We start from the raw sequence: 72,089 nt of genomic DNA, 5'->3' as shown, positions 1-72,089 counted from the left end.
GCTCCCAAAAGAAAACTTCACGGTTTTCACCTGAAAAACTTCCCGATTGTGCCTGCACGCCGAACCCGATATGTCCGAAGGAAAAAAAAGCCTCGTTTCCCGATGCGGTGTATAAAGCAGGAACTCTTTGCGGGGCTGAAAAGGGAGTCCAACGAGCCATCGTTTGGTTGGGGGACTTGATGTTGGCGATAACTATGGATGGGAGGCTATGTGTGTAGTGGATAATTTGTTATTGCGCAAGGCGTGTCTGATGTGACGTAGTGTTTTATATGGCAAACTGCGGTGGACGAGGGCAGACGCTCAGGGTGCGTTTGTGGTGCCAGAGTATGGGGAGTTGTAACCAGGAAGTGTGGTCTGTGGGCAGTATCTTGGAGAAGAAGGACCTGGGGCGTCGTGGAGAGCGTAGGATGTAGAAGCAGCAGGGGGCGCGCTTGCCTCGAAAGCCATGGCAGTTCCGTGTGTCATCATGTGTATCAGTTTAGTCAGCGCCTCCTCTATTTTTTGAGCGCCTGGGCGAACGCTCCCCTCGGGCCGGCGAGCGCGCGCTCCGCCTCCGCTCGCCGCTGCCGCGTCGTGGCGCTGTGCGAGTAGACACAGTGTAGCAGAGTGTAGTAGAGGAAGGACGTGTTTTTTGGGAGCTCCGGAATGACAGCGACAGATAAGTGTATTTGCATGATTCGAGCTTGCCTCTGCCTGTACCTTTATGAGTATATAAGGCGCTAGCATAATGCTTGATTGGGCCTATTACGTCACGGTTTTTTGTGTAGTGCTTTGTAATGTGGGTCTTTTTCCTGCCACCACGTGGCTGAGGTCTGCGACTAGACAGACCACGTGCATAAACAGGTGCTTTGAACTGTAGCGTATTTATTTATTATTGTGGTTCTTTTTGGCTTAGGGCAGTGTATTTTAGTACGCCGTGATTATTTGTTGTGACAGTTTTCCAACACGCGGGCGTCAGCGAACTGATGTAGCCATGGTCAAAAAGACCGTAAAGTGTTCAGGGTGCGCGGTAGGTTGGAAGAGGGAAGTTTGTGCGGATGAGAAAGCAGGAAAAGGTGACGCCAAGTGTAGACAATGCGAGTTCGAGGAGAAAATGGAAAACATGATGGCGGTCCAAAGTGGGCTCATGGCGACAATCGCAGCGCTGGAAAATGCATTGGCGACTGAGCGAGAGTAAACGACCGCCATGGGACAAAGGCTCAGGTCAGCCGAGGAGGGCCTATCGAAGGTCGTCAAAATGAACAAAGAAGACGCAGGGGACGGCAAAAGCATTATAGCGACAACCCCCCCGTGTGGTAAAGGCGAAGGGAACATAAGGCATGACAAAGGCAGATACAGTGTTCACAGGGCCCAGCTAGCGGGAAGTAGTTTTGAGGGAGGCAGGGGACAAAGCAGCAGCCGTGACTAGCGCTAGTCATCTAGACAGCAGCCAGCTGCAGGTTTCAGAAGGAATGTCTGAACAGGTCATTATTGCCGGTTACTTAAATTTAATCCGATGCGCTGCGGCAATCAAGAAGAGGGTGAAAGGCGATAAGAGAGCTTCAATAGGGACGTTTCCAGGACATAAGCTGGAGTCAGTCTTGAGGCAAGCGAGTGAAAAACTCGCAGCTAAAGCTAACAGACGTAACCTCGTGGTAATTGCGGGAGGGCTTAATGACGTCTTGCAGAAAGAATCGTCAGGACTGGCGGCAACCTTGGTGAAAGGGATCGAGGGTATGCGCGCGGTGTCCCCCCAGGTGCAAATTGTAGTATGCACAGTACCGGACGTACCAGTGCGAAACGGCAACTTGCAAAGTGCGGTTTTCGACGCAAACAAAGAGATATGACGAGTTAATCGAGAGAAGGGTTTCGAGGTAGTGGATATAAACAGGGAGGTGCACAGGTTGGGTGGTTTCCAAAGAGAGGGAATTCACTTCGATAAGAGGCTTGGTCATGAGGTAGGCTGGCGACTGGCAGGACGCGCCGCAGCTTTTTTGGGGGGGCACATGGGCCCTTCGGAGTCCGGGTTAGCTAGTAGCAGGGAAAACAACCAGGAGGGCGCTTTGACAGGTAGTATTGCGAAAAACCAGAAAAATGGTAAAAAAACAAGGGAGAAGGCGCGTGTTGCAGTTAGTTACATAAATATGCAGGGTGGCAGAAAAAAGGCAAAATGATTAGACCTTGAGGAGCAGTTGAACAAAGAACAGATAGGCGTTTATGCAGTTACAGAAACACACCTTAGAGCCACCATATATTGAAAATTATGTTTGGGAAGGGTGTAACAGGATCATATCAGAAGGGAAAGGTGGGGGTGCAGGAATGTTCACCGCGGCGCCAAATGGGTTATAGTGAAACCGACGTGTTCAAAGCACCTCTGCGTTTTGGGCACAGTAGGTGGAAAGGAAACGTGGCTAGGGGTAGCCTACTTGTGGACGGGGAATAACTGCAGAGAAAAGAATCAGGAGATAGTGGATTGCATGAGTGAGGATATTAAAGAATTCGGTAATGAGGCCGAAATCATCCTTCTAAGGGACATGAATGCCCACATACATGATCTTGACGGACATTCAGACACCAATGGGAAGTTATTACTAGATCTCTGCGAGCAACACAGTCTGGATGTAGTTAACACGGGAACTAAATGTGACGGCCAGATCCCGCGGGAAGTCGGAAACAGGCAATCAAGTCTTGATTATTGTCTCATGACTGAAGGAATTTACCACAAACTGAGAGAAATGATATAGACGAGGAAGGGATCGGAAGCTTGTTTATCGATCATAAACACATAATATAAAAGATGTGAAACAAAAGTGAAAATAAGAGCATAGAATCAAAGTCTGGCATCCCTTATTTTAGTGACAAACAAATAATAATTTAGCCGGAAGAGTCGAGGAAGAAGCAGGCCGAACACCAGGCAAGGACTGGGAGTATTGTGAGCTGTTACATTTAATGACGAACGAGATAGGGAAACAGAAGAAAACTGTTTGCTGGAAAGGAAAGAGGAAGCCAAGAAGTTGGTGGAACAAGGAAATCTGGGAATCGATCGAGAAGCGACGCGAAGCATTACGGGAGCATAGAAAGGCAAAAAAGGTAAAGCGGCCGCAGGACGAAGTCATGAAAATATGGGAAATATATTTAGAGACAAACTCCCTTGTACAGAAATTGGTCGAGGCAAAAATTAAACCTGAATGTGAACGCTGGGTGCCAGAGATTCACGAAAAAAAGGAGGCCGCGACTAGGATATTTTGGAGCCGCATAAAGGCGCTAGGTAGAAAGTCTGTCACAATACAACAGCATATTGTAAATGAAGCAGGAAATCAGCTGGAAGCGAACAAAGCGCTAGGTTACATCCGAAGGGGAACAGCCGCTTCGTTTGAAAAGAGCGCTGAGGGGATTTCTCCGGTGAGTAGAAGTGTGGCGGAGAGAGAAACCGAGGAAGAGCTAGTACTTGACAATTTCAAATAGAAAAAGGCCGAAGGAAAAGTTCCAAAGCGCAGTGCCGCGTGTTTAGATGGGGTTCCCGTTAGCCTCATTAACGAACTAGGCCATAACACTAAAGAAGCATTGTTGAGAGCCGTAGAAAAATGCTTAAAGGATAGACAAATACGGGACAGTTGGCGAAAAAGTAGAATGAACTTAATCTATAATGGCAAGAGAGAAAATGATAATATTTGCTCGTATAGACCACTAACCATTATATCGGTACTATACAGGTTGGCGATGCAAGCAGTAAAAATGAAAACAGAAACATGGGCAGAACATAACGATATCATGGGAGAACTTCAGAACGGATTTCGAGTCGACAGGCGGTTAGACGATAACCTCTTTGTTCTCACTCAGTGCATAGAAATATCTAAAATAGAAAATAGGCCCTTGTACATCGCTTTTCTAGACATCACTAGGGCATAACGTTAACCAGGAAATTATGTGGGATATATTGAAAGGAATTTGCATAGGGGGCGACTGTATACAGCTTTTGAGGGAGATATACAGAGAAAATACAGTTTACCTAGAATGGAAAGGAATGAGTAGGAAAGAAAACGTTCAGATTAGCAAGGGGCTGAGACAGGGATGTCCTTTGTCCCCGCTGTTATTCATGCTGTACATGGTGAGTATGGAAAAAGCGCTAGAAGGTAGCAACATTGGTTTTAATTTGTCACACAAACAGGGTGGCGTGATGATTGAGCAGAAGCTTGGGTTTATTTTATGCGGACGATATCGTCTTATTTGCCGACAGTCGAGATGATATACAGCGGCTGGCGGATAAATGCGGAAGGGAAGGCGAAGTTCTTGGACTAGGATTTATTGTAACGAAGTGTGGGTTGATGATATCAATGAAACCTGTGATCAGATGGTGTCAATACAACGCCAAGAAATACCGAGGGTAAGCGAATACAAGTACCCTGGAGTATGGGTAAATGAGAATGATAGATACATGAAGGTACAAGAAAAAGCCTCGGCAGCCAAAGGAAACAGGAATGCTGCTATAATGAAGCACAGAGCGTTGTGGGGTTTCAATAGGTACGAGGTGCTTCGAGGTCTGTGGAAATGTGTAATGGTTCCGGGGCTTACTTTTGGGAACTCAGTGGTGTACATGATGGCAGATGTGTAATCGGGAATGGATGTAAATCAAATGACTGTGCGACGCCTCGCGTTGGGTGCTCACGGGAAGACGACAAATTAGTCTGTAAAGGGCGATATGGGATGGGCAGGTTTTGAGGCGAGGGAAGCTCAGAGCAAAGTAAGGTTTGATGAAAGGCTAAGAAATATGAAGCAGAGTAGATGGGCGGAGAAGGTGTTCCGTTATTTGTGTAGAAAGAGTATGGACACACAGTGGAGAAAAGGAACTAGGAGGCTCGATAGTAAATATACCGCTGGTAGTGTAAGCAATATGTCAACAAAGAGCGTTAAGGGAAAAGTCAGAGAGGCGGAGAGGATTTACGGGACGGTAGCTATGGAGGAAAAACCGGCTTTGAGTAACTACTGAAAGAGCAAAAAGGAAATAAGGAGGGAAGCATTTTACGATAATTCAAGGGGAAGCGCTTTACTGTTTGAAGCGAGGTCGGGTTGCCTTTGAACACGTAGTTACAAAGCGAGATTCAATAACGAAGAAGAACAATGCGCATGCTGCGGGGAAGGAAATGGCGGATCATGTTCTGATTGAATGTGGAGACATCCACCCACGGGCGCGAGCCTAAATGAAGCCTTGGGTTTTAGGGACTGCAATGGAAAGTTGAACAGACCTGCAATTGAAATAAGCAAGAGACGGTTGGAGTATTGGTAGCAGAAAATTAGAGAGAAAGGACAAAAATGAATATTGGGAAAAAATAAGGACAGTCTGCCGTAAAGGGCGGAGAACTGGGCTGAGAATTTGTTTTTCTTTTCCTGTAGTAAGATAGATTTTATCGAAGTAGAGGCATTAGGCCAACATAAAAAAAAGAAAACAGCAAATAGATTCTTTTTGCCGAGCCAGGTGGCACACATGTCACCGCCCCGTTATAAAGGGGACGCTCAAAGCATCCATCCATCCAACGGGTAGCTGGCGCTGTGCGGCCGCGCGTATTACGAAGCACACGAATTCGTGTTTGCATCCGAGTTTATTTGTATTCTTGCTTCTCGCAGGCTTTCACGGGAACAGGGGAATGGAAAGAAACGTGAACATAGCGGCGCGCGGTTTTCATCACGCTCTGACTGTGGTGGCAATATAAAGACGGTAGATGGTCTTTGATTGTGTCATGGAGGATTCTGTCCTTTCATGAATCATCCAGGCTACAACCACTTGAAAATAAATGCGAAGCAGCACGGAATGTAGGTGCCGCATGCTTGCTTTCCAAGCATCCCCACTGTACGTATTTCGCAGGCAGTCCGTGCTGCCGGTTCCATGCTTGCATTCGAGCTTGACAGCATTCGCGTTTTATTTCCTGTTTCACGGTATTGCAGTCACCTCATTCGCATGCCTTAGTATGTCGTTACTGTTGTGTTCCACTCTACAAATGGAATGGAAAGAAATCACGATTGTGTTTGTTTATTTCCCTTTATTGATAAAGGACAAAAAGATCACAGGGTCCCTTATGCATTCATCTGAGACGATGGAAATGCGAAAGCCATCTGCTTTTTTTTTTCCTTTCCAGTCAATGTATTCAACATCCCCTAGCTCCCTTCGAGATTTTTCTGCACCTGACGTGGCTTCCTCACAGCCTCAAGGATCGGAGCTACTGCAAGCTTTCTGCACCTCAGATGGTTATGCACTGCCTCCGTGATCGGCCCATTTTAACCAAGCGAAGACGTAATATGATGACGTCACGTGATGTGACGCCACGATGATGTCATAAAGTTTTATTATCTCTGACGTCATCACATGATGATTACTTGCATAACTCGTGTTGACACCGCCGAAGGTCAATTTTCGCGTTTGATGAGGCATCAAAGGCTTTCGCCTAAGTACACGGTTCGGCGGTCCTTCCGTGAAATTCCAGCTGCCACTAGTGTTCGGGAGAGGTGGCTTGTAGTAATAAGGCGGGATAATTGGTCTCCTACTACATATTCAAACTGCAATAGAATACGTAGCCGTCATTTACGACGCAGCGATTTCATAGAATATAAAAAGCGGCGGCTTAAGAAGGACACCATAGGGTCAGTCCTTCCCTTTTGCATAGGGTCAGTCCTTGTGCATAGGGTCAGTCCTTCCCTTTTGCAGCCCAAGGTAGGAACAGAACCAAGCATGGCAAGTATCACAAAACGTGACCCTGGTGCATCCCACCAGCTAACGAATGCATGTAGAACCAGTACCAACGCTGCCTTGCGATCGCCGCTATGTGTAGCGCTGACATTAGGCCCCGAAGCTACAAAGTCGGAGACCATAAGCATCACACGCGCTACAGGCGAAACAACGGGCAGTCATCATTTACAGTGTCACAATAAATGCGTGCACAAGGCTAGGCAGATTGCCCTATGCGACGAAAGCGTCCAGGTTTACAGCAATTCGGCCTTTACATTGCTCACTACCGAAAAGGCCATATAGAAGGGAAAGGAAAGAGACCTGAGGAGCCACATACTGAGGCTACCAAGAATCCGTCGAAAAAAACAAAGACGAACTCAAGCAACTGATAAGAGGCTGCATTTTTCACACCTATCACATTGGCTAAAGTTGAGAGTCGGCACTGCAACTTTAGACTTGAACAACACAGTCTGTTCGCACACATCGGCCAGCGTTGCAGGAAGCACGTGGCACATGCAGCTGAATTTTGTTTCTTTTTGCGTACCACCACGATTTAACTGGTTTAAGCTCTGAAATGGTGGAATCGCATGACATGATTCTTCACTTTCTGGCACCAACTGTTGCTTTCTCTCGGCGGTAACAAATGTAATTCTCAAAAGCTTTAGGAAGAGAACAGGTGATCACGTATATCCCTGGAAGCAGTCTAGTGACATTTCGTGCTATTTAGCGCATGAACTGCAGGCTTGCGTATAATGTGCTACACCAGCACAATATACACAGCACAAATGTTCTACGCAGCACAAATGGCCGTATGATGCACTGGCAAAAAGGGAAACCGTGCGTCACTAACAAACAGCGTCAATAGAGACTCGTCAAATCTCCACTTGAACGCCGTGAAGCCTGAAATAGATTCCAAACAGATGGTTGGATGAACCGGTTCAACATGGACGTGGTAGGCGCTAAATGCCGTGCGGATGTATTCTGCCTCTTTCGAAACAAAAACAAACTTAGTGCACTTTATCAGGTCGCTGCTCTTTTCATCAGAATGACACTGTTAATTTCAGCTTGCGGATCAGAAAACACGTAACCACGCTTTATATTTGCAGCGGAACTTCTTTCCTAATATAGGAAATTGCGTAGTTCACTGGAAATAAAAGGATAGCCGTAATCATCAGAAAAGTACCGGTTCATAAAAATAACGCGCAAAGAAGTCGTTAAACTTATTTTTACTGTTATTGTAGAATTTTGTCAATGTTACTTTTTATTTTACATGTCCCAACCGCCAGACAACAACCGAAGCCACATTGGTTCTCGCCCTCCAAAGCAATAACTTGCATGCCTACCATTCTATTAGGTATCTAGTGTTGCCTCCAGATGTTTACTTTGGTGACGCGGATAACTGGCCATAAATAGCAAAGACACGTCGTTAACGCCTGTTGTGTTCGTCATGCTTGTGTTTCATGCCCCTTCCATTCTTGCACTGAACGGGCACTTACTTTTAGGACATTTATGTATGGCGCTATAAAGTCCCATTTAGCAGGCAATTTATCCGGGTGGTTAACATTGCCATGTGAACAATGACACCAGATCACTAAATAAAAATGGCGGCTATTAAGTTGACTAATAAGTCCCCAAATAGGTCGGATTGTACTTCAAAACAAATCAAGAGTTAATTACATGATACGGGCACACCGGACAGGTTCTCAACATTCAACTGAGGTTTATTGAGCAAACATGAAAAAAATATACCAGCAAGCACTAAGGGCGATAACATTTGTCAATCATCCACCCGATAACAAAAGTGCGAAGATCTCGCCGAAAAGCCACGTCATGGCCGCGTCCCAACGTGGAATCCACTTATAACTGCTCAAAGGCTACAGAAAATGTCCAACATTAAAGAACATGAAAGAGTTGCGTTAAAAATATACCTAGAAAGAGGCATGCCCACACACCAAGCTTTAGCATAGAAAGCAATAAGGAAGCAAGCACCATCGATACTAAACAGGCCATCAACGAACCAGCCTAACAATATGGAAATAAACTACCCCGCCACCCAAGAAAGAAATAGCGGACGAGAGACTCTGCACATATGGTGAACGAAACTCCAAAAAATACTTAACCGAGAGCCGCATACGTAAAAGAAAGTTTTGAGAACAGCTTAAAAACCAAAAACGAAGCTTGAACACATAAGAGCCGCGTCAAAAAGCATAACAAAAGGAACAATAGGGCATTAACAAAGCTTAAACAACAATGAGCTGCGTCAGAAATAGTGGAAAACTAAGTTTTACAAATAACCCGCTAAACCCAAGAAAAAATCACAGCAGCACAAAACAGCTACGCCGATGAATGAAAGCTTACAGATAACCTTCTTTGAAGGCGACTTCCTGGACACAGAGTGTGATAGAAGGTACAGTGATGCGCTCATCACAGGACTTCTTGATATGGCATGCTTCTACGATTTCCATTTCTGTTCTGTGATGTGAATACTTGAGCAAGGCCGTGCGCGCAAACTCAGCAGTGCAACGATACCCCTTAAAATGCTCCGAAAGGTGGCCACCAGCGTTATTCAAGATTGACAGGCTATGCTCTCTGCCCCTTACATTGAAACATCTCACCGTTCGCCCCATATACACTTTATCGCAGCTCAAAGGACCGCAGTACACAACGTTCGCCGCGCATGCAGTGAACTGAGTGGCATGCCGCTTGGAACAGTGTGTGCGACCCACATTAGAAGCGAGGGAGCAAATTCATATTTTGAAAGATTGCATGGCGCTGAAAACCCGTGGCACTTCGAAATAACTTTTTTTTTTCCTTCAAATTATGGGAGATGCGATGAATATAAGGAACAACTATAGTTTCCTGTCTTTCATTGATACCAGTGTTTGGCACGAGTGCGCTTCAACTTCTGCAGTAGGGATTCACACACATTGTTCACTACAGGGTACTCAGCTGCTTTGAGACGCTCAACATGGATTTCAAGCGCCTTTTTCATTTCATGATGACATGATTTTCCCAAGGCCGCTTTCACATGCCGTGGCGATCCCCCTTTTGATAAGCAAATGTCAACAAACCTTTTTTTATCCTGGATTATACACCCAGCATAAATGATTTCGTTTAAAAATAAGTTTTAAAACTAGAAAATGAATGGGGTTCCGCTCTACCGATCCCCAAGTAGAGTTATGTCCTTCTGCAGATCTTTCGAATAGGTTCAAAATGCCTGCAGTATCATTGTCGGGAACCGGTCCTTCTACGTCACTGAATATCAGCAAGTTATCCGGGTATCAGCAGGTCCTGTGTGCCTCTTGTCTATGTCCGCGTTCCCTAGCGCTCGTCTGTTCCGCAGCAACTATGACCCAACGTAGCCAAACACAAGTCTTGCTAATTACATGAGCGTAAGCCTTGAAATGGTCGTATTGTTTTTTCCGGATACTTTCCGGGTAGATTGCAATTATTTGACTGTAGGTTCACAAGAACGCTTGGAGTGTGACGCTAAATCATATAGCTTTTTTTCGTGACTTAACAAAAAAAGTCGGCAGATCCCAAGTACCGTGGAAATCGATGTTATGCGAATCATGCGCAGGAAGGTGACTGTGTCGCAATTTTTCACATTGAGCGAAACGTTACGGGATGACGCTAAAGAAATGTGCAAATGGTATACGCACACACATATTTCGAAGAGTCGCACATGCATTATATTACCAGTTGTTTAATGTTGCTTAACCATTCCAACAGGAACGTAGGCGTTACCAACACCAAACGCAGGAATCTGATATGTATTGCTCATATTCTGAAATACTGGATAGCGCGAATTCGAATAGGACAATGAAGGAACACAGATGCACAGGACAGCCGCAACTCGCAATTAGGCTTTATTCAGAAAAGTTTCCCTAGATATATACACAGTCGAATGGCACGCGCAGGCGCACTGCACGTACGTTACAGCCACAGTTGCAGTTGTGAGAGTTGCGTTACAGTTGTTATGCTTCTACTTATACGTTATGACAGACAACGCATGCACGTTTCACGAAGCCGTGCGCCTATGCGGAAGTGGTTCTTGGCAGTTCTTTATTAAGGTCTTCATGACCGTGATCAATCAGCCCAAGCAGCTGGACAGGACTTGATTTTGTATCCGTTCGTGATCCAATAGTGTAGTGAAGTGAAGTGTATAGTAGAGCTGGTGGAAACCGCAGATGGCTTTTACGAAGCAATGATCTATGATGTCTTTTGTCCTGGACGTGGCACAGAGGTGTTGTGATGTCCTGTCCACATCCAAGACGTCTTTCATGCCGCCTGAAATGCAGGCGTTGTTGTGTTTTAATAAATCAATGCCGAAGTCACCGGTAGTCATGGGGGACAGTGTCCTCTCGGCAAAGTTATTGTAGGAAGCATTGACCCCAGTTTTGTCGTAATCCACGATGTCGACGTGGACCACGTGGACGAGTGGATGGTAGCCCAGCTTCTTCCAGGGGGGTTCTGTCTTCAGCTTCCTAACTTTCCTTGCGTCGGCCGCTGTGCTGTAGCGGTTACGGTGCTCGGCTGCTGACCCGAAGGTCGAGGGTTCGATCCCGGCCGCGGCCGTCGCATTTCAATGGAGGCGAAATGCTAGAGGCCCTTGTACTGTGCGATGTCGGTGTAGGTTAAGGAATACTAGGCGGCTCAAATTTCCGGAGCCATTCAGTATGGCGTCTCTCATAATCATATCATGGTTGTGGGACGTAACACCCCCCCGCCCCCGATTACTATTATTACCACTTTCCTTCTGCTTCACTGTGTATGTTCGTGGTTACTGCGTTGGTTGAGACTCCGCTATCGCATGCGGCACATACACGCATAACATGAACTCTGGCATGCGGGTATGTGCAACACGTGTCTGAGAGTAAGGGTTTCATGACGTACGCGAGAGGTATTTTCGTTATTCATTTTATCTCCAGTGAATAGTGTTCGTCATACACGTTTTCCATTCTACGCAAATTTTTGTATATTACAACCTATGGAGACGACCGGGAGAGCGCCCTGACGTAGGCGGCTACATAGATAGATAGACAGATAGAGAGATAGAAACGCCCCAAAGTGCCTTAGGTTCGCTAAGAAATGCTTCGCATTAGTGAATGCGCACGAACAGCAGGCTCAACGAAGTCTATCCAAGCTTTAGTAGTTTTGACGCCTGCTTTTGATAATTATGAATTAGCAGTTGACAAGGAAATATCGGGTCACGAGTTGGTATTGTTTTAAATCGAACACGAAGCTGTGCATACTAAAGTCGAAGAACAAGTCGTACATGCGCCAAATTTCTCGAAATGAGATCACACTAACCTAATTTATTATCTTTTATATGCCTTAGATAATTTCAGCCTTGAAATTGCTGGCAAAGTGACGTGTTTAACCGTAAAGTAAATCATCTTCGGTTGCATTGAGAGCTTCATAACTGTTAGAAAGAGCATGACGATTAAACGGAAACCCTGGATTACCCCCGATATGACGCACTTTGAGGGGATGATCAGTCAGAACAGAAAGAAAACAAAAAAACCACCACCGCAAACTCTCAGACATGCCAGCACTGCTGCGCACTATGCTTTGAGGAGCGAAAAATATTTGTCACACAGAAACCCTCACAAACTTCATGAAGTTATCCCCACAACGATTTGGGTGCTATTTTTCGGGCACTGATATAGACTCTTACAGAATAGTTGCAAACAAAGCACTTGTGACGGACCATGCGGTGATATCATCATGCTTTTGTTCATATTTTCAGTGTGTTTTTACCCCTCCAGAATAAAAAGGCTCTCTACCCCGTCTTAGATACTAGGGTCATTGCTCAGCGATGTCCGATCTAACAGTGGCATGCCATTTCATTGTATCTCTTTTTTAGACGTTGATTAAAAATATGTTGGCCCTGACAAAATGCCCATTAAATTTTAGCGATGATACGGGGCATGGATAGCCCACTGCTTAGAAATAATACTTACCGCCTAAATCGCACAAGAACTTCTGAACGACTGGCTAGTGGCAAGAGTGATCCCCATACATCAAACAGGTCACAAGAAGAAAAGTGTAAATTATCGTCACATGCAAGCTTCTCGAGCATATTCTAGCACGGCCCATACACACTTATGGTTAGAAAAGCAACATCTTTTCCAAACCAGCACAGGCTCAGGCAGCGTCTTTCTACCACCGCAACGCTCATGGAATAACAAAGAGCTAAGCTAGTGTGTAAGTGTTCATGTTAAAGAGACAGGGCGCGCAAACACGGACGCAAGAGAGAAGTGAAGACACCACAAACGCATGCTGACAACTGAAAAGGTGCACAACGGCGGAAAAGAAAGAAGGCACGAAAGATTGGGGGACCCTCAAGCTTCGCATTTAAGAGTTGGACGCAATAGCGAAATCCGCCCCTAGTGCGCACTTGAACCACTAAGTGCATACTTATTAATGTGCGTCGTTACACGCACACGCACACAGACACACACACACACGCGCACGCGATGTATCTATAGTAACGGTACAGGATTTCGACCTAAAGCACTTCCCTGTGCTAGAGTCGAGGCCTGTTTCTCACAATGCATCACATATGGCACCACAATATCTAATGTTTGCTTGATATATTTTTCGCTAGATGGACATAGGTGTCCATTTTTGGAGCTATTTGCAAGTTTGTGTGTGTTTTTAGCGGTGATGGGTGAACTATCCCGGCTTTTTTCGATGCATGGCGTCGCGCAATAAACGTGGTTTGATGGCCTCGCCAATGCACCTGCAAATCGCCGAATGGGCTCATTTTCGTCGTAGCATCTGCCGGAGAAACTGCATTAAGGAGACTCCTTCCACCACATGGCAATTACGTAGTGTTGTTTTCCATAGCAGTTGTAAGTAACATCGCTGCTTTGTAGTAGGACACCTGTTTGCCGCGCAAACGGCCTAGGTTCGATCCTCAATGGGACCGAAGGTTTCTATTGTTTATTTTTTTCCATCTTTCTCCATTTTTCGCTCATGGACGATTTTTCCATCACAAGCGACGCCGCCATCGACGCCGACATTGGAATTTCTCCGAAACGAGCTCTCTAACGCTATCGCGTTAAAACTTATCTGCGCACGCCCGTGCAATAGGCGAACCTATTAATCGGGCACGCGTAGTGGTGTACGTGAGTGATAACTATCCACACACTTGATTTCTTCTTTATTCAGGTTAATCAATGGTTCTGTAACGCGTGCGCTACTCCTGCTGTCGATATGCCTGACCTAAACCATTCAACGCGTTTCTTCATTCCTGTGCCGGTACAAAATCGCGCGTTCATCGAACTTTGGAATGCACTTGCATCTCGACAATGTAAAGGTAGATTAGATAGTGAGCCTACATTTAGCGATCTCTTACTTTCGAATAATATCTCCGTAAAACAGCGACCCGTTTGCCCCAAGTAGAAGCGGCCGCCGCTGAAGGAATTGTTATACACATCATACCTACGGATCTGAGAAAATTTGTTGGTATGTTGAAACAAATGCCAGTCCGCTTCTCGTCTAACACCCGCTCATTATATCTCTGTGCGGCGGCAAATATATTACCTAGCTGATTGTTTGCCACTTTCTTTAGCCCCACTTTCTTTACCCTCCGAAATATGCAATGAATGTAAGGAATACCGCCGACACGCTTTTTCCTATTGCTTTCGGCGACCATGCTCGTACATAAAACGGACTTCTTCAAGTGTTCAGCAACAGTGGTCACTGCCACGTGGCCACCGAAAAGACGCGCAACCTGTGCGTTAAAGCTGGCACTCATTTTGTGCTCACACGAATTAGTGAGAGAAGTCTTAAGGCATGACATGGCTATACCGTCTTTTAAAACCATATAATGTTTCGACGAGAAGTTTAACATCGGTTTAGAATGTCTAGGAGAATATCGCCAGCGAACCAGGTTCTTTCAAACGTTAGGTAAATGACTAAAAATTAGCTCTAAGAGGACAGACTTTTGGGCTAGTTGGTTTGTTACGTTCATTGAAGCATTCGCCCTGATCAGACAGCGACCACAGAAAGAGGACGGGATGAGCGCACGTCATATCCCCTTTCTGTGGTCCCTGTCTTATCAGCGCTATGGCTGATAAGACAGGGACCACAGTTCTATCCCATCATTCAGGGGAAATTCTTCAGTGAATTTAAGGCGTCATCCATTTATTTCAAATTGTTCGCTCACTGGTGTAACCACCGATTCAGTCATCACCATTACAGAAAATCAGGTAATCATCCACGTACTTAAAAACCTTAATAGTGCAAATACTTAGAAGAAGAGACTGTTGGGCGAGTTGGTAATTCTAGCTGAATGAAAAGTGCGAGAAGGAGGAGAAAAATATGGAAAGGCAGGAAGCTTAACCAGACACGCGTCAGGTTAGCTATTCAAGTGCGCGAAAAAAGGTAGGACGAAGGACTGTATAGACGTCACAAATCAGTGTGGCACAAGAGGTGAAAGTAAAGGCTCTTCTGTTCGGGAGGGACAAAGTTAAAAGCGTTAGTAAGCAGATTTTGAAGCTCGTACTGTGCCTTCTCTGTCGGTTTCCGGATCGACCTGGCGTATCTTGAAGCAGAGTTCACAACTTTACCTTGCAGTCGTCCCTGACCAGTAAAACCGTAGCTTATCCTTTAGCGGTGCGCTCGATAACAATCGTTTCGTCCCGTGGCAGCCGTTTTGAAAGCTGCTTACTAAGGTTAAAGACTGGCCAGAAATTTTGAAGGAAATGTCCTTGAACGACGAAAACTGGTTGTTTTCTTTTGCCGTGAAATTGATGTGTACATCAGCACCCGTACATTTTGTTGTGAAATTTGCAGACGAGTTCTCCAGAATGACTCGTCCCTACTTTCAAAAACGCCTTTTCAGGTGTAAGATATATGTCATCTCCTGCATTTTGGTATTACAAATATTTAGTTCATGTTTAATGGGAACTATTCAAGAGATGTCTTTGGTAAAGCCATGGACGCTTCTATTTCTTTGGCATGTGCGAACCCGGCCTTAGGATTCACCGAGAGCTAAGCTTTGGCTACATTCGAGCACCCTCCAAAGACTTTTTTTGGGGTACGTGGACGACTGCTTTTCCGTAATCCACCGCTCTCCAGTGCAACAGTTTCTGGGCCACATAAACTCGATTGAACGGACTGTTGAATTCACAAAAAAACAACGGACAAATTGCTTTCTTCGACGTCCTCGTTCAGCGGTCATCCGGCAGTTGTTCCTAAACGGTTTAATGAAAACCCACGTATTTCAGCAGGTAAGTCTCATCTTTGCCTCTATCCATTGGCACATGCGCTTTGAGCCGGCTTTCATCTTCAAGGGTTAGCTTCATGTTTGCCCAGATGAATGAGCGCGAAGGCTAGAGTACGCGAAAGTAAATGATAACCTGAGAGGAAACTGATATCCTTAGCATCTACAACTTCAGCAGGAACTACGCTTCAGAAAACTTCTTGGAAACAAACCAAGCAGTAAAACAGCACCCACTCCCTAGCTCCCGTCGTAGGTGAAACCTTTGCAAGAATTTTCAAGAGGTAGGATGTACGAGCCGTCCAAGTGCCCTCTTACAAATCAAGAAGCCTGATGGTCCGCGTTAAAGAGCGATTGGAACGAGAACGCTACGCTAGAGTAGTATGTGATACCTTTTCAAGACTGCGACGCATCATACATAGCAGAAACAGGCAACTTCAAATATCCTATCAAGCAGCATCATAATCACCTAGGTAAAGGAAATGCGGCTGACAGCGCCCTACCTGAACATCACCTTAGAAGCGGTCACAACCTTGAGAGGTATGCTGCGACCGTCATCGACTTCAAAAAATCACTGTCATCCCGCCTTCTTTTCTAATCATTATAATTCCATTAGATGCCTCAAACCATTAATCAACGGCCTGGAAATCTACTTGACACGCCAGATCATTGCGCCATCTACTACTCACATAAAGGCAAGGCCGAACTTCGTTATATTGTATGTAAATGAGAGACCAGTACCGGTTTTTCGTTGCAACTTTGGCACGTGTTTGTTCATTACATTTGATAGCCTCCACAAGGCGTGATGCCCGCTCATAATCTTGAAAGACCTATCGTATACGGAGAGGTAGAATTTTGGCCTAGTCCATCTAACGGCGAGGAACTCCTTTTCTCCTATGGAACAGCTGGTTCGGCTTTTGAAGTCGAATGGCTAGCTGAAGCAATGACCCTGTCAAGAGCGCCAACTCCACCACTCGCTCGCCCACTTGAACCACTGGCTTCCCTTTCTAAGAGTCTCCTCGCCACATTGCCACATCTCCTTAAGTAAGAGTGCAAGTAGCTCCCAAATGAATTGGCGGACACTTGGTGGGCCCGATTGTGCTATTCTCGTTGCAAAGAGGAGAAGACGCCGGCGATGTGTGTGTGTGGCACATGTGTAGGGAGCAAGCAAATGTCTTCCATCGCGGTAGTCGCACTCTATTACAGAATGGCGAGTCTTTGAGAACAATGCCTTACAGTTAGTAGAGTCTACATGAAGCACGTGCTTGAGGTCGGCCAACTGCTCTTTGTATGACATCGGATGTCCATTGGCTGCGGGTTCTATATTTAAGTGTGGACAACAAAGGATGAGTAGCGATGTTCATGCTCTGCTAGCGTGCAACTGTTGTCTCTCAGTTCCTCTTCATATGCGCTCCTTTGTGAGGCAGAGATGCCCCTTTCACCGATACTTACTGCTGCCTATCTCGAAACGTTCTGTCTCATTGACATAGGTTTCAGTTACTACACATCATCCGTAAAGGTCATTGCTGATACTGATGACGGTGTATTTACATGGTGAGATGAGAAAGGTGTAAATGAAATATTGTGTGTCTAACGCAATCATTTTGTGCGGTTACTGGTACATCGTTAATTTTGATAAGCGCCTACGATTTTAGTTTGCTGAATGGACATTCACTCCATCGCAGTCTGCCGGTATTCATTCGGACACCGGTAATGTATGTTGTATTCATTGGGACACCGGCTCTGTATCACCGGTACTGATGAATTCCCTAACGGTAACGCGCATTTGGCTGATTGTGGCATAAAACTTCGCCATGCACCTGAGGGATGGCGTGGAAGAGAACGGTGTACCTTTGCGAGGGTTAATTTATGAGCTTCAATTCCTTTATTGTGCTAGAAAAAAAGTACTCAATTAATTGACAGTATATTCGACCGCTTCGCCTGGTGCCCTACGTAGGAACCAATGACAAGAGATGAGTTGTTTCTTCAGCTCGGACGGGGTAGTGTTGGTCTTGCGCATTTGTTTATATAGCAATTAGTCGCATGTTTTATTTACACTCGCGATGTGACACGTCCGTTTCTACACGAGATCATTCTACGCCGCCTCTCACTTCATTTAGAGTACGTTATTGTGTCATCATTTCTGGAAAATTATTCACTCTATGGGTCTCAAAAAGAAATTTTTGATGCCGTATACTTTTGCTGCAAACAAGGTTTTCAACAAAGTATATATTTAGCGCAAGCCGAAAGGAGTTGTTCAAGAATGGGATTGATATGTGCTATCTGATCCCAATATAGCGGGCTGCGTTTAGAAATCGTCAGTTCTGTGATATATCGACTCGAGCTAAAAAATGTGCGTGTCTCTCGCAACAAAGACTTTCATTTTGAACCTCTTCACTAGCGAAGAAAGATGTAGGCAACAGCAACAGACGCTGTGGGCAAATGTCCACTTCACGTGGGTTCCACAAGTGCAAAGAAAAAACACTGTGACAAATATTTGATTTCTAAGGGGAAAAATGGGTGTCCAGTAATAATCAATTCAATTGCTAATATGGCAAAAACACGGCCAATCAATGCGAATTGATGATTTCAGTGCTTCAAATATGTTTCGAATGATTCCCAAAGACCAGTAGCATAACTTGTGATCGCACGACGTTGTATGCAAAGAGAATATTAGTTGCCAAACTTCAAGCAGTTAAGCCTCAAAAGCCGCACGCTGCACGAGTTGTTCAGCCCGTTTTGTTCCCGCACCAGCCACTAATGTTGCCTTCTGCTGCACACTCTTGGGGAATGGGTAAAGAGCACTGTGCGTCTGCCGTTGTTTAACTTGCTTAATAAGTCTTGTACACCTCTGTGGACGCTCGTAGTGAAAATGTTACAAGTCACCCATGCACTCTTCCTGCGAATACATGGCAAGATGACTGAAGGAATCTTCCTTCCCTGGGGCTTAAATTGCGGATTGTACAAAAAGCCTGGGACTACTGATCAATGTTTTATTAAGAGTTGCGACGCAGTGTTTTTTTGTGTGTGTTCTGCAGCGAACGCTCAAAAAAGACTGAAATGAAGCATGTAAAGATAGGGTACCTTTCAGCGACAAAGCACAGCACATTACACTATCACCTAATCTGTCTTATTGGTCTGCATAGTGTCTGGAGATCAACACTGATTGACGGGAATACTGAACCACAAACGGGACAGGCGCCACTAACGGCACAGGCACGTGACGCTATTCATGTGAGGACCTGTTAGTTGTGTTCGTCACTCTCTGATGTCCTCCTAAGATGATTTGGTACATGCCGAACTGAGCAGACGACCACCAGTGCGCGCAGACCTAATTTCAAATACAGCCGACATTGCAATTCAGCTAGCTTAAACTAAAGTACAGCACCTACCATAGCCGCTACACTACGGCAATTTTGCTTAGGATGTTTACTAGCAGATGTTTAGAAAAAATGGTATAACTTTACGTAGAGTTATGTTATGCATAACGGACACATGTGTGTTTAGAATGTATAGATGCCGGCTATAGCCCTACTGAAAAAACCTATATGGTTTCATACAGGATCCGTATGGTTTTATACAGGACTTACAGGACTAAATATAGGAATTGTATAGGACCGTGTGGGGGTATATAGGATCCAAACAGGATCCAAATGGGACCTAAACAGGACCCATATGGCGATATATAGGACGCAAGTAGGACCTACAGAGGACCCATATGGCGGTTATAGGATACAATTAGGGCCGCCCAGGACCTATATGGCGGCATACAGGATCAACACAGGAGTTGTTTTCTTTCCTCCGCTCTCATTCAAACCTCTGAACCCTCTGAACCAATCACATGCGCAGGTGCACGACCTGAGCTTATATTATGGGAAACGGCAATGCGAGCTATATGCGGGCAGACTTGAATTCTATGTGGGGACGGGTATACGTCGCGCACAGGTGTGAACGTCCATCGGGTTGCGTCGCTTTTTGGTCGCCACTCGCCAACGGCTTCCCGACCAATGCCAGTCACAGCTGTGAATGTGCGTTACATATAAATGTTTTTCGTACTTTTAGATGTGAAGCATCTCATAGCGGAGTTCAATCCGGTGGTGGTGGCGGTGTGCGGCGGGACCACCCTTACTGCGCATGCGTAAGCCCTCTCCGCACACCTCCTCTCCACTTCCCATCTCTCCTACCCCTCTCCACTCCTCCTTTCCGCTCCCCCTCTCCAATCTTCCTTTGAAACGCAGGCTAGACACGCCGACATTCTCTCTTGCGCAACGCCGCGATGAGCAACAGCGCATGCGCGTCTCCTCCCACTCTCTCTCCTCTCCTACGCTGCCGCCCTATCGCACCTCTGTCGACAGCGTTCCCCGCTCGCCCTGTGAGAATTAACGGCGAGGCTAGAGGGAAGACAAGACGCGCGTAGCGTCCCTCTTCGTGTTCAACGAAGCGAGGTCGGTAGCATGCCCAACGAACGCCAACGGAACGCGATCGTACAAGTGCTCCGGCTTCGCATCGCCTCATCGTCCCCTTTATTTTATTCATCCCTTTTTTACATCTAATAGCTTATGCATAATCATCACTTTTTCAGCCAGTGCCAAGTACCAATGGATGGAATATCCCGTTGGAATTGAGAATTTACTTGCTTTCAATTAAAATGTGTATATCTATTGCGGCTTACGGCTTGGGAGTTTGTGCCCTAAAAACAGTGCGCTGAAACGATTGAATATGATAATATTACACACTAGAAAGGCATCTAGCACTTGTTTCAATGGGGGCCAGTTTGGGTGGAATACTTAAGGCCATATAATTTCCGGGAAGTACAAGCATCAGATCTGCTTCGGACGTATTTCGCTCACAAGCATCGCGCTGGCGGTTTATTGTCCTGTAAAAAATGATATGAAGTCATTGTGATAAGATTAATTTGCCGTTCCGGCGCCCGGGGGCGTCGATATTGCAAGGAAATAAATACGGCGCACATGACCAGCCAGTCATGTGTGTAACCCGCCAACGTACGTGTGTGTGATTTGGTCCGGTGACCGGCATGGCCCAGGACTACCCGGTTATCACAAGTGGCGACGAGGTCGACTGACGAACCGGACGGGCACAGCACAATCACACGTCGTCATGCCTGTCGTCGGGAAGCTGGATTCGTTCGACCCGAGTACATCGGAGTGGGCGGAATACCGTGAGCGGGCCGAGCTGTACTTCATCGCGAACGACATCCCGAGCGACAAGCAGACAGCTGTATTTATTTATATTGTAGCGAAGCGTTCCTACTGAGTAATGGGTCGTCCTCTCGAGCGCCTTCCAGTGGTTCGTTCTCTTCTCTGAGAGCACGCTCCTCGTGCAGAGTCGACCCCGCTTTGACTGTCGCTGCCGTGCGCCGTCGCTGAGTCCCCGTTAAAAAAAAGTCTTGACAATATCTAGACTTATTCTCTGCTACGAGGCCTCCTAGCACCAAGCAGGCCCACCCAAGCAGGACTGACCGAAATTTTTACTACACTTGGCAAGCACTACGCCCCTCGCGTATCAGAAGTAGTGGCAAGTTTCAAGTTTTTCTCGAGGCATCGAAAAGAGGGGGAGACCATATTTTCCTACATTGCCTGGTTGAAGAAGTTAGCCGAAGACTGCAATTTCGTAACATTTCGAGAGCGCATGTTGCGCGACCAGATTGCCATCGGAATCAATGACGTAACCATGCAAACACGGCTGCTGGAAACGACGTGTTTAACCTTCGAAACTGCGAAGGACACCGACGTAGCTATGGAAGCTGCGCGTAAAAATTCACGCGCATTGAGCTGTCAGCAAGCACAGCTACTATCTGACGAAGCTCCGGAGCAAGCAAACGTTGTCGCCTCGGGGAAAAATGATTGCTGTTGCTTTCGTTGTGGGGGAGGTCACTCTACGCGTTCGTGTAGGCACGGCAACACGATCTGTCACAACTGCCGTCAGAAGGGGCACCTTGCAAGAGTTTGCAGAGTTCAGCCGGGGTGTAGAAATGTCGACCGGAGCCAGTCTAGTCGCACCCGGTCTAGTCGCGTGAACAACCTGGGCGACCTGCCTGTCTCTGCTGAAGAGCCCGAAGTTTTCGACTTGTGGACGCTTCACACAGCTCGTTCGGAGCCAATGCGCATAGCGGTTGAAGTTAACGGCGTAACGCTCGATATGGAGTTGGACACCGGCGCAAGTGTGTCGAGCATTGATGAAGGCAAGTTCGCCAAGCTTTTTCCGTCGGTGCAGTTGGAGCCATCGAGTGTGCAGCTGAGAAGTTTTTTTCGGCGACATGAAACGCGTCCAGGGAAAGCTGGAAGCAATGGTCAAACTTGGCGACAAGGAGCGCCAGCTACCACTATTTGTCGTGAAAGGGGCGTGTCCCACGCTTTTTGGACGAAGCTGGATGAAGGCATTCAAGCTAGGCATCACTCAGACGGAGGGAGTCAACGTCGTGAAGTCTACGGAAGACCTGGTAAGCCAATAACACGAAGTTTTTTCGGAGCAGCTTGGCACGTTTCACGGCGTTGCAGCTTCTATATCCGTACAAAAGGGCGCGAAGGCACTTTTTGTCAAGGCACGTCCGATACCATTTGCTTTCCGTGATCGGGTTTTTGAAGAACTACAGAGAATGGAACGGGAAGGCGTTATCAAACCGGTGAAAACTTCTCAGTGGGCCGCGCCCATCGTTCCTGTATTGAAGCGCGACGGCCGGGTTCGGGTCTGCGGCGATTTTAAGACTACCATAAACCCGGTGACAGTCGTCGAGTCCTACCCTATTCCTGGGATTGAGGAACTTTTTGCGCGGCTTACAGGGGGCAAGAAGTTCACAAAGCTTGACTTGCAAGACGCCTACCAGCTGGTTCCACTCGATGAGAAGTGCCAAGAGCTAGTCACCATTAATACTCCGAGGGGGTTATACCGATTCACAAGGCTGTCGTTCGGGTTTTCATCAGCTCCGGCTATATTTCAGCGAGAGATGGAGAATCTTTTGCACGACCTTGACCATGTCATAGTGTGCTTTGACGATATTCTGTTCGCAGGAACCAGTGACAAAGAGCATTGGGAAAATTTCGGCCGAGTGTTGGATCGCCTGAAAACCGCGGGACTGCGACTGAAGTTATTCAAATGCGAATTCTTGAAACCAGAAGTCCAGTACTTGTGCCATGTCATTAGTGCGGCTGGGCTGCGTCCAAACCCGGCTAAGGGACTAAACACGCGCTATCCGCACACCCGCTCCGCACGTGGCGGGGCACCTGCCGCCCGCAAACGGAGGAGGAAAAACCGGTACCCCTTTTGCGACTACTGGCGTCGTTCCGGTTTTCCTCCTGCGTTTGCGGGCGGCAGGTGTCCCGCCACGTGCGGAGCGGGTGTGCGGATAGCGCGTGTATAGTCCCTAAGACTGAAGCAGTGCTGGAAGCCCCCGCACCCCGAGCGGTCAAGGAACTTCAGAGTTACCTCGGGTTGGTTATTTTTACATAAGAGTCTTGCCAAACATTTCTGCCGTGGTACAGCCGCTCAATAGTTTGTTGGCGTCGGGAACACCGTGGCACTGGGAAACTGATGAAGAGCAGGCATTTCGGAGAAGCAAGGAGCTATTGGCCTCTGCTGATATACTGACACACTTTGACCCAGGAAAGCCAAATGTGCTTGTAACTGATGCCTCTCCCTTCGGTATTGGAGCAGTACTGGCGCAGCGAGAGTCATCTAGAGAAGAGCGCCCCATTGGTTTTGCTTCCCACAGCCTGGCAACCACGGAGAAAAAGTACAGCCAATTAGATAAGGAGGCATTGAGCCTTGTATTTGGCGTTACAAAGTTCAGGCAGTAGTTATGGAACCGGCATTTCGAGGCCGTCACAGATCACAAACCGCTGCTCGGCCTGCTCGCAGCAGACAAACCAGTTCCCGAATGCTGTTCTCCAAGAGTGCTAAGGTGGGCCTTGCTGCTGTCGGGGTACAGTTACGACCTCAAGTATAGGCCGTGTTCACAAATTGCACATGCCGTTGGGTTAAGCCGGCTACCGCTGCCAACTCCCGAATTTGTTGTTGACTGCCCTGCCGAAGTGTTAATGCTGGAAGGAGCATACCGAGGGGTGCTGTTGTCAAATGCTGTTGCGGCAGCTACCTCCAGAGACCCGGTGCTGTCGCAAGAAAGAGCAGCGTTGTGGTCAGGCTGCCAGATAAACCTAGGGTCAGAGGGAAGACCCTACGAGACGCGCTGTCAAGAGATGAGTGTGCAAGGGAATTGTCTATTGTGGGGCAACAGAGTCATTGTTCCAAAATCCTTACAGTGGGACGTCCTCCAGTTGCTGCATGAGAGTCACCCAGGACTCTCCAAAATGAAGCCAGTTGAGCGTAGCCATGTGTGGTGGCCTAGCTTGGATAACGACATAGCGATAACCATTCAAAGGTGCCGTATGTGCCAGGAGCGTCAAAGAGTGTCAAGACCAGTGCCTGTCATGCCCTGGCCGTTCCCGGAGAAACCGTGGTCACGGCTGCATGTGGACTATGCCGGTCCTTACAGGAACACTTATTTTTTTATCGCAGTCGATGCGTTCTCAAAGTGGATTGAAGTGTTCCCGGTCTCGACACCCTCGGTTGAAGCAACTATTTCCTGCATGCGAATTATGTTTGCAAACCAAGGCCTTCCAGATGTGGTCGTGTCGGATAATGGGCCAGCATTTACCAGTGAGCTCTACTCCACATTCCTCAAGAAAAACAAGGTGAGGCGAATGCTGGTGCCGCCGTATCATCCAGCATCTAACGGTGCTGCAGAGCGGGTAGTGCAGACGGTCAAAAACAAGTTGCGGAAGGCTGGCCCTGGAGATATTCGCACTCAAATTGTCCGCATGCTCCGGACTTACAGATCAACGCCTCACGAGGTCACGGGTTGCTCTCCGTCGGAGCTGTTGTTGGAGCGGAAGCTGGGGAGTGCGTTGGACCTGCTACACCCAGACCCCAGGACTAAGGTGCTACAGAAGCAACTTAAGCAGAAAATCAGATGCGATCAAGGAACAAGACCCAGGGTATTGGGTCACCCTGGTGACCAGGTGTCCGCAAGGAGCTTCCGTCCAGGTCCTGCGTGGCTCCCTGCAGTCGTCACCAAACAACGCACTTCGTCCAAGGATGTTCTACTGGAGGACGGACGGCGTTTAACTCGACATCTGGATCACATCTGCCAGCCCCCTGAGGAACTAATGCAGACAACCAAGAGTCGCGCAGCCCAGTAGCTACACGTCTGACTCCAAGCTTGGACGTGGGTCAGAGGCAGCTAACACGGATCGCCTTCACGACACCGAGTCTAGGCAAGATCCCAGGGAAGACGTGGCGAGGGAAACGGAACTTCCTGTCACAACACCCAGTACTCCTGTCCTGCGTCGAAGTACCAGAATTCGACGACCAGTATCGCGCTGCTCACCTTGATCAAATTGTTTGCATCCATTTATAAAGGGGGGAGGGATGTGATAAGATTAATTTGCCGTTCCGGCGCCCGGGGGCGTCGATGTTACAAGGAAATAAATACGGTGCACATGACCAGCCAGTCATGTGTGTAACCCGCCAACGTACGTGTGTAACCCGCCAACGTACCGAGTCTAGGCAAGATCCCAGCGAAGACGTGGCGAGGGAAACGGAACTTCCTGTCACAACACCCAGTACTCTTGTCCTGCGTCGAAGTACCAGAATTCGACGACCAGTATCGCGCTGCTCACCTTGATCAAATTGTTTGCATTCATTTATAAAGGGGGGACATTGCATGACATTGCATTGATGAGTAACGCGGGAGACGAATTACAGCTCATGATTACTGAACTGGATACGGAAAGTAGAAGAGTAGGTCTGAAAATTAATATGCATAAAAGTAAAGTAATGTGGAACAATCTTGGCAGAGAACAGCGCTTCGCGATAGGTGGCGAGACGCTGGAAGTTGTAAAGGAGTACGTCTACTTAGGACAGCTAGTAACCGCGGAGCCGAACCATGAGAGTGAAATAACTAGAAGAATAAGGATGGGATGGGGCTCATTCGGCAAGCATTATCAAATCATGAATAGTAGTCTACCACTATCTCTCAAGAGGAAGGTATATAACAGCTGCATCTTACCGGTACTTACCTACGGAGCAGAAACCTGGAGACTTACAAAGAGGGTTCAACTTAAATTGAGGACGACGCAGAGAGCGATGGAAAGGAAAATGATAGGTGTAACCTTAAGAGACAGGAAGAGAGCAGAGTGGGTCAGGGAACAAACGGGGGTTAAGGATATCATAGTTGAAATTAAGAGGAAGAAATGGATATGGGCCGGCCACGTAGCACGTCGGCAGGATAACCGGTGGTCATTAAGGGTAACTGACTGGATTCCAAGAGAGGGCAAACGCGTGAGGGGAAGACAGAAAATTAGGTGGGTAGATGAGATTAAGAAGTTTGCAGGTATAACGTGGCAACAGAAAGCACAGGACCGGGTGGATTGGCGGAACATGGGAGAGGCCTTTGCCCTGCAGTGGGCGTAGACAGGCTGATGATGATGATGATGATGATAAAGGGGGGAGGGATGTGATCAGATTAATTTGCCGTTCCGGCGCCCGGGGGCGTCGACGTTACAAGGAAATAAATACGGTGCACATGACCAGCCAGTCATGTGTGTAACCCGCCAACGTACCGAGTCTAGGCAAGATCCCAGGGAAGACGTGGCGAGGGAAACTAAACTTCCTGTCACAACACCCAGTACTCCTGTCCTGCGTCGAAGTACCAGAATTCGACGACCAGTATCGCGCTGCTCACCTTGATCAAATTGTTTGCATTCATTTATAAAGGGGGGAGGGATGTGATGAGATTAATTTGCCGTTCCGGCGCCCGGGGGCGTCGATGTTATAAGGAAATAAATACGGTGCACATGACCAGCCAGTCATGTGTGTAACCCGCCAACGTACGTGTGTAACCCGCCAACGTACCGAGTCTAGGCAAGATCCCAGGGAAGACGTGGCGAGGGAAACGGAACTTCCTGTCACAACACCCAGTACTCCTGTCCTGCGTCGAAGTACCAGAATTCGACGACCAGTATCGCGCTGCTCACCTTGATCAAATTGTTTGCATTCATTTATAAAGGGGGGAGGGATGTGATAAGATTAATTTGCCGTTCCGGCGCCCGGGGGCGTCGATGTTACAAGGAAATAAATACGGTGCACATGACCAGCCAGTCATGTGTGTAACCCGCCAACGTACGTGTGTAACCCGCCAACGTACCGAGTCTAGGCAAGATCCCAGGGAAGACGTGGCGAGGGAAACGGAACTTCCTGTCACAACACCCAGTACTCTTGTCCTGCGTCGAAGTACCAGAATTCGACGACCAGTATCGCGCTGCTCACCTTGATCAAATTGTTTGCATTCATTTATAAAGGGGGGAGGGATGTGATCAGATTAATTTGCCGTTCCGGCGCCCGGGGGCGTCGACGTTACAAGGAAATAAATACGGTGCACATGACCAGCCAGTCATGTGTGTAACCCGCCAACGTACCGAGTCTAGGCAAGATCCCAGGGAAGACGTGGCGAGGGAAACTGAACTTCCTGTCACAACACCCAGTACACCTGTCCTGCGTCGAAGTACCAGAATTCGACGACCAGTATCGCGCTGCTCACCTTGATCAAATTGTTTGCATTCATTTATAAAGGGGGGGGGGGGATGTGATAAGATTAATTTGCCGTTCCGGCGCCCGGGGGCGTCGACTTTACAAGGAAATAAATACGGTGCACATGACCAGCCAGTCATGTGTGTAACCCGCCAACGTACCGAGTCTAGGCAAGATCCCAGGGAAGACGTGGCGAGGGAAACTGAACTTCCTGTCACAACACCCAGTACTCCTGTCCTGCGTCGAAGTACCAGAATTCGACGACCAGTATCGCGCTGCTCACCTTGATCAAATTGTTTGCATTCATTTATAAATGGGGGAGGGATGTGATAAGATTAATTTGCCGTTCCGGCGCCCGGGGCCGTCGATGTTGCAAGGAAATAAATACGGTGCACATGACCAGCCAGTCATGTGTGTAACCCGCCAACGTACGTGTGTGTGATTCGGTCTGGTGACCGGCATGGCCCAGGACTACCCGGTTATCACATTAATTTTTAAAAAGTGTTTCGCTCCCGGAGTATTTGGAGCCTATTGTAGAAATTCTGCGCGAATCTAAAACTCTGAATGAATTACTAAACGTATTGTATAGTATACGACGCCATCTCTCTGCGCAAATAGCGAACTTCATTTTTTCTGTTTTTAAGCAACGGCAGCAGTGTGCCATTTCTTCCTGCGTCTCCTAGAAATTACCCTGATTCGTCAGCGGCTGCTGAGGCGCCAGCTATATTACTGGGACCTTCTGTAGTAGCTTGAAGCTGCCAGAATACTTCCTTGGTGCTATATTACCATATTCCTCATATTGCAGCCAGTGCTTCTAGAGCTGAACATCACTTCGCGCGAATCTGCGTCGCCATCTTGGCATGTATGCACATGGCAACTATGGCTGTGTATAATTTTAACGAAACAAAAATGTATCACGTGATGGCAACATGACGTGAAATGCGAAAGTGGCGACATCACCAAACCTACGCGCGTTTTACTGCAGTTCAAACGTTCATCTCCGCTTCGGGGAAGCAGCACTAACGAAAGGGGCAGTTGAGACTGCCGCGTCTCACTATGGTGGCCGGACGATTCCGACCACGAGAGTCCGTCGGTTTGCGAGCAAGTAGAGGTTGAATCCACCGTAAATTTGACCTGGTGGCATGACTATAAGAAGTGATCTTACACGAATGAAGGCCACACCTTTTGATGCTCTCCCTTGACGTTTTTGCTGATCGGTATGGTAACAAGCCCGGACCAAAAAAGCGAAACTTCGGTAATTGACCTCGAAATTCACGTAAGTTGCTTCAAGGCAGTCTTTTCTGTGTCAAAATTCACCACACCATATCTTTTAGGAACGGAAGCCTTAGGCTTTGGTTATTTTACCATAGATTTACGTGTATACACGTTTATATGTGAGGTATGCGTGTTGGGCGTAGTGCTGCTGTCACCCGCAGCTGACGATGCCGAAGTTTTTGAAAGAGCTTGTTAGCTACGTGTTGATGTGGTGCGAAAACGCTTGCGCTTGGCTGCGCAGTACCTTTCTGCAAAACAATAACGGTGTTGTCAGATGCGCCGACTGTTGGACAAAAACCAAACGGGCTCTGATCCATGAACATAAAGAAACAAGCTCTTAGTGAATGATACTATCCGTGCCACTGTAGGTCCTTTTCCTACACGTTAGTTTCTCATGCGCAACTTACGTACAATATTTATTTATGAAATGATTACATACCATTTACCCTATATTTTTGGCAAGCGCCTTGCCACAATACTGCATTTCATCAATATTGTTACGGCTCTCCGAAGATAAAGAAGACGAGAAAACATGAAGCGCTTCAAAAAAGACTTCAAAAATTATGCTATTGAGCTCGTATTTCAGATATCCGTATTAACCTGATCAGAACAATTTGGTGAGATTAGATATATTGGACCGCATTTTAATAAAGAGCGTTTTTGAAGGAAGATTAAAATGGTACACGTTTAGTGGTTTGTATGAAATTACACACGGCATTGAAGGCATCCCTAAGGCAGTATCCCAACCCTGAGGCTCCGAAGCTTAGTAGAATTTCTTCAGTTAAGTTTAAGCCTATTTTTAACAGCGGAGTAATGAGCAGTCGTGATCTATTATTGAATATCTGCGGCATGACAAAAAGAAATGTGCAATGTTTTCTAATTCTTCGCAGAATTGACATAGGGGCGATATCGTCAGACCAGCTCTGTGTAAGTATAGATTTAATGGGGGACACGGCATCGAAATCTGGTGATCGTAACTTCAGATTGTCTAGATTGGCTCCAATGAGACTTTCATGGGAAGTTTAGATGTTTGTATTCCGGCCACGTTGTTATTGTTCCCATCATATCAGTCTTAATTTGATGTCTTATTTATTATTACCATTTCTACTCTTAATTTTTTTTAATCATTCCACCTTCTTCGAATAAGATTTTAAACTTCAACTACATATTCTTGGCCCATCCCCCAGAGTGGGTACTTGCCTTAGAAAAGAAGGCAAAACAAACAAACAAACAATGAAGCGCTTGTGCGTGGTGCTCATCAGCCATATTGTATTGGCTGCCGATTGACTGGCATAGATATCTATTAAATCTACATCTCGCCTCCGTCACATTTGGTGGAGCTGCTGGGTACGACACGCCTCGCAACGGAACTCCGCAGCGGCCGTCGTTTAAGGAGCTTTTCTGCAACTATGGCGGAAGATACGGCGTCTGCATCTGCACCCGGTGTCTCTCAGCATGAATATAACGCGGCGGCTGCATCTGCACCTGCGACAACAACGGTCGTGCTGGAACAACCGCGGGATCCTGGCACGTTTAGCGGTTCCGGCGATCCCGGTGAGGTGGACGTTGAGGATTGGCTGGCGGAGTACGAATATGCGAGTACTCGCAACCGCTGGGGCCCGACTCTAATGCTCGCCAACTTGATGTTTTACCTCAAGGGAACTGCGAAAGTGTCGTATGAAAACCATGGAACTGAACTCGGGAGTTGGGCAACGTGCGAACAGAAAATGTTGGACTTGTTTGGGAAGCCCGTTGGACGAAAGATGGCCGCGAACAAAATGCTCGCGTCTCGGGCGCAGACATCCACAGAATCGTACGTCTCGTACATAGAAGATGTGATCTCATTGTGTCGCAAAGCCAATGGCCAGAAGCCGGAGGCCGACAGAGTTGGGCATATTCTTAAGAGGATTGCTGACGACGCCTTCAATCTTCTAATATGCAAGAATTACTCCAGAGTGGACGCCATTACAAAGGAGTACCGGCGCTTTGAGCAAGCCAAGAGCCGGCGCACTGAAAGCGTGTTTGCCCGACTTCCCAACACGGCTGCAACGTCGTCTTGCAAAGATTGCACGAGAACGCAACCGCCAGCTCCAGTTTCCCCAGACCACGTCACTCGAATCGTACACCGGCGACGTCATTGTTCGAGCACATACAGCTCGTCAGCTCGCCCGTGAGTGACTGTCTTTGTCGCAAGAACACCAAAAAGATCGATATGATAGCCGATATCGAAGCGTTCACTTCACACCGGGATCTCTGATACTCCTGTGGTCACCATGCCGCCAGGTCGGCTTATCAGAGAAGCTTCTCTGCCGTTACAATGGCCCCTATAAAGTACTCCGCCAACTCAGCGACGTGAACTGCGAGATCGCACCCCTAAACACAGCCTCTTCGACCTCCTCACTCCAGACGGATGTTATGCACGTTTCCCGACTGAAACCGTATTGCTCTGCTAGCTCTTCGTCGCCATAACAAGCGCCGCGACGGCGCTTCCGCCGCGGGAGGTTGATGTTACGGTGCGACATGGGCTCTCCGAAGATAAAGAAGACGAGAAAACGTGAAGCGCTTGCGCGTGGTGCTCATCAGACATAGTATATTGGCTGCCAATTCACTGGCATAAATATCTATTAAATCTACATCTCGCCTCCGTCACAATATTTTACAAAACGTGACTTGAATCGGCCCTATTTCCAGGAACCGCCGTTGAGAAGGCAATGCTTCTGGAGCTCACGGTGACAACGTGCGAAATTACGTCGCCACCATTAAACTTTACTCTTCTGCCATGCTATCTTGCATCTGTTCCTTATTCTGCACGACACATGTACAATGCATTCAGCCAAAGCATCAAAAAGTGCACGTGATGCATTACAGATAGGTAGCGGTTACATCGCTTGCTCGCACAGTGACGGCTAATGGCATAGTGGGTGTTTCCGTACATCACAAAAATTATGAAGATGAATGGACTTGTGGGTACATTCCAAATGTACTTTCAGTAACTGCCACACAAGGGTTTACAACGCACTCTAAAAAGGCCTCCCAGCACAGTGACTGCGCTGGGAGTTCTATGCAGGCCTGGCGTTTATTACTGGAGCGTTCTTATGATGTTGTTTTGCCGTGCGTCGTAGAGAGTGAGAAAATTATCATCGTCATGAACCTGCTTGCGCTCTATCACCGCTTATGTCGTGACTACAGATGGTTAACAAAAGAAGCTGAAACGTGCGTTCCCAAATCAGTGGTTGCGCCTTTGTGTTTCCTTGTTAATTTTTAGTGGTCCCGAGTGGTGAGTAGTGGGTGAGGTCCGACTTGTGTGGCACATATCAGCTACTGGGTTTTTTAAAGCAGAGCTGTTATGGTGGACGCTGGATGTGTTGCGTAGAAAGAAAATTATGATCCCAGCCAATCGGCAAGTACTCAATCGCTGCCCAGGCATTCTGCGCAGATACCTAACAACACAAGCTGAAACGTGCGGCACATAATCGGTGTTCGTCGGGCGTGTGTTCCTTTCTTAACTTTTAGGGGACCATTGTGCTAACTAGTTGGATGTGCCCAATTTACGCGCGGTTGGAGTGGGTAAAGCAGAGCTTTATGGTCGAGGGGTGGTAAATATAGAAGGCTAGAGCACGACTACAGAGAAAGCGCCAAAGAAAGGCAGAAAGAAAGAGCAAGAGAAAAGAGAGAGAATGCGAAGCAACACGCAATAAGTAAAAAGACAGAAATATATGGATCCAAATATACAGACGGAAAGAGATACAAAGACACAGACTCAAAAAAAGATAAAGAAGAAATGAAGCATAGTCACGTCAAGTATAGTGCTGTAAGGGGTGCGAAATACATAGCTGGAAGATACGGCCAGGTAGTTGCTCAACAGCTCTGCTGTGAGCCGGCCTTGCGCGGCTCGGATCAGGCTGCGCTAATGTTTCTCAAGGAGATTCAAGCACTGGCGTGGCTCTCTGGTAGATGGCTCAACTGTCACGCAGAGAGCCTGGGTCGGAATCCTGCTCATTTTCACAGTATTCAAGATAGCGGATAGGCACACCGGTGGCGGCGGATAACTATGCCATCGAAATTGGCTCTTGTTGTGCTGTCATAACAGATTTCGCTGTAAAAAGACACAATTTCACGTGAAGAGAAAACGAATTAGGCCGATGGATAGACATTGCAATATCACAAATCTAAACCACGCTAGTAATAAATAGCGCTAACGAAGGGCGGCACTGAATTATTTCAGTTTTGCTTTGACAGTAAGTTGCATCCACAGCCAATCGGAAATCGTATTCTTGCTTTTCGATAAGTATCAGTCTACTCTCCTGCCTCAAGCTATCAACACATGTGTTTCTTGCTTCCGCTACACCGAGCTTGCGACAAGTGGTGAGCGAGGACACTTACGAATTTTTGAACACTTGCAATTACGGACGATGCAACTACATTTGCTGATAGAGAGCACGCCGTGAGGACATCACCTCTCATCACGGCGGAACCATCCAGCTGAGAGAATGAACGAGTCTTTGCGAACTATTAGGCCGAAAGCCTTAGATGCCTCGTCAAACGCGAAAATATACCGTCGGTGTCGGCGTTCCGCGGCATCGGCGACTGCACGAGTTATGCAAAAAATAATCACGCAATGACGCCACAATATGACGTCACTTGGACTTTACAGATCACTAAAATTTCTGACTTCACTCTGGGGCACACGACATAGCGCCACATCCTTACGTCATCTCCTGACACCGTATATTCGTCAAAGCTGGGCCGATAAAAGAGGCAATGCAAAACCAGGTGCGGTGCCTCCGATCCTGGAGGCAATGGAAAACCACGTTAGGTGAAGAAGGCTTTCGGAGGGCGGTGGTGCTGAATCAAGATATCGACTATGAAGGAAAAGAATATGGCTTTCGCCTTTGCGTTGTCTGATCTGAAAGCATCAGATACCTTGTCGGCTTTCTACTTCAGCGTCATTTTAGGTTTTGCAAATAATCGCCGCCTCGAATTCGAGGTGGTCTACGAAGAGGAAATGAGCGTGGATGTCAGAGAATTTTCAGTGCGAAGCTGTTATTAGTGGAGGATTTCATGTCCGGGGTAGGCGTAGAAGTGATCACTATCTGATTGAGGCCGAGCAGCCGCTGCTTCACGGATGAGAAGGACAAAGGTTCAGTAGAAGACTGCGCAATAAGATCTCAGAGCTCAACAAGGGCATGGAAGGTGACTGTTAGGCTCTGTGCAAGCAGCAATTGGGCGAGGTCTGTGACTCAATCGACGGCCAGATTCGCAACGGCAAAGCCTGGGGCTTGCTCAAACATCTCGACGAGGGCGCCACGAGATCCAATCAGAGACACACGGTCGCCAGAGGCCTGCACGAAGCTACGAGATCCTGTTCCAGGCCGAGACGGTTGCCAAGCTCATGGAGAAGTATCTGCCCGTAAAGCATGGCGATAACGAGGTCCAATTTCCTGAGTACATCGGCGCGGCCCGTCCGCAGCTTCACGAAGACTTCACCGCGGCGGAAGCCAGGCAATCCATTTTTGCGCACAACAGCAAGTCGGCGCCGGGTCCCGACGGCATCACCAATAATCTGCTGCGGAATCTCCACGACCGTTCGACCGAATACCTCGCCGAGAAGATCAACGAAACATAGAGAAACGGCGGCGTCCCAGAAAAATGGATGGCCGCCAGCCCCGTCCTGATTCCCAAACTAGGCAAGGCTCCGAATGTTGATAACCTCCGACCCACCTCTTTCACGTCTTGCGTCGGGAAAGTGGTGCAGCACGTCGTCCTCAACAGACTAAGCAGATACCTCGAAGGCAACAACGTCTATACCCACAAAATGATTGGGTTCTGAGCCAGCCTGTCCACGCAGGACGCCACGAAGATGATTAAACATCAAATCAACGACCACAATACCAGGGATATCAGAGCCTTGCACGGACTGGACCTCGAGAAGGCGTTTAACAACGCTATCCAGGCATACATCCTGGCTTCTGTCGCGGACCTCGAGCTGGGACCCAGACTCTGTAACTACGTCCATTGGTTCCTGACCGGAAGGAAAGCCGAGCTGCGATTTGGAGACTTCGTCTCCGACGAGGTGCTCCTGGGACCATGGTGTACGTCGTAAGGCTCTGCCATTTTGCCCACTCTCTTCAACATCTGCATTGTCGTACTCTGGAGGAACCTGGCCCAAAGCGATGGTATCAAACACATCATCTACGCCGATGACATCACCATCTGGTCCACCGGTGGTAGAGAAGGGCAAGAGGCCGTAGATATCACGCAACACACGGAACAGTACCTGCTACCCACCGGACTCAGGTGCTCCTCGACCAAATGAGAGCTCCTGCTTTACAGAAAACAAGGGGGCAGACCCAAGGGCTGGAAGCCGATCTCCGAAAGTGACATTCACCTGTTCACTTGCAGCGGTGATCAGATACCCAGGCTCTACACCATCAGAGTCCTGGGTATGTTCATCGAATCGCGTGGCGGCATCGGCTCTAAGTTGCGCAAGATCATCGCAAAAACTGATAACTCTTCTCGCCTCTTTCGAAGGGTCATGAACATACGTCGAGGCCTCAAGCAGGACAACCTGCTTCGGCTCATCAACGCCTTTGTGCTGTGTCACTTCACCTACACGGTGGCCATGCACAACTGGCTCAAAGCAGGGAGGGACACGCTGAATGCCCTCATTAGAAAAATCATCAAGCGAGCACTCGGGCTGCCCTTCAGAACGCACACCGAGGCCCTCCTCCGGCTCGGCATATACAAATCCAGGGAGGAAATTGTCGAGGCTCAGGAAGGGGGCCCAGCTAACTCGGCGCCCCACCACGCCGGCCGGCAGGCGAAGGAGAACGAACTAGCCCCCACAAAGAACGTGGCTAGGAACACCCGAATCCCCAGAGAAATAAGGCAGAAGCACGTGGTCGCTCCTCTGAACCGCAATGTCCATCCTGTGCACAACGCAGGTCGTCCCAAGGCAAGAGCGTCACAGAAACTAAAGCAAATCACCAATGATAACATTGAAGCAAGCTTTGTGGACGCCGCGGCGCACCGAGTCGGCAAGGCTTTTGCGGTTTCCGTCGTGGACACGCTGGGCAAAGTCATCAACTGTGCTTTGATCTTGATCCGGACGACGGACTCTGAGGTGGCCGAGCAAGTGGCCATTGCACTCGCCATGCAAGACGGTCGGAGACACAAAGTCTATAGCGATTTGAAACGGCCGTCAGGGCATTTAAGAACGGCTGGTTAGACCGGCAGGCACTTAAAATTCTGAAAGGCTCCAAAAACAGTGACAGCTCCACACACTCCATCTTTTGGCTCCCTGGACACGTCGGGCCGATCGCAGGGGTTCCTCTGAACCTCAACGAGTCTGCCCACGAGGCTCTGTGTGGCTTTAGCGACCGCGCTGACCTTGGATCGGGCGACTTTCCCCCCCGGACACACGGACGCTCCTAGCACGTCAATGAGATTACTAAATTATTTTACGTAGAGAGAGGGGTCTTTCCGCCGCCCATGCAGGCTAAGCAGGCTGCAGGCGGTCATGCTCAGACACCTGCAAACTAACTCCTACCCAATTGCGGCGTCCTTAATAGCATATATGAGGAAATTTACCCGAATAATTCTTGCGTACCCTGTGGCGAGGCTGCTACTTTTTCTGACATGCTCTGGGAGTGCGGGTCGTTGGGCCCGAAGTTCACCAAATATGAGTGGGACGCGCTCCTACGAAGTCCCATCTATGAGGACCAAATCCTGGCCGTACAGCGCACACGTGATCGGGCCGGTAGGCTAGACCTGTCGGTCTCGCCGTGGGATTAGCCGGTTGTGGCAATTATAGCCTTTTTCTGGACCAAATAAAGGTTTATTCACTCACTAATTGACGTAGCATTGCACTGTGTCAAAAATGAGGCTCCCTAGGAAAAAAAGGGCTATGCCGTGCTGCGAGAGGCGAGAGCGTGCTTTGAGACGCGACGGTGCGGGCAGAAGATGTCGAGGGAAGAACCTTCGAGAAACGGGGGTAACGCTGCCGCGTAGTGGAGTGTAAAACAGCGTGTCAGTGGCAGTGTTCAGGAGCTTGCGCTTTCAGAGTGGCGAACGTTTCTCGTTCTCCCGAAGATGAAGCCACCAAACGTGGGCTTGAACGAGCTGAACGAGGACGGGCATGTCGTGCCGAGCCAACCGCGATGTTCTCGCAAGGGAGGCCAAACCTAAGCGCCAGCGAAGGGAAGACATGAAAAAAACGCCAGGCCTGCACGGAAAGCGCAGCACAGTCACAGCGAACGCTGCAAGAGCGGGATTTCTGGAGCCCGTTATAAACTCTCTTGTGGCTACTAATACAAATAAACTTGCAACGTAGCCACTACGCCACAAATCATAATTACCCACATCGACATCATTTGTCATTCTGCGGAGAAACGAGGTTCCATATGGAAAGCATCATATGCACTTTGTTGATGACGATGAAGAATTATGTCCTAGCCCTTTATAACATACGTTCTCGAGAGAATGATTGGGAAAGAGGTAATGAACCTTACTGAGACCTTGAGGAAATGGATCACGGGAGCCTTATGGGCTTCCTTCGCAAGCAACAGAAGTGCACTGCGAGTAAGCCACTGCGCTGTAAATCATCATAATTTTGGGGAAGAAGGGAAGCAGGCACTGTGCAATTTTTCGTCATTCTGCGGAGAACCGTGGTACGCGTTAAATGCCTGTAAGATATTATGTTCACCTTGTTGAGGCTGTGCCTGATGACGATGAATAATTATTGGCAGATCCCCTTGTAATGGGTTGGAAGCATTCAACAACCATCTCGCTGAAGAATTCATGTTGTCTGACGCCTGGTTACAAAATTCGCGTTGTGTGACTACTGGTTGTTATTTTGCTCTTCTACCACACTACATTACATATGTTAATGTGGTTCCTTCACGACATTAACCTGTAAAGCGTTTTTTCAAGGCGTTTCCAAGCACCCGCATGGCTCTGAGGTAGGACTCTGGGCTTCCACGCAGAGGACCGAGCTTCGAAACTCGTTCCATCCGGGATATTTTTTTCTTATTTCGTTTTGTTTCTTATTTCGAGCGATAGTGGTTACGGACATCACAGCAGCATTCGCTCTAAAACACTGAAGTACGGTATAGCCTGATGAATGTCGGGCATAAGCTTCGGACTTTCGACAGTGTTCACCAAGTGGAGCTGGCTGGATCTTTGTTACAAATCCATATTTTTCTAGCAAACACCCAGCTTATGTGCGCTTCTATGAAGACGGCCAGACATCGATATGCGTTGCACAATGTGGATAATCGTGTCACGTTGGCCAATGTCACATGTGCTACACCAGCAGCGTTCATTCTATATGAATGCAATAGGGTGGCTGTAAGGCACTAAGGTGGGGTTAATTTTCAACCTGTAAATAATTAACGTAGTGAGTGAAATAAATATCCACGAAGCAGTAAACTACGAAAAAAGAGCCCCTTTATTGAGACATCAAAATCAATTCAATCAGTGAAGGAGGCACCGCAAGAGAATAACACCTTTTATGATTCTGCTTCTTGCGCGTGCAATCGCGCGACCATTAGCGCCGGTTTCCTCCAGTTAAAGTTCCGAGCACGGTGGGATCAATTCTAGCTTCCGACTTGGCTGCACTTGTAGTCCCTGACCATTCTCGTGCTGTCGCCTCTTCAGCAGTTGCCATAGCCATGATTGCTACACAGATAAGAAGAATGTTAACAAATGCTACACAAGTCATCTGTTCCTGACTACAATACGAAAACAAACACAATCAGGTACATATATTTCCTGTCCAATATAGTACGCGTAGTCACAGAAATTTGTGATCAGGATAGATATTCTTCCAATACATGTTCGCCTATTGCTTCTCAATCACGCTCTATTCAACCTCTGAAACGTGTTAGCTGGAGAGGAACTGCGGATGGTCCATGTTGAATTTCTGTGCCCCGATAGGCCGAATGTATGTTTCGCCTCTATTCTTACAAGTGAGGTGTTATCTGTCAACAACAATATGGTTGCCTCGTCGGTATGTTTATAATTATAGTGCACGTATTCCAGCAGATATCTTATTTTCCTTTGTCACTCAACCGTTTGAGCTGTCAACGTAATATTACGTACTAGGGCTACGCCTTTTTGAATTCTATTACACTTGGCATGTTTCTGATTTATTTGTGAGGCCTCCGAAAAGAGTGTGACAAACGCGCAACAAGAAAAAAGCACAACCGTGAAAGTAAAACTTGCAGCCATTTTGAAATTCGATAGGACAAACCAGTTACCCCTTACCAGAAGTGAGCACTAAGAAGATCAGAAGAAACGGAGCAATACGTCCCGCCATGGCACTCGGAATGCAATGCTCTAGGTCGTGTCCTAGTACCGACGAAACGTGATTCACTGCAAACAAACATGTGCATTCAAGCGGCCGCTCTCCTTGAATTTTGCTTGGTTATCTGACAGGACATGACAACCTTATATGTATGATATTCATGGTTTCGCAAAATTTCAACTAAGGCAGGCGAGTATTAATTAACCGTTGAATGAATGCGTATAACTCGGCTTCGAGGATGGATTCTTGCAGATAATCTCAACAATGCTGCATGGCTGAAAACTTATGAAGTTGATGTAGGTCTGGTTTCAGCCAAGGTGTTTTTAGCGCGTTCTTTCTTTTCAGCCATATTAGCTACCTCGTTGGAAACCTTAAGTCATAGCCACACGAGCGGCCATAACAGTGATCGAATTACTGATTTTTATCATTTATGCGGCAATTCTTTGCATCCAAAAAACTGGGTTTCTTTATTACAGATCGAGCGTATATTTCTGCACGGCGGGCCACGACGTACTGTAATTTACAGCACAGTCACGCTGCTACATTGTCAGGAAATTCGGAGGGATTATCAGGATGGTGACTAAATGCAGAATTTTAGGTAGAGGTGAATGAATGGAAAAATGCATATCGAATTCACAGATGCGTTAGCCAAAGAAATTTTGTTTCATAGCACAACCGCCCTGTACAGTACAGGCTATGATACTTACGGATTGGTACGAATTTTAAACATTCTATTATGCTAACGCGCAATCACATTGGCACAATTCTTTAGCTGAAATACTCCCTACTACGGAGTAATAATTAATTCATAGAAGTGTGGCTCGATCTGAACTTTTCACAGGAATACACAGTAAACACACACGAGTCGTAGATATAAATACGAATTCCCCGATGCTATGCGCTGCGTTTCTTGTCTTCCTCTCTAGCTTTTTCACAGAAACTGACTGCGTACACTGTATATTTCAAAGTAAAAACACGTTCAATATTGCAAAAAAGTGTTGCATTTATAAATTTTACAATATGATGATATCCAAGTTGTATCGAGGACTTATGCTATATAACAGAAGATAAGGTGCGTATATGGAGTGGTTGTACCTAGAACAATAGAGAACTGAAAGTGAATGGATCTATCTCAAAACGGTGCAACGTGGTCAAGGTTAACCAGAAGAAGGATGGGGAACTTCGCTCGAAAGAAACAAGGTGGTGAAGACTTACCAAATATCACACTCTGTTGGACTGCGCGCTATCCCCATCGATGCCACGCTTTTTATACACTGATTCGGTGTCACTCCGCCGATTTTGTTGTCGATGTTAACCACCCGGATATATCACCTGCGTCACGCGATATTATAGCGCGATTCATAAACGTCCTGAAGGGCAGTTCCCGTTCGGTGCAAAAATGGAAGGAGCATGAACGCATACAAACACAAGCATTTACGAATGCAACCAGCGTTAGCGAAATGTCGTTCCTATTTATTCCTTGTTATCCGCCTCATGAGTCAGGGTCTGAAAGCAACTCTGGTTACCGAGCAGAATGGTAGTAATGCAGGTTATTCCTTCGACGGTCGAGAACCTATGCCGTTGGGGGTCTGGCGGTTGGCACAATAAAATAAAAAGTAAAATTGACAAAATTATAAAATACCAGTAAAGATAAGTTGAACGACTTGTTTCCGAGTTCCTTTTATGACAGGCACTTTTCCTATTATTAGGGTTATCTTGTTATTTTGTATGAACTACGCGACCTCCTATATTAGGAAAGGGATGCGCTGCAAACATGAAGCGTGCTCGTGTGTTTTGTCACCTGGTAACTGAAAATAACAGTGTAATTTTCTCGGAAAGAGGAGTGAACTCGTAATGTGGACCAGGTTCGGTTTTTTACAAAACAGGAACAATGCTTCTATACGGAGTATAGCTCATATCACGGCAATGTTGAACTTGTTTGAACAAAGCAGTCCAGTGGAGCTTATCCTTGGCTTCACGCCCCCCAGTCGAGATTAAACGAGCCTCCATTTGAGTTCTTCTTTATTGACACAATTTATTTGTTTATTTATTTAGTTATTTATTTGATATACCCTCAAGGTACATACAGTACATTATAGAGAGGAGGGGCAAGTACACGATTATACGTAACACGGAACAAGATACGAAGAGAAGAGAAAAGGCGTAACAATCAATCAAGTGAGTACAGTATCAATGTACAATGACAAAAAGGAAAAGGATAACACTGATATATACACTGGTTATACAAAACATAGCACTGGATTGACTAAATCACATAGGAATCTGTAATGATAAGAAGAGAAACTTCAGAGGAGAAGAAGAGAAGAAGAAGAGAAAGCTCAGAGCACCAAAGAGGAAGGGAAAAAAAGAAAAAAAGAAGAGAAAGGCGGAATTGTACAACTCTAGATCATGTTCATAAGATCATGTTTGAAAAGAATTGTATCGCGTATGTTCACTATGGATGATGGTAGGTTATTCCATTCGACTGTGGTTTTGGGAACGAATGACTGTGCGCACGCGACAGTGTTAGAAAACGAGACTTTGACTTTATGTCGATGATCCCTCCGAGCAGATGTGAATGGTGGTGGCTGAAAAAAGAGTGATGGGAGAGTGACATTGTGATAATATATTGTATGAAAAAGTGAAATGCGAGCTATATTCCGGCGAATGGCGAGTAGTGGGATGTTAAGAATGGCTTTCATTTCTGTTACGCTTGCTGTACGGTGATAGTTTGCGAGTATGAAACGAACAGAGCAATTTTGCACACTCCTTCAATTGCGTTAATTAATATGGATTGAGGAGGATCCCAAACCGATTATGCTTATTCTAGTTGAGGACGAATGTACGTGGTGTAGAGCAGTAATTTTAGTGAAGAAGGGGCGAGAAAATGATTTGTTTTATGTATCCCAGAGTACGGTTACTTTTTGATATTATGTGTTCGACGTGATGTTTCCATGAGAAATCGTTAGTTATGTGGACGCCAAGGTAAGGGTATGCTGTAACAAGTTCGAGAGTGATGTTATTAATCACATATGTTGAGGACGCTGCGTTAGAACGTGAAACTCGCATGTGTTTACATTTCTTAGTATTCAGCTCCATGTGCCCAGTGTTCCACCAGTTATGGACGTGGTTTAGATCAGCCTGGAGATTAGCGACATTAAAGGTAGTAGTTATTCTGCGATATACAACACAGCTGCCAGCAAATAAAGGAATTTGTGAGGAAATGTTATTGCGTAAGTCATTTATATAAATTAAGAATAGTAGAGGACCCAGAACGGACCACTGAAGAACCCCGCATTGAACAGGGGCCTCGTCAGACAGGCTATCATTAGTGGCGACAAACTGAAACCTAGGTAGAAAAACGCTCGAATTCAATTAACGATTGCAGGGTCTATGTTAAGTACGCTTAGTTTATACAAGAGAAGCAGATGGTTTACTTTGTCAAAAGCTTTACAGAAGTCCAGAAATACGCAGTCAATGGGAAAGCCAGAGTCAAGGTATGTGTGCAAGTCATGAGTAAATGAAAGCAGCTGTATTTCGCAGGAGGAAAATTTGCGAAATTCATGTTGAAATTTACAAAAGAAATTATTATCTTCAAGAAAGTTAACTAGATGAGTTAAAATAACTTGCTCCATTATTTTGCATGGGATTGAAGTTAGAGATATTGGACGTTAATTGAGAGGATTATGAGTTTCCCCGGATTTAAAGATTGGCACAACCTTTCCCATCTTCCAATCTTGAGGTAATGAGGCAGACCGAAGTGATTGTGAAAAGATGTATTCAAAAATGATGGAGCAATACTCAATGGTATTTTTCAAAAACTTTACGTTCTTACTTATTTTTTGATGCCAGTGGACTGGGTTCATTGGAGGAAAATTAGAAGGGGTAACAAGTGGTAGTTCATTACCGGGTCTCGAGAATGAAAATGACTGGATGAACGTATTGTTCAAAATCGTTGCACATTGTTGAGTGGGTACGGGGTCACCATTCGGTGTGGTTAGAGATATGGTTTGCGCATCGTTACACTGAAATACCCTTCAAAAATCTTTTGGGTCACTTTTTAGCATGTTAGGAAGTGTTGTGTGGAAAAACGAATACTTAGAGGCTTTCAATGCTGCTAAATAAGCGGAAGCTGCCTTCTTATAAGCCTCCCATTTATGTTGATATTGCGAATGCCTTGCAATGCGAAAAAGACGTTTTTTTCTTGTTAGAAGGACGGTTCAGGAATCTGTTGTACCATGGTGCTTTGTTATTTGAAAAAAACTTGTTTAATAGAAATGAATTGATTGTATAACTTATTTGCCTTTCTCTTGAACATTTGCCAGTTCAGCTCTAACGAACGGTCGTCGAAATTTGTCAAAAACTGATCTAAAAATGTTGCGAGCGCACTGTTAATAGCTTCGAAGTTCCCTCTCCTGTAATCCCTGATTGTTTTAAAACAGTTGCAGGATGGCGACAATGATACAGTGATAGAAAAAATGTACAACATTGTGATCGCTTAGTCCTGGTGAGTGCACCACAGAAGACAGGAGATCAGTAGACGGCGTGAGGACAAAGTCCAAGAGCGATGACGTAGTTTTTGTTACGCGTGTAGCAGAACGGACGAGCTGTTGCAAGTTGAAATCGGCGCTTAATTCAATGAAATGGTTAGCTTCGGATGAGGAAGGCGATGAAAAAGGACATGATCCCGACCAACAGATACTCGAGAAATTCAAGTCACCCATGATAATAATCTCAGCCGCCGGAAACTGAACTGTCACTTGGTTGAGGCAGTCGTACAGGTTGTCGCAAAATGACGAATCGCTTGACGGTGCGCGGTAACAAAATCCGATAACAACTTTTTTGAAATTAACACTTAGACAACACCATAAAGCTTCAATGACGCACTTTATTGGGATAGAAAAAGACTCATAACACTTGTTAACAGCCAGCAGAACACCTACGCCTGTTGTGTTACTGCGGTCCCATCGGTAAATGTTATACGATATCTTGCATCGAAGCAGTTCGGAATTTGATACTTCTGAAGTTAGCCATGTTTTGGTTAGAGCAACAATATTAGCTTCACAATCTTTTACTAGGCTGCACAGTTCGTTGTTCTTTGACAAGTAACTACGAATGTTAGTTAGCAACACCGATATTTTTGTTTTTTCAACAGTACACTTGCCCCTCACGTCATGCTATCGGCGTGCAGCCGAAACCGTGCGGCCAGACCTTAAATATCGGGTAGAAGACTCGTTGTAACCACTGACACTATCATTTGGTGTCATTTCATACGCAACGTCGTCGTTGGCGTTGTAATTATAGTACGTACCATTGATTACCAGTTTCTTATATGTTAGCTTGACCGGTACGTTCCGAGATTTTGCATAGTTGATAAGTCTTTTTCTTGCGTGACGCGTTGCTGCGCAATACTCCACACTAACAGCAATTCTGTTATCTTTAACTCTGTACGTATCGATAGGATTTGCTCCTTGCTTTTATGCGATTCAATGTTAACAATGAGTGGACGTGCCTTACTCGAGGAAAATCAACCAATAGGCTGTGCACGGGATATGCGTTCGCGTGTAATACCCAGTGCTAACTTGTTTGTAAGCAAGTCAAGAATTTTTTCTTCTGATTGAGGCGCAGTTTCAGTAGTGATATTTGGTATGTTATAGAAAAATAGATCATTACGACGAGAGCGATCTTCGGCATCGTCTAACCGCGCGCGCATAGTATCCGACTCTTTCGCCACACGGTCGACCGTTTCACGAAGTTCGCCCAGTTCACTCTGCCATTTGTCGAAGTTGGTTGTCTGGGTTTGCACACCCTCTATCCTCGCCCTAATATCAGATATCGCGGTAGACTGATTCCCTTTTTTTCAGTGCATCACGCGGCTTTTTATGTAGTCAATTCAGAATAACGTAATACATGCGCCACATCATTTTGTCACTAAAGAACTATTATGAAAGGGTCTTCAAGCACTTTCACGTGTGGTGCGCCGATGATATATAAATACTTGTGCAAGCGCTATGTTTTTCTAGCCGGCTATTGGTTAAAATTTTGAGGAAGTATTTTCACCAGTATTTTCATGCTACAATAGTCAAATAGGAACCCTCACGTGTACCTACTAGAATACGTATAAGTTAGCTCTTTGCTTGAAATGGCCAAGGGAGCTGCGCAAGTGCAATGTTTTTTATTATATTGTGTGGTCGCCCATTTGATGTCGTCACCGACCGCCATGCATTATGCTGGTTGTCATCATTGAAGGATCCATCAGGCCGCCTCACCCGCTAGGCACTTTGCCTACAGGACTACGCTATCCGTGTGCTGCACCGCCACGGACGCCAGCATGCTGACGCCGACGCAGTTCTCGCGCTCCCCCTTCCCTGACGACAATACCCACAGCTCAATGTGTCACAATGCCGTTTCTTCAATCGACATTCACACCATCGTTACCGAACAGCGCAAGGATCAATGGATCGATTCACAAATAGACTTGCTCACTGTTCCATCGGCCACACCATCCACTCGCGCGTTGCGTCGTCGCACCATGTCGCTGTACGCGACGAGGTCCTTCACCAACACAACTGCGACGCCGACGGCCGCCAGTCGATACTAGTATTAACCCGCAGTCTACGTTCGGACATATGCGAATCGCTCCACGCTGATCTGCAGTGTGCGCACTCTGGGGTATAGCAGAACATACCTCCGCATTCGTCAATCGTACTTTTGCCGAGGGGCGTACCGTTTCGTGCAGACGTTCGTTCGCTCCTGAATCGATTGTCAGCGCCGCAAAACTTCAACGCACCAGTCACCAGCAGGTCTGCAACCTTGTACTTGCCCCGACCGGCCGTTTGGGCGTGTTTGCACCGATGTGTATGGGCCACTTCCTCTAACGGCGGCTGGTAACCGCTAGGCCATCGTCGCTGTAGACCACCGTACGCGATTCGCGGAAACTGACGCCCTCCCAGCGTCTACAGCGCCCGATGTAGCCTCCTTCCTGCTCCACCGTTTCATACTGCGCTAAGCTCTACCCCAGGAGCTGCTCAGCGCTCGAGGCCGTGTCTTCTTGTCGGAATTCGTCGAAGCCATCCTAAATGACTCAGACGTTCTTCACCGCAGAACTACTGCTTACCCCCGCAGACGAATGGCCTCACCGAACGTTTAACCGCACGCTCGGCGCCATTCTCTTGATGTACGTCGCCGCCGATCACACAAAATGGGATGTAATTCTGCCTTTCGTCACCTACGCCTACAACACCGCCCCTCAAAGCACCAGTCGTTTCTCACCCCATATTTATTTTTGTACGGCAGGCACCCGTCGCACACAATCGACACAATTCTTCCATACAAGCCGGAACCATCTGAGTGTGCGCCTATTTCTGCCACAGCCAGACTTACCAACTAGCCCGTACTCACACCTTGCTGAGGAGAGTGGCGAGCTTGCCAAGACCTTCACTAAGCATGAGCAAGAGCTGCAGAAGAGCATTCGCGGTGACACCAACACTTCTGCTTCCACGTTCCTCCGTGGAGCACTCGTATGGCTCTCGGTCCCTACCACTGCAACTGGCCTCTCTTCCAAACTACTGCCCAAATACAAGGCCCCTACTGCGTCGTCGAACGCACATACCCGATCAACTACCTCATTGAACCCACTGAACCATCTTCGGGCATGGGCCGTCAAGGGCGCGACATCGTCAACGTGGAGCGCCAGAAGCCCTACCATGGCCCGCTCATAGCGACCACCTTTTAGGTCGCGAGGCGGCTCCGTTTTCGTACCCTGGGTAATTGTAGAGAAGGATTGGAACGCTCTAATGGGTCGTCCTCTTCACCTCTTCTCGGAGAACACGCCCCTCGTACTCGTGAGTCTGCGAGTCTGCGCTCCGTCGTGACTGTCGTCGTTGTGCGTCGTCGCCGTCAATAAACGCCTTAAGAATATGCAAAAATAACAAACATTAAAGAGAAAATAACCCGCACATGAGATATACTTAGCTTTCATTCTTAAAGAAAATAGGTCTGGGAACATCTGTTACGCTAGGTTCATCATCATTATTCATTGTACATGCGAATATTGCTTGCCAACGGCTGTATTTTATATCGTCTTGACCGGTCATAATAATGAGCGGCTTCATATGAAGTTGAGCGTTTTCTTCATTGTAATCGTTTGTGAGGCCCTTTGCTTGCTAATGGATTCGTTTTTACACGTTCATCATCGGTCATTCGCGCCGCCATGAGGGTTCAGCATCACCTTCAACGGGTTTCATCATACACATGATGAAAGCGCATTGAAGGCGCGTTTTCTCGCCCAGAGCTCTGATTCAACGCTTCGGACATCATGATAGACCCTTTTCAAAATCCGCATGTACGCTTCCGTTTGTTGCATATTCGCCGAATTAAAGGCGGCGCCTGTCTTCCCTCAAGTGGAAACGAGGTCCTAGTTGCACGTCCTGGGGCTTGTATATTATGCGCGTTTAGGTCAAAGGAGCTGAGTCTACATTTTCCGCATCATAGTGTAATCAAACTGAGTTTGAATACGCTGTTTTCACTAAGTGACTAGCCGTCACTAGTTGGGCAAACTGCATCGCAGGAAAGCTAACATTGAAATATGATAGGGGTCTATTATCCTTGCTGATCATCATGAACAATGACTTACTGAGCTTGTTGAAATTCAAGATCACACCCACGCCATCAGCGTCATTGAAGTGGCTTTTGCTTGCCGACAGCTGTGTCAACGTGTTCATCAACTGAACTCTACAAATCAGAACGTTTGCTTCCGCTATGCAACTCGAAATTCATGGCATGTTTGTCTTCTTCGCTTAGATCACGTTTTAAATACAGCAACTAAATGAGACACTCTACTTCTCAAATGGGTCTTTAACTTCAACGCAGATAATTGATGTGCAGAGAATTATAGCCACTCAATTTCTTGTGGTAATCTTGCAAGGAGGCGTGCATGCTTTCGCCGTTATTCAACAGCGAGGAGTTGAATAATAGGGTTTCCAGACATCTTATCGGCTTCGAATTTGATGAAGCCCTTTTGACCCTGCATCTTCATGTACAAACTAAAATCGAAAGACCGTCGATGCCCACAGCCTCGAGAATTTTTTATGTACCCAAGTCTCTCAAAACCCGTGACGGGTGATCGCAGCGACAGGTTTTTCATGCAAGAAACGGCGCCGAAGCTCTCCGTACAGGTTGTTACAGGTTGGTGCAGCAGTGACGTAGCCAGGGTGTGGCACAGTGTGCCACCCCATGGCTACGTCACAGCTTCTGAATGTCGGTGCCGCTCGTCCCTTTTCCTGTCGCGTCGCTGCGTCCACGGAAATCTCAACACGTGTAAAGAGGTGGAGAACCAAACTTCTGCGGTGAGAGTACTGGCGCGCCTAAACATGCCACGGGTGTCGCCGCCAAGGACAGCGCCCGTCCTCAATCAGCCAAGCCAGCCGTGGCCACGAAGGATGCCACCAAGTGCGGGAAAGCTGAGTCCAATACGGTAGTTATGCCAAAAAGAAAAACTTGCGGCAAGGCAGCAAAGGCGATTAGAAAGACTGTGAAGAAGGGGCCCATGCGCGGCCTGCGTCCGAACGGGCTGAGAAGCGTCACATGAGAGGCCGAACTCACAGCAGTGTTTGATAAGCACGAGGCCGGTCGTCCTCAGTGAAATATTGTGAGGAAGGCTGGAGCTGCCGTGGCGGCAGCCAAAAGACCACGATCACTGCGAAGAGGCACAAGCAGCCCACAGCTAGCAAGGGTGTCAAGAGGGCGCCGACGCGAACTCGAGCGAAATTGCTGTCAGGGACCACAACGGCGGCGAGCCATTTGGCGGTGGTGAAGCTAGGCCAGCAATGATGCCGTGGACGACGGCAAAAGATAACAGCTTCTAGAGAACTTGCACTGCGATAGCAATTAGACTGACCATCTCGGCGGCCTTTTGCCATCGCCCTATTGTCCCGTGTATGTCTATGTTTATATATATATATATATATATATATATATATATATATATATTGTGATGACGACGATCGACACCGGGGCTCTGGCGCGCGGGGACAGCTAGCGGGTAGAGGAAGAGAAAGACGAGGAGAGAATAGAACAGCTTGGCCCAGGAACGGGTGTTGTCTCTATCTCGTCCTTTACAATGGCGCAGCCTACAACGCAAGCCGAACCTTGCAGCTGAAGCCACCTGTCGTCGCGCGTCGTCGGCAGCGCGGGTCTCCCAATCCTAGGAACGCCGTCCACGCTTCCTCGGTTATGGACACCGTGGCCCGACCGCTGCTAGAGCTACCCATCAAACCATCCCAGGACGGCGTCGAGGCCTCCTCGGTGGCTCAAGGGCATGCTTACCCCGGCGCCGCCAAGACAGTAAACGGCCTCCCGTTGCCCGGGAATGCCGCTCACGCTTCCCGTGGCGACACCCTCTCATTCAGGGCTCCATCGGCACCTGAGCCGCTTTGGGGTGCGGTACGAGTTCCTTCAGTCCAGCAGCCCGCCGTCGTGGGCCCAACCACCACGGCCTGCTGGTCCAACATCACTGGCTCCGCACACGAACCATCGGAGAGCGCCGCGCACCTGCGGCGTACCATTGCGCGACTCCGCGTCACGGCCAACGCCTTGACAGCGTCGAGCTCTACGCTGTTTCCTCCCATTATTCCGGCACTGACAGCAACCAACGCCATGTTGGATGTAGCCACCTCGCTAGACCTCGAGGCCAGCTCGCCTGAGCAACGTAGAGAGCTCCGGTCTACCCTCAGCCAGGTCTCTATCCAACTTGGTGACTTCGCGCACACACTCTGCCGTTTCGCTCCTGCCGTATCACCATCCCAGGCTACCTTTGTACTACCGGAATTCCGCGGCTTCCAGGACGACGCCGAAAAGTGGGTGGCGACCGTCAACGCCCTGGGAGATCACGAAGCCTGGACGGAGGCGCAGAGATGGTCCATGGCGGTAGATCGCATTCGGGAAGGTGCCGCGGCGTGGCACCGGTATGAAGGCGTGAGGCAGCAGTCTTGGGCAGCATGGAGTGCAGCCCTGATTGCCGCTTTCGGCCTGCTGCCCGGTACCTTCGGTGCGTCCAAGACCTCCACCGAGGACGGTGTTCTGGAGGGCCACAACCTTGAGACTGCAACGGTGCCTTGCTGTCCATCGACGGTGTACGTTGTTGATTTTGACGCTTACCGGAGCAGCCCTGCCCCTCCTCTGCAGGTCAAGGACTCTGCGTCGGTAAGGGACATGAGCATATCGCCGCCGGACCTTCCGCAAACGGAGAAACTGCCCTGTCGTTCATCGTCGTCAGAATATATACAGGCGCTCCCTCTTGTCGTGCCAGATGAACGACACGACCATGAAGACTGCCGGACCACGATCGCCAGTAACGCGACCTACGCCATGCCACTTCACAAAGTAGGCCAGCCAGATGTCGCAAACGACATGCCTGACCAGCCAGAGGTCGTTATCATCAGAGACTTGGCACCGCAAACCAACTGCCCTGCTGACGGCACTGCTCGCTCCCGGGACACATCTTGTTCACGTGACCCCTCATCAGGAAGCGCCAGCTCGAACCAGCGTGACAACTGCGCCCGACCTCACATAGTCCGACACCCGACAGTTACGCATGCTGTACTACCTTCAGAGCTGCGGCGGGACCAATGTCAGCGTTTAGGGACAAGCCTGCCATCGTGCCGAAACAGTAATGGCCACCCAACGCTGATTGCATTCGTCCCCCCCCCATGCTTGTGTTAATAGGTGTTCATGCTCCTTCCATTTTTGCACTGAACGGGCACTTAAGTTTAAGACGTTTACGTCAGGTGCTATAAAGTCCCATTACGCAGCTGATTTATCCCGATGGTTAACATTGGCATGGGAACAATGACACCGAATCAGTGAATAAAAATAGCGACTTATAAGTCGGCCATGAAGTCGTCTAATAAGTCGGCTTTCTACTTCCAAGATATCAAGAGTTATTTAGACGAACATAAGCCGTGAAATGGTCGTATTACATTTTCCGGCTACTTGAGCTTACTAGATATTGACTGGGATTATATTCCTACAGGTTCATTAGAGCGCTCGAAGTGTGCGGCTTTCCATATTAAAGCTTTGTTTTTCATAACTTAACGCAAATAGTCGGCGAAGGCACACCAACAGCAGGCTCAGCGATTTCCATCTTAGAGTCTTCGCGCACTAAACTCGAAGGACAATCGTACATGTGCCTAATCTCTGGAATGAGATGATGCTAGCATAATTAATAATATTTGATATTTCTTAGTCGATTTCCGCATTGAGACGGCTGTCAAAGTGACGTGGTTTATATTTAGAGCAACCTTCCATTGCATTGAGAGCGCCATAATTGTTACAAAGAAAATGTCGAACAAACGTAAAACCATGATTACCCGAGATATGATGTAATTTAAGCGGATGACCGCCGCATGCTCTGCAGTAGTACTCGCAGCAGCACTGGCATGCGCCGCATGCCAGTGGTACGGCGCACCATGATTGAAGAATCCAAAAATAAATATCACGCAGAAACCCTCACAAACCTCATGATGTCATCACCACAACGAATTTGGCGCTATTTATCGCGTAGTTAAATGGAGTCTTACAGCATAGTCCCAAATGATGCACTTGTGCTGATCGTACGGTGATACTGTTGTTTGGTTTTATTGTATTTTTTACTTCAAAATATCATGATGCTTTTGTTCATATTTGCTGTCGGCTTCACCCCTCCAGGTCAGGATAGCTCTCTACCATGTCCTAGATATCAGCGCCATATCGCACCAATGTAAGATTTAACAGTAACATACCATGACATTCTATCTCTTATTTTAGACGTGGATTAAAAAAAATCAGTTGACTCTGACAAAATACCTATGATATTTTTGCGACGATATGGCAAATGACTAGCCCACTACTCAGAAATGATATTTACGTCCTCAATCACATAAGAACAACTTCTGGACGACTGGCTAGTGGCAAGAGTACATGAAACATACATAAAACAGTTAACTAGCAGCAAAGTGGAAATTACCGTCCCATATAATTGACTTGTGTTTGCTGCAAGCTACTCGAGCATATTAAGGCGAACGACTTCATTGCCTCATACTCGCGGTTTTCGTCCGTCCATGCCCTGGCACGGTGCCAGCTGTGGCCCCTCCCCCTCACGCTCTCTCAGCTATCACGTGATGGCACAGCGGCGCACGGAAAAAGTTGCGCGTTGCTCCTTCCAACGCAAGTTGCGTAACTTTTGCGCAACGCAGCGGCGGCGTCCGTCGGCATGCCATAGTCAGTCGAATCGCCACAGGCCTTCGCGGAACACACTTTGCTGTTTACAAGGTATCCTTAACATTTTACAGCAAAATCCATATACACTTATCTGAAGAAAGCAACATATTTTTCTCCAAGCCAGCACGGGTTCAGACAGCCTCTTTCTACAACCACGCAACTAATGAAATAACCAAATTCCAGTGGATACCTGGCCATTGCAACATTCCTGGAAACACAGCTGCCGATGAAGCGGCGCGACAAGCACATCGTAAAGATGTTACTATTTCTTTACCAATTTCGAAAAATGAATTGCGTGGTCCTATAAAGGCTACAACTTTCAGAATGAGCAAAACTGCTTGGTTTGACCAAAGTACAAAGAGCTGTGATTTATATCACATCGATCCATTCATTGAATTCAAAATTACGATAGCATTAGATAGAAGTATGGAAACTCTTATTCACCGATTGAGACTAGGCACCGCATACACAAAACATGTTTTGCACAGAATTGGTAGAGCTGAAACTCCCGAATGCGAATGTGGATTTATAGATGAAGACGTATGTCACCTTCTCATAGACTGTCCACATCATGACATGCCGCGACGCCGTCTTAAATCGGAACTGTTGGCATTAGACCACAGACCGTTTAGCTTGAGGAAACTTCTGGGCCCATGGCCAACTAGAGTTTTACAGACGCACGCCTTAAAAGCGTTAAAAGCGTTAACACGTTTCTTAAAAGACAGTGGCATTGCTGACAAAGTCAAAGTCAAAGTCAAAGTTTATTTTCCATTCTGTCGTACAGAAAGAAAGGACTGTGAAAAAAAAGCTGTGTTAAACAGCTTGACTAGTTCAAGAAAGAAAGTACAAGTACTAAGAAATACCGAACTTTCATTTGTATAACACATGTCGTACTTACTATGCGCAGTCTCATATGACACCCATCATATGTGTGTGCTGAAGTGAATAACATATCGACTGTTATGTACACACGAGCGAATACATCTTCTGAAAGACCAGACGTGTGCTCTGCTGCTTTGTGCTGGTCGGACCAAATATTAACGACGGACATTATCAGAGACTTCATTCGCTGACTTTGGAACATTTCTTTATCATTTTGTAGTGATATGTGACTATAAGTGTGTTTTTGTATATGTGTGCCCGAGTGTTCCATTTTACATGAACTGCCTTGTATGTTTTACTTTAAGATATCACTCAAGGGCTAACGAGTAGCCGGCGCCATATTTGTGCGCCAACATCTTCTTATATATCATATCAATAAAAAAACACAGAGCTGAGGTAGTTGGTATGTATTGATGTTAGACAGACAGGACGTGCAAACACGGGCACAAGGGTGAGACACCACAAACGCTGACGGCGCACAATGAAAAGGCGCACAACGGAAAAAAGGAAGGCGCGAAATCTTATCTGTGCAGGCCCAGGCGAACCTGTCATCCCGGGACGAGTGGATGTCTTTTTTCGAAAACCTATTGATTTATCCATTATGCCGCTTAATCGATTGTTGGCTCACGCACGCGCTACCACTATTATCGCTATGCCAGGCCTCAACAATTCAAGGCGTTTCTTCATTTCTGTGCTGGTACAAATCACGCATTCATCGAATTTCGTGGTGCTCTTGCGTTGTCGACAATGTAATGATAGATTAGATGGTGAGCCTCCGGTTAGCGATTTCTTATGCTCCATCAATCTCTAGTTAACACAGCAATCTGTTCGCCACACATAGAAGCGGCCGCAGCTGAATGGAATCTTGTACATAAGACACGTACGGCACTCGTTAAATTTGTTGGTGTATTTCAAGAACCAAATGTTAGCCCGTTCTTGTTTATGACCCGCTCATTCCTTCTCTGTACGGATGCACATATCTTAGCTAACTTATCGTCAGCTGTAAGAACAACAATAACGCCGTATCTACCCCCCACTTTATTTAGTCTGTGCGATACGCAATGGATGCAATTCAATTCAGTTTATTCAGCCAAAACATTGCCTAGGTTCAAGGGACTAGAGGTAGATTATCTTTGCCTGACTAGACTGCGTCCATCTATACATTTGTTCAGATTTAGTGAAACATAAAAATACAGAAAAATATATCTGTCTTTTCTTTAGGAGCATGAGACCAAAATTCTATTGAGTAGAAATAATATCTGAACATCCACTTTCAAATAGAACACTACAATCAACACCAATAACCCATCGCAAGACAAAAAAAATTGAATGTAAAAGAACTGAAACCAAGAATATATTAGGTTTTAATACTAAGTACAACAGAGAATGCAAAATACACATTGAAATGAATTAGTGAATTTTACACAATTCTGCAAGGGTGAAAAAGCACCAAAAGAAATATTTCAGATTGATAATATATTTAGGGCACAGTGCAACAGAGAAAATAGAGTATAACACTTTTCCTTAGACTGCTTTAGTATTACCTTGTTCTAAAAGTTCACGGGCATAGCTATAGTTGTGGAGTAAATTAAGCATTTGATATGATAAGGTTTGCTTTCCAGAGGTTGTCCTGAATAAGTGTAGTCGAAATCTGTCAAAACATAGATTACAGAGAGCCTTGCTTTTGCATAAATGCTCCATATAACTGTCCACGTTGTTTCAAATTCTTTGCCGATATATATCATCAATGTAAGGTCGTATAGTGGGTTGACAGTATCTTAAATGGGGCCATGACAGCCAATTTTCGATCATATCATGTGTTATATGGATTAATCCTTGTAAGCTGAAGTATGAAGTAAGCTGGCGAAATTTTCGTGCATGCGGTCAAGCACTTAATTTATAATCGAATACATTGATAAACACGCGAGCAGCCCGAGAGTCAGGCAACACTGGTGCACTCGCGCGCCGTGACGTAAGAAGCAGCTAGCTGTGCAAGCTGCATGTAATATTGAGATAGACTAGCTTTCTTCAGCTTGGCACTGAAATTGAACGATTTGCAGCGCTTGACACTTTGGTAGAAAACGACGGCTCCGTTCTGTGCTGCACGTCCTGTGTGGCAAAATGGCGGCCGCCGGCGTTGGGCGGGGCTTACAGCCGGCGATTCTAGGGCTGGTTTTGCCCTGATATATTTTTACGGTCGAAATTTGATATCTGTATAGGCATAATAAACCCATTACTTTTAGTTTTCGCTGAAAACCACGAATCTTTGGGCGACCGGGTCATGGTCCCTTGAATCTTGCCAGAAACTGAGGAGCGTTTTTTCTAGGTTGCAGATCTTTACGCGGCGTACAGTCCTATTTTGTAAAACGAATAGCCTTTCTCGGTTAGTTTTTGAAGTCGGGCCGCAGTTAATAGACACTAATGTAGCTGTGAAGGAACTAAAGAGTAATATCGCTGGATCTTCAGCCAGCTTGGAACTACACCTTAGTTTATATAAAACGGAAATTGGTCTAGACATATTGGAATGTATTTTGTTTATTCGAGGTGTCCAGCTCAGGTTCTCATTAACACGATCGCTGCGGCACGCTTTCTTGAGGTGTCGTTTTAGATGCCTTTGAGATCCTTGGGCAACTCGGCATAGCTTACAGGTGCGCCGTGACCCACCAGGCGGGTCACGCGCCTCTGCCTATTTCATTCGTTCCAAAGAGATGGCGCTGCTACCTTTGCGGCTGCCATTTGGTGCGCCTATTTGAAAGGCAGAGATCTATTTTTTGCCTGTTTTCGCGTAAACCTGTGCTGAAATCTTAAGTGTCTGGCACTAGAAAACACAGACACCGGTTTGGTTCCTCCATGTTGTGATTTCTTATGCGTCCGTAAAAGGCATGATGAACCATGGGCCGCGCTAAAAGTTTTGGAGCAGCAGGAAGAACGCATATATACATATTCGTTTGAAACGTACTTGGAAAACCAAGGTATAACGCACAACATACAATGGAGAAATAGGCCGCCACTCCGCTCCTTAAAAACAACATCTCCATCCCACGTCGAACGCAACAAGAACATGTGTAATGGTTTGTTTCTCTGACCTTAGACGGCTGCACATGGCGAAGAGTTCTTGCGTGTCGGTCATCGGGGGGTGCAACCGCACGCATTATAAAAACGTTGTCATTCGGTGCGTCGTGCGTCACCTTTCGGTCACGCCATATGACACCAGAAAAGTAGTGTTGTTATTTATAATCTCTTACCACAAGAATCGTACCTCCGCGTTCAACTGTGAGGAAGTTATCGCATCAGCAAGCAGATGCGTGCTCGTAACATCGTGCCCGCGTGGGAGGAGCGGAGGCCGTGACCAGCCGGCAGCTCACGCCGCAGTGAACGCGTTAAAAGGTTACCTATAAATTTAATCAAACGGACATCTTGCATCTCATTATTTTTAAACCAGGCAGAAATATTAAAATCTCCACACTTATTTTGCTCTTAAATAAAATAAAATTTGTTTTGCTAACGTTCAGTTGTAGTTGGTTCGAATTTAGCCAGTATGCAAGAGAGGCCAAGCAATCGTTCCCTCTCATCTCTAGATCTCTGAAATGGCTGCCAGAGTAAACATAATAATAATATCTGGGGTTTAACGTCCCAAAACCACGATATGATTATGGGAGACGCCGTAGTGGAGGGCTCCGGAAATTTTGACCACCTGGGGTTCTTTAACGTGCACCTAAATCTAAGTACACGGGCCTCAAACATTTTCGCCTCCATCGAAAATGCAGCCGCCGCGGCCGGGATTTGATCCCGCGACCTTCGGGTCAGCAGTCGAGCGCCATAACCACTAGACCACCGTGGCGGGGCTGCCAGAGTAAACAAGCTCGTATCATCTGCATACATGACCACAGAGGAACTTACTGGAAGGTGGACGATGTAATTTAGGAAAATAATATAAAATAGGGTGGCCAGCATAGAACCTACTTTCACTGGTTTAACAGTGTTTTACGCCCAAGAACAGACGAGTACTGTAAACTCTCTGTTAAATAAATGCGTATTAACTCCAGGGAAACCCCTCGAATGCCACAACATGGCCATTTTTTAAACAGAATATAATCCTCAGCCGAGTCCAATGCCTCTCGAAAGTCGAAAAAGATTCCCTGGGTGAACTATTTTTTGTCAATATTTTTAGCTATTTGTTCTTTAACACCAAGAAATACTGTTTCTTTAGATTTCGTTTCACGAAAGCCGGATTGTTCGCTGACAAGTAATTCATGGTCATCAAGGAACTTTGTTATCATTGGTTTCATTACGTTCTCTAACGCCTTAGTGAATTAGGGTACAGCTATATCCGCCGGTAATAATTGAAATCATTGATAAGACTCCTTTATGCAAGGCTGCTAAATCTTCGTTCTCATAGTAGCCGAGAAAATGTCCTTTAATGGTGCTGTCCTTTAACAGTTGCGCATGTCCTTTAACAGTTGCGCAACGCGCGTTGCAATAGCAACGCGCAACCTTTCCGCGTTGACGGACGTACGACGTCACCGCGTTCTGCAAAAGTTACGCAACGCGCATTGGAAGGAACAAGGCGCGAATTTAGCTATGCGCCGCTGTGCCATCATATGATTGCTGGGAGAGTGCGAAGGGGAAAGGCCACAGCTGGCACCGTTCCAAGGCGCGGACGGAGTATGAGACATTCAGCGCAATCCCCTTAATGTGTCGTATGAGATGCTTGGGTTTTCTTCCTTGAGAACATTCGACCAGTCGACAAGTTCGATCATTGAGAGAAAGGTAGAGAGAGATGTTCCATTAAATCTCCGATAAGGAAAAGAAGCAGTACGAGCACCGTGCACTTTGCTTTTCAAAAGAAGATAAATGCAGAATATAGGTGTGTGCTTACTCAAAGCACTCGCAAACATGCCAGAAATAACATGAATAACATATCCAGAAATAACATGACCTTTAGTGAAAATAATCCCTCCTCTATTTAACGCAAATTGTTCGCTCACTGATGAAACCGCAGATTCAAAGTCTTCGCCACACCAGAAAATCAGGTAATCGTCCACGTACTGAAAAACCATAAAAATAAAGTTACCTAAGGAGTCCTCTAAAAGTTTGCCGATCTTGCTTCGGTATAAATCACTAAGAATCGGAGCCACCTTAGAACCAATTCAAATTCCTGATTTTGGCGTATAAATGCCTGGCTTCCAACCTACCAGCGTCGACTTTACATACATCGAAAGGATTTGTACAAAAGCCTCCGTCAACCCACCACAATTATCAGTGAAAACCTTATCCTGCCGTTGCTCATTATCACAAACTTTAGGGATATGAAAAAAGCTATCCAAATGTGTTAAATCTTGTATTAACTCTTTGTGGGTTTGCCTATACTTTTGACACGATCAAATAAAAACCGGCTGTGGTTTACGCATATAAGCTACAAAGAAATAGCAATTTCATCAAAATCAAGCCTGGAGTTTACCAAAAAAAACGTGGGACATATCTGCCCCAGTGACTCATGAGGGTGTTTTCAAAAAATGGGAAGATACATTCCCAATGTCTCGTGAAGGCACCACCTCGAGATTGCTTCAACGGGTATTTGTGTGAAACGGCCGAAGCAAGTGGCACAGGGCATCGCTTCTCATGCGTGCTGAGGAATGTTGTGGGGTCCATTTGCCTGTGGTTGCTTTGGCTGTCGAAATTGTCGACTACAGTGTTTTCCCTGAATATGCGTCCACTTTTCAAGAGGTACCCGATATCAAGAAAAATATTCCCACAAGCCAATATCCGCAGTTAGGCTGAGGAATGAGCATGACAATATCGCAGGGGGTCGTTTCGATGATCGGCCAAGTTATTCCGCAAATTTACAAAAACACGTGATGACTGGAAGTTAAAACACCTGTCTGAAAAACTAGAAAAAGAGGAAATTATCCCGCGTTTTGATTGGTAGGTTCTTTCTATCTGAAGAAGAAGAAAATTCAGAAGCTATCATGAAAGAATAATCGAAATTCATCGTCACTGTAACGCTACTTGCGCCCTTCGCAAGTGTGGTAAAAGTTTTTTTCCTCGAGAATACGAAGACTTAGGTACGATATGAGTGACTTATCCTTGCGCTAATTGCAACGGGTGTTGTGGGAGAAAAATATTTCTGTAGTCGGAAAAGTGGGACGTATGTGTGAGGCTGTCGCACAAAGGGTTAATGAATACTCTCTGAAATTAACACCACAATTTTAGTGAGCACGGCTAAAAGCTCATAATGTGCAGCAAATGAAGATTATGAGCATTATTATATGCAGTATTTGTCACAACCAGGAACAACAAATCCTACGCAATTTGGCAGCGTGAGGGTGATGGTGCAGTTTGGAGAAAAGAGTCGAGGTGAGGGAAATTTTCGATGGACTACGCACAGCGAGAGAATAGAAGAATTTTTATCACAATTGACGTGTTCAAGTAATCTTCAAATTATTGTTTTAGAACTTTTTGACAACATTTTTCTTTGTCATCGTGTCGTGCGTAAGTAAAAGCAATACTTTTAGAAACAGTTAATTATGTGCTATCGTTTATCCCCACTAAAGATACATATTGAAGGCGCAATGAATATTTATGTGTGATGTACCTAGTTTCTATAAATTCCAGAGGAATCCCAGCGCGTATTCTACTGGATTGGTTGAACAGCTTTTCATATCAGTTATGGTTAATAGATTGCTGGGTCAAATGCGTCAAATGCGAATTGCGATGCATCTCCCGAAGTGTGCGAATAAATTGTATCCAAGTCAAATTTTATGAGGATCACATTTCCTATAGCAGATTTACGGGGCTAGTAAGCTTACATATTGTTATGTCGCAATCTGCCCGGCGTAGTTGCTGTGCTGTTTGACATGAACATGTCACCACATAATTCTCATATATGCTTATCATGCACGTCATCATAGGCATAGCATAGTTTGTTGATGATGCCACGCTAGCCGTTTAATTGCCTTTCTATACCCGGGTGTTTCAAGTAACCTTCAAATTATTGTATTAGAAAAGGAGATTCCATTCCACGCGAGCTATACGCGGGCAGACTAGAATTTTGTGTGGGCAGAGAGTATAGTCGCGCACAGGTGTGAACGTCTGTCGGGTTGAGTCGCTTATTGTTCGCCAGTCGCCAATGGCCGCCCCACCGGTGCCAGTCACAGCTGTGAATGCGCGTTGAACATAAAAGTTTTTCCTCCTTTATTTCCTTCATCTCTTATTTTACAGCTAATGGCTTATGCATAATCGTCAATTTTACAACAAGTGCCATGTACAAATGGTTGGCAGGTCCCATTGGAATTGAGAATTTACTTGCTTTATATTAGAATGTGTACATCTATTGCGGCTCACGGCTTGGTAGTTTGTGGCCTAGAACAGTGCGCTGAAACGATGGAGTATCATAATATTACACACTAGAAAGACATCTAGCACTTGTGTCAATGGCGGCCAGTTTGGGTGAAATATTTGACCATAGAATTTCCGGGAAGTACAAGCATCAGATCTGCTTCGGACGTATTTCACTCACGAGCACCGCGGCGGTTATTTATTTTCCTGTAAAAATTATGTGAAGTAATTTTTCAAAAAGTGTTTCCTTCTGGAGTATTTGGAGCCTATTGGAAAATTTCCGCGCGAAACTAAAACACTGAATGAATTACTAAACCTATTGTCTACTATACGACGCCAGGTCTCTGCGCAAATAGCGAACTTCGTTTTTTTTTTCTGTTGTTTTAAGTATCGGCAGCAATTTGCCGTTTCCTACTGCGTCTGCTACAAATTAACCCGATTCCCATGCGGCTGTCATTGTTCCAGCAATTTGTCTTGGACATTGTGTATTAGTTTGAAGCTGCCAGAACGCTTCCTGGGATCTATATTACTATATAGCTCATATTGCAGCCAAAACTGCTAGAGGTGAACATCACCTCGCGCAAAACTGCGTCGCCATCGTGGCATGTATGCACATAGCAACTATGGCCTCTATGACTTTGAGGAAACAAATACGTATCACGTGATGGCAACATGACATGAAACACTAAAGTGGTCACATCACCAAACCTACGCGCGTTTTGCTGCTGTTCAAACGTGCATATCCGCGTCGCGGCAGCAGTATTACCGAAAGGAGCAGCTGAGACTCCTGCACCTCACTATGGTGGCTGGACGATTCCGACCACGAGCGTCCGCCGGAATGCGAGCAACTAGAGGTTGAATCCACCGTACTTTTGACCTGGTGGCATGACTATAAGAAGTGATTTTACACAAATGAACGCCACACCTTTTGAAGCTCTCACCTGATGTTTTTGCTGAGCGGTATGATAACAAGCCTGGCACAAAAAAGCGAAACTTGAAAAATTGACTTCGGCATCCACGTAAGTTGCTCTAAGCAGTCTTTTCTGTGTCAAAATTCGCCACAGCGTATGTTTTAAGAACGGAACCCTTGGGCTTTGGTCAAATTACCATAGATTTACGTGTATACACGTTTATATGTGAGGCATGCGTGTTAGGCGTAGTACTGCTGTCATCCGCAGCTGATGATGCCGAAGTTTTAGAAAGGGTCTGTTAGCTACGTGTTGATGTGGTGGGTAAAGGTTTTCGCTAGGGTGCACAGCACGTTTGTGCAAAACAATAACGGTGTTGTCGGATGTTCCGACTGTTGGACAAAAAACAAACGGCCTCTGATCCATGAACATAAAAAAAACAAGCTCTCAGTGAATGATACTATCCGTGCCACTGTACGTTCTTTTCCTACCCGTTAGTTTCTCATGCGCAACTTACGTACAATATTTATTTCTCAAACGATTACATATTATTTACACTATATTTTTGTCAAGCGCCTTGCCACAATACTACATTTCATCAATATCTTACTAAACGTGACTTGAATCGGCCCTATTTCCAGGAACCACCGGGCCTGGAGCTTCTGGAGCTCACGGTGAGCACGTGCGAAAGTGTTTCGCCACCATGGTACTTTACTCTTCTGCCACGCTATATTGCATCTGTCCCTTATTCTGCACGGCACCTGTACAGTGCATTCAGCCAAAGCATCAAAAAGTGCACGTGATGCTAAAGATATGTAGCGGTTACGTCGCTTCCTCGCGCAATGACGGCTAATAGCATAGTGAGTGTTTCCGTACACCACAAAAATTGTGAAGATGAATGGGCTCGTGGATACCTTCCAAATGAACTTTCAGTAGCTGCCACATAAGGGTTTACTACGCACTCTAAAAAGGCCTCCCAGCACAGGCGACTCCCAGTACAGGGAGTTCTGCGCAGGCCTGGTGTTTATTACTGGAGCGTTCTTATCATGTAGTTTTGCCGTGCGTCGTAGAGAGTGAGAAAATTATCATCATCATGATGCTGCTCGCGCTCTATCACCGCTTATGTCGTGACTACAGATGGTTAACAAAAGAAGCTGAAACGTGCGTTCCCAAATCAGTGGTTGCGCCTGTGTGTTTCCTCGTTAATTTTTAGTGGACCCGAGTGGTGAGTAGTGGGCGAGGTCGGACTTGTGTGGCACATATCAGCTACTGAGTTTTTAAAGCAGAACTGTTAAGGTGGACGTTGGATGTGTTGCGTAGAAAGAAAATTATGATCCCAGCCAACCGGCAAGTACTCAATTGCTGCCCAGGCACTCTGTGCAGTACCTAACAACACAAGCTGAAACGTGCGGCACATAATCGGTATTCGCCGGCCGTGTGTTCCTTTCTTAACTTTTAGGGGACCTTTGTGCTAACTAGTTGCATTTGCCCTATATACGCGCGGTTGGAGTGGGTAAAGCAGAGCTTTATGGTCGAGGGGTGATAAAGATAGAAGGCTAGAGCACGACTACAGAGAAAGAGCCAAAGAAAGGCAGAAAGAAGAGCAAGAGAAAAGAGAGAGAATGCGAAGCAACACGCAATAAGTAAAAAGACAGAAATATATGGATCCAAATAGACAGACGGAAAGAGATACAAAGACACAGAATCAAAAAAAGATAAACAAGAAAGGAAGCATACTCACGTAAAGTATAGTGCTGTAAGGGGTGCGAAACACATAGCTGAAAGAACAAAAGCCTTGCCAAGTCACAGCCAGGTAGTTCCTCAACAGCTCTGCCGTGACCCGGCCTTGCGCGGCGCGGTTGAGGCTGCGCTGATTTTTTTCAAGGAAATTCAAGAACTGGCGAGGCTCTCTGGTAGAAGGCTCAACTGTCACGCAGGGAGCCTGGGTTGGAACCCTGCTCATTTTCGCAGTATTCACGATAGCGGATAGGCACACCGGTGGCGGCGGATACTATGCCATCAAAATTGGCACTTGTGCTGTCATAACACATTTCGCTGTAAAAAGGCGAAATTTCACGTGAAGAGAAAACGAATTAGGGCCATGGAAAGACATTGCAATATCACAAATCTAAACCACGCTAGTAATAAATAGCGCTAACAAAGGGCGGCACTGTATTATTTCACTTTGCTTTGACAGTAAGTTGCATTCACAGCCAACCGGAATTCGTATTCTTGCTTTTCGATAAGTATCAGTCTACTGTCCGGCCTCAACCTGTCAACGCATGTCTTTCTTGCTTCCGCTAAACCGAGCTTGCGACAAGTGGTGAGCGAGGACACTTACGTATTTTTGAACACTTGCAATGGCCGACGATGCAACTACTTCTGCTGATAGAGACAACGCCGCGAGGACATCACCTCTCATCACCGCAGAACCATCCAGCTGAGAGAATGAACGAGTTTTTGTGAACTATTAGGCCGAAAGCCTTAGATGCCTCGTCAAACGCGAAAATATATCGTCGGTGTCGGCATTCCGCGTCGTCGGAGACTGCACTATTAATGAAAATAATAATCACGTAATGACGCCACAATATGACGTCACTAGGACATTACAGATCACTAAAATTTCTCATTTCACTCTGAGGGCACACGACATAGCGCCACATCCTTACGTCATCTCCTGACACCGTAGATTCGTCAAAGCTGGGCCGATAAAAAAGGCAATGCAAAACCAGGTGCGGTGCCTCCGATCCTGGAGGGAATGGAAAACAACGTTAGGTGAGCAAGGCTTTCGGAGGGCGGTGACGCTGAATCAAGATATCGACTATGAAGAAAAAGAATGTGGCTTTCGCCTTTGCATTGTCTGAGCTGAAAGCATCAGATACCCTGTCAGCTTTCTACTTCAGCGTCGTTTTAGGTTTTGCAAATAATACTGCCTTGAATTAGAGGTTGTCTACGAAGAGGAAAGGAGCGTGAATGTCAGAGAACTTTCAACTGCGAAGCTGTTATTAGTGGAGACTTTCATGTCCGGGGTCGGCGTAGAAGTGATCACTATCTGATTGAGGCCGAGCAGCCGCTGCTCCGCCGATGAAAGGGGCAAAGGTTCAATTGAAGACTGCGGGAAAAGATCTCAGAGCTCAACAAGGCCATGGAAGGTGACTGTCCGACCCTGTGCAAGCAGCAATGGGGCGTGGTCCGCGACTCGATCGACGGCCAGATTCGCAACGGCAAAGCCTGGGGCTTGCTCAAACATCTCGACGAGGGCGCCACGAGATCCAATGGGAGACACACGCTCGCCAGAGACCTGCACGAAGCCACGAGATCCTGTTCCATGGCGAGATGGTTGCCAAGCTCATGGAGAAGTATCTGCCCGTAAAGCATTGTGATGATGGCCCCGCCACGGTGGTCTAGTGGTTATTGCGCTCGACTGCTGGCCCGAAGGTCGCGGGATCGAATCCCGGCCGCGGCGGCTGCATTTTCGGTGGAGGCAAACATGTTTGAGGCCCGTGTACTTAGATTTAGGTGCACGTTAAAGAACCCCAGGTGGTCGAAATTTCCGGAGCCCTGCACCACGGCGTCTCTCATAATCATATGGTGGTTTTGGGACGTTAAACCCCATATATTATTATTGTTATTATTATTAGCATTGTGATGGTGAGGTCAAATTTCCCGAGTACCTCGGCCCGGCCCGTCCGCAGCTGCACGAAGACTTCGCCGTGGCGGAAGCCAGGCATTCCATTTTTGCGCTCAACAGCAATTCGGCGCCGTATCTCGACGGCATCACCAATAAGATGCTACGGAATCTCGACGACCGTTCGACCGAATACCTCGCCGAGAAGATCAACGAAACATGGAGAAACGGCGGCGTCCCAGAAAAATGGATGGCCGCCAGCCCCGTCGTGGTCCCCAAACTAGGCAAAGCTCCGAATGTTGATAACCTCCGACCCATCTCTCTCACGTCTTGCGTCGGGGAAGTTGTGAAGCACGTCGTCCTCAACAGACTAAGCAGATACCTCAAAGACAACAACGTCTATACCCACAAAATGATTGAATTCTGAGCCAGTCTGTCCACGCAGGACGCCAGGAAGATGATTAAACATGAAATCAACGACCACAATACCAGGGATACCAGGTCCTTGCTCGGACTCGACCTCGAGAAGGTGTTTAACAACGCTATCCATGTGTACATCCTGGCTTCTGAAGCGCACCTCGAGCTGGGCCCCAGACTCTAAAACTACGTCCGTTCGTTCCTGAGCACAGCCCACTCTCTTCAACACCTTCATTGTCGGACTCTCGAGGAAGCTGGCCCAAGTCGATGGTATCAAACACATCATCTACGCCGATGATATCACGATCTGGTCCACCGGCGGTAGACAAGGGCAAGAGGAAATTGCCATGCAAGAGGCCGTAGACGTCACGGAACACACGGAACAGTGCCTGCTACCCACCGGACTCAGGTGCTCCTCGACCAAATGAGAGCTCCTGCTTTACAGAAAAAAAGGGGGCAGACCCAAGGGCTGGAAGCCGATCTCCCAAAGTGACATTCATATGTTCACTCGGAGCGGTGATCGAATCGCGTGTCAGCATCGGCTCTAAGTTGCGCAAGATCATCGCAAAAACTGATAACGCTTCTCGCATCGTTCGAAATACGCCTTTGTGCTGTGTCACTTCACCTACACGGTGGCCATGCACAACTGGCTCAAAGCAGAGAGGGACAGGCTGAATGCCCTCATTAGAAAAGTCGTCAGCCGAGCACTCGGGCTGCCCTTGAGAACGCACACCGAGGCCCTCCTCCGGCTCGGCATATACAAATCCAGGGAGGAAATTGTCGAGGCTCAGGAACGGGCCCAGCTAACTCGGCGCCCCACCACGCCGGCCGGCAGGCGAAGGAGAACGAACTAGCCCCCACAAAGAACGTGGCTAGGAACACCCGAATCCCCAGAGAAATAAGGAAGAAGCTCGTCGTCGCTCCGCTGCCCCGCAATGTCCATCCTGCGCACAACGCAGGTCGTCGCAAGTCAAGAGCGTCAAAGAAACAAAAGCAAACCACCAATGATAAGATTGAAGCAAGCTTTGTGGACGCCGCCGCGTACCGAGACAGTAAGGCTTTTGCGGTTTCCGTCGTGGACACGCTGGGCAAAGTCGTCAACTGTGCCTTGATCCGGACAACGGAGTCTGAGGTGGCCGAGCAAGTGGCCATTGCACTCGCCATGCAAGACGGTCGGAGAGACAACGTCTATAGTGATTCGAAAACGGCCGCCAGGGCATTTAAGAACGGCTAGGTAGCCCTGCAGGCACTTAAAATTCTGAAAGGATCCAAAAACAATTACAGCTCCACGCATTTGACCTTTTGTCTCCCTGCCCACGGCGGGCCGATCGAAGGGGTTTCTCTGAACCTCAACGAGAATGCCCATGAGGCTGCGCGTGGCTTTACCGCCCGCGCTGACCCTGGATCGGGCGACTTCCCCCCCGGACACACGGACGCTCCTAGCACGTCAACGAAATTACTAAATTATTTTACTTAGAGAGAAGGGTCTTCTCGCCGCCTCATTGCAGGCTAAGCAGGCTGCAGGTGGTGACGCCCACACTCCTGCAAACTAACTCCTACCCAAATCCGGCGTCCTTAATAGCATATATGCGGAAATTTACCCGAATAATTCTTGCGTACCCTGTGGCGAGGCTGCTACTTTTTCTGACATGCTCTGGGAGTGCGGGTCGTTGGGCCCGAAGTTCACCAAATATGAGTGGGACGCGCTCCTACGAAGTCCCGTCTGTGAGGACCAAATCCTGGCCGTACAGCGCACCCGTGATCGGGCCGGTAGGCTAGACCTGTCGGTCTCGCCGTGGATTAGCCGGTTGTGGCAATTATAGCCTTTTTCTGGACCAAATAAAGGTTTATTCACTCACTCACTCACTCACTCACGTAGCATTGCACTGTGTCGAAAATGAGGCTCCCTAGGAAAAAAAGGGCTATGCCGTGCTGCGAGAGGCGAGAGCGTGCTTTGAGATGCGACGGTGCGGGCAGAAGATGTCGAGGGAAGAACCTTCGAGAAACGGGGGTAACGATGCCGCGTAGTGGAGTGTAAAACAGCGTGTCAGTGGCAGTGTTCAGGAGCTTGCGCTTTCAGAGTAGCGAACGTTTCTCGTTCTCCCGAAGATGAAGCCACCAAACGTGGGCGTGAACGAGAGGTGAACGAGGATGGGCATGTCGGGCCGAGCCAACCGCGATGTTCTCGCAAGGGAGGCCAAAGCTAAGCGCCAGCGAAGGGAAGACATGAAAAAGCGCCAGGCCTGAGCGGAAAGCGCAGCACAGTCACAGCGAACGCTGCAAGAGCGGGAGTTCTGCAGCCCGTTATAAACTATCTTGTGGCTACTAATACAAGTAAGCTAGCAACGTACCCACTACGCCACGAATCATAATTACCCACATCGACATCATTAGTCATTCTGCAGAGAAACGAGGCTCCATATGGAAAGCATCCTGTGCACTTTCTTGATGCGACAGTTGATGACGATGAAGAATTATGTCTCAGCCCTTTATAACATACGTTCTCGAGAAAATGATTGGGAAAGAGGTATTTAACCTTATTGAGACCTTGAGGAAATGGATCATGGAAGCCTTATGGGCTTCCTTCGCAACGAACAGAATTGCACTGCGAGTAAGCCACTGCGCTGTAAATCATCATAAATTGTGTTAAGAAGGGAAGCAGGCAATGTGCAATTTTTCGTCATTCTGCGGAGAACCGTGGTATGCGTTAAATGCCTGTAAGATATTATGTTCACCTTGTTGAGGCTGTTCCTGATCAAGATGAATAATTATTGGCAAATCCCCTTGTAATGGGTTGTAAGCATTCAACAACCATCTCCCTGCACAATTCACGTTGTCTGACGCCTGGTTACAAAATTCGCGTTGTGTGACTACTGGTTGTTATTTTGCTCTTCTACCATACTACATTACATATGTTAATTTGGTTCCTTCCCGACATCAAGCCTGTAAAGGGTCTTTTTCAAGGCGTTTCCAAGCACCCGCATGGCTCCTAGGTAGGACTCTGGGCTTCCACGCAGAGGGCCGAGGTCCGAAACTCGTTCCATCCGGGATATTTTTTCTTATTTCGTCTTGTTTCTTATTTCCAGCGATAGTGGTGACGGACATCATGGCAGCGTTCGCTCTAAAACACTGAAGTACGGTATTGCCTGATGAATGTCGGGCATAAGCTTCGGACTTTCGACAGTGTTCGCAAAGTGGAGCTGGCTGGATTTTTATTACAAATCCTAATTTTTCTAGTAAACTCCCAGCTTATGTGCGCTTCTATGAAGACAGCCAGACATCGAGATGCGTTGCACAATGTGGATAATCGTGTCACGTTGGCCTATGTCACATGTGCTACACTAGCAGCGTTCATTCTATTTGAGTGCAATAGGTTGGCTGCAAGGCCCTAAGGTGGGGTTAATTTTCAACCTGTAAATAATTAACGTAGTTAGTGAAATAAATATCCACGGAGAAGCAAACTAGGAAAAATGAGCCCCTTTATTCAGACATTAAAATCAATTCAATCAGGGAAGGAGGCACCGGAAGAGAATACCGCTTTTTATGGCGCTGCTTCTTGCGCGTGCAATAGCGCGACCTTTAGCGCCGGTTTCCTCCAGTTAAAGATCCAAGCACAGTGGGATCAATTCTAGCTTCCGACTTGGCTGCACTTGCAGGCCCTGACCATTCTCGTGCTGTCGCCTCTTCAGCAGTTGCCATAGCCATGATTGCTACACAGATAAGAAGAATGTTAACAAATGCTACACAAGTCATCTGTTCCTGACTACAATACGAAAACAAACACAATCAGGTACATATATTTCCTGTCCAATATAGTACGCGTAGTCACAGAAATCTGTGATCAGGATAGATATTCTTCCAATACATGTCGCCTATTGCTTCTCAATCACGCTCTATTCAACCTCTGAAACGTGTTAGCTGGAGAGGAACTGCGGATGGTCCATGTTGAATTTCTGTGCCCCGATAGGCCGAATGTATGTTACGCCTCTATTCTTACAAGTGAGGTTCATCTGTCAACAACAATATGGTTGCCTCGTTGGTATGTTTATAATTATAGTGCACGTATTCCAGCAGATATCTTATTTTCCTTTGTCACTCAACCGTTTGAGCTGTCAATGTAATATTACGTACTAGGGCTACGCCTTTTTGAATTATATTACACTTGGCATGTTTCTGATTTATTTGTGAGGCCTCCGAAAAGAATGTGACAAACACGCAAGAAGAAAAAAACACAACCGTGAAAGTAAAACTTGCAGCCATTTTGAAATTCGATAGGACAAACCAGTACCCCTTACCAGAAGTGAGCACTAAGAAGATCAGAAGAAACGCAGCAATACGTCCCGCCATGGCACTCGGAATGCAATGCTCTTGGTCGTCTCCTAGTACCAACGAAACGTGATGATCTGCAAACAAACATGTGCATTCAAGCGGCCGCTCTCCTTGAATTTTGCCTGGTTATCTGACAGGACATGACAACCTTATATGTATAATATTCATGGTTTCGCAAAATTTCAACTAAGGCAGGGGAGTATTAATTAACGGTTGAATGAATGCGTAATACTCGGCTTCGAGGATGGATTCTTGCAGATAATCTCAACAATGCTGCGTGGCTGAAAAATTATGAAGTTATGTAGGTCTGGTTTCAGCCAAGGTGTTTTTAGCGCATTCTTTCTTTTCAGCCATATTAGCTATCTCATTGGAAACCTTAAGTTATAGCCACACGAGCGGCCATAACAGTGATCGAATTACTGATTTTTATCATTTATGCGGCAATTCTTTGCATCCAAAAAACTGGGTTTCTTTATTACAGATCGAGCGTATATTTCTGCACGGCGGGCCACGACGTACTGTAATTTGCAGCACAGTCACGCTGCTACATTGTCAGGAAATTCGGAGGGATTATCAGGATGGTCACTAAATGCCGAATTTTAGGTAGAGGTGAATGAATGGAAAAATGCATATCGAAATCACAGATGCGTTAGCCAAAGAAATGTTGTTTCATAGCACAACCGCCCTGTACAGTACAGGCTATGATACTTACGGACTGGTACGAATTTTAAACATTCTATTATGCTAACGCGCAATCACATTGGCACAATTCTTTATCTGCAATACTCCCTACTACGGAGTAATAATTAATTCATAGAAGTGTGGCTCGATCTGAACTTTTCACAGGAATACACAGTAAACACACACGAGTCGTAGATATAAATACGAATTCCCCGATGCTATGCGCTGCGTTTGATGATGATGATGATTTCCTTGATGCATGGCTCACACCCACTTTGGGGGATTGGCCAAGAAACGATTAATTTTAGGTAGAAGTGACCACATATGATTCTTGTCTTCCTCTCTTCTTTCTTCACAGAAACTGACTGCGTACACTGTATATTTCAAAGTAAAAACATGTTCAATATTGCAAAAAGAGTGTTGCATTTATAAATTTTACAATATGATGATATCCAAATTGTATCGAGGACTTATGCTATAATACAGAGGATAAGGTGCGTATATGGAGTGGTTATACCTAGAAGAATGGAGAACTGAAATAGGATGGGTCTAAACGGCGCAACGTGGTCAGGATTAAACAGAAGAAGGATAGTAAACTTTGCTCGAAAGAAACAAGGTGGTGAAGACTTACCAAATATCACACTCTGTTGGACTGCGCGCTATCCCCATCGATGCCACCCTTTTTATACACTGATTCGGTGTCACTCCGCCCCTTTTGTTGTCGATGTTAACCACCCGGATATATCACCTGCGTCACGCGATATTATAGCGCGATTCATAAACGTCCTGAAGGGCACTGCCCGTTCGGTGCAAAAATGGAAGGAGCATGAACGCATACAAACACAAGCATTTACGAATGCAACCAGCGTTAGCGAAATGTCCTATATTAGGAAAGGGATGCGCTGCAAACATGAAGCGTGCTCGTGTGTTTTGTCACCTGTTAACTGAAAATAACAGTGTAACTTTATCGGAAAGAGGAGTGAACTCATAATGTGGACCAGGTCCGGTTTTTTACAAAACAGGAACAATGCTTCTATATGGAATATAGCTCATATCACGGCAATGCTGAACTTGTTTGAACAAAGCAGTCCAGTAGAGCTTATCCTTGGCTTCACGCGCCCCAGTCGAGATTACACGAGCCTCCATTTGAGTTATTCTTTATTGACACAATTTATTTATTTATTTATTTATTTATTTATTTATTTGAAATACCCTCAAAGTATATACAGTAAATTATAGAGGGGAGGGGCAAGTACACGATTATATGTAACACGGAACAAGATAGGAAGAGAAAAGAAAAAAAGCGTAACAATCAATCAAGTGAGTAGAGTATCAATGTACAATAATGACAAAAAGGAAAAGGATAACACCGATATATACACTGGTTATACAAAACATACCGTTGGATTGACTAAATCACATAGGAATCTGTAATGATAAGAAGAGAAAGTTCAGAAGAGAAGAAGAAGAAGAGAAAGCTCACAGCACCAAAGAGGAAGGGAAAAAAAGAAAAAAAAAGCAGAAAAAGGCGG

At 46.7% G+C, this 72,089-nt stretch overlaps 1 long non-coding RNA gene across 1 annotated transcript; it reads right to left on the bottom strand.

Moving 5' to 3' along the window:
* Positions 1–38,242: 38,242 nt before the first annotated feature.
* LOC119389111 (uncharacterized) lies at positions 38,243–40,349 on the bottom strand. Its single transcript, XR_005183009.2, has 3 exons — positions 40,333–40,349; positions 39,078–39,185; positions 38,243–38,489 (listed from the first exon to the last, which is right to left on the bottom strand). It is a non-coding gene; the product is annotated as an uncharacterized LOC119389111 (long non-coding RNA).
* Positions 40,350–72,089: the final 31,740 nt, after the last annotated feature.

The sequence above is a fragment of the Rhipicephalus sanguineus genome, chromosome 4, assembly GCF_013339695.2.
Source record: "Rhipicephalus sanguineus isolate Rsan-2018 chromosome 4, BIME_Rsan_1.4, whole genome shotgun sequence".
Lineage (NCBI taxonomy): Eukaryota > Metazoa > Arthropoda > Arachnida > Ixodida > Ixodidae > Rhipicephalus > Rhipicephalus sanguineus.
The sequence above is the reverse complement of the archived record's forward strand: the minus strand, read 5'-3'. Positions and strand labels throughout refer to the sequence as shown.